The sequence below is a fragment of the Oryx dammah genome, unplaced genomic scaffold (genome assembly GCF_014754425.2).
Source record: "Oryx dammah isolate SB20612 unplaced genomic scaffold, SCBI_Odam_1.1 HiC_scaffold_18, whole genome shotgun sequence".
NCBI classification, from domain to species: Eukaryota; Metazoa; Chordata; class Mammalia; order Artiodactyla; family Bovidae; genus Oryx; species Oryx dammah.
The window spans coordinates 23,836,803-23,908,891 of record NW_024070202.1 but is presented as its reverse complement, the minus strand read 5'-3'; the positions used below and the strand labels follow the sequence as shown (position 1 = coordinate 23,908,891).

The window sequence follows — 72,089 nt, the reverse complement described above, 5'->3', positions numbered from 1 at the left end:
ATCCTAAAGTAAATCAAAGCTGAATATTCATTAGAAGACTGATGCTGAAGCTGAAGCTCCAATACTTTGGCCACCTGATTAGAAAAGCAGACTCGTTAGAAAAGACCCTGATAGTGGGAAAGGAAGGCAGGGGGAGAAGCTGAATGACAGAGGACGAAATGGTTGGAGGTTGGATGACATCACCAACTCAGTGTGCAAGATTTTGAGCAAGCTCTGGGAGATGGTGAAGTACAAGGAAGCCTGTCATGCTGCAGTTCATGGGGTCACAAAGAGTTGGACACGACTGAGCGACTGAACAACAGTAATTAGTGACGTTAAACACCTTTTCATGTGTTTCTTGCCCATCTCTATGTCTTCTTTGGAGAAATGTCTGTTTAAATCTTCTGCCCATTTTTTATTGGATTGTTTGTTATGATGATATTCAGCCACATGTGAATGTGTTAGTTGCTCAGTTGTGTCTGACTCTGCAACACCCTGGACTGTAGTATTTAATGAGATTTAAACAGCCTCTCAATTCACTTGATAAACATTAACTGAGCTCCCACTCTTGTCAGACTCTTCTATGAGTGTAATGATAAACAAGATGAATGAACCCCCATTGTCCAGAAGCTCACATTGTACTAGAGGGAGAGGCATTAAATTAGTAAATTAAATAAGAGCATACAATTTGGAGTAGTAATTAGTGCTCTAAAATTTAATTCAAGGAAAAGGAGAAAGATAGGTTGAGGGGGCAGGGATACTCCTATACATCACACGGTCAATCAGGTCCTTTCTAAGGAGGTGAGGTTTAACAGGGCTAAATAAATACAAAGAGTAGACTCTGTGTGATCCTGCCCTTCCCCCATTATCTTTTCTCCCCTGACTAAAGTCTTGTATGGCACTAATTAATATCACATAGCTATATATGTTATAATATCATATATAAGATGATTTTATTGTCTGCTCCCTTGAATAGAGTGTGAATCTCAGAACTTAAGGATAGCAGATGCTGAGTCAGTCTTATCCATCATTACATTTCTAAAGGGTATATTATAAATATATCTATCTCTAAATCTATCCAGTTCTCCAGATGGGGTAGCAAGGGCTCTTAAGTTACCAGGTGTCTTAACCCAAAGCTTAAAACCTAGTAAATAGAATGAGGAGGTAGAAGGAAGGAAATGAACATGTGCTGAGTGTTAATATGTGCCAGATATTACAATAGGTACTTATCTAAGGCTATGATCTAATATAATCCATAAAGCAACTGTGATAGGCTGAATGTTAGCCTCCAAAGGATCCACATCCTAACCCCCAGGACTTGTAAAGGATGCCTGATAATAGAAAGAGACCCTATAGATGTGATTTAGCTAGGGACCTTGGGAAGAAGAGATCATTGGATCACCCAGATGGGCTGTAATCACAGGGGTCTGATAAGAAGAAGGCAGGAGATCTGAGAGAAAGCAGATGTTTAATTTGGAAACGAGGCTGAGGTGATGTAAGGAAGAGCTATGAGCCAATGAATTCAGGTAGCCTTTAGAAGCTAGAAAAGGTAAACAAATGGACAATTCCTTGGAGCCTCTAGAAAGAATGAGCCATGTCAACACCAAGACTTTAGCATAATAAAATTGACTTGAAACTTCTAGTCTCCAAAACTTTTTAAAGATAATAAATTTGCATTGTTTTAAGCCATCAGGTTTGTGGTAGGTTGATATAATGCTCATAGGACATTAATACAGCAGCCCAGCTGGGGAACTCAGGTAAAGGTTAGGTCCCTTGTTCAGTATCACAACACCTCAGTAAAAGAGAGTTAAGTATTCTGTGTCTGTACTCTTAGTGCTCCAAAGTTTATCATCGTAGGCAGAAATCACTCCCATGTTTCAGACTGTCAAGTAGTTACAAGTAATTCACAAAGCACTTACAAAAAGATGGCATGGCAAGTGCCTGGTTTTGTTTTGCTGGGCTTTTCTGATGGGAAAATATTTATTCATTTTAGGTTTCACAAGCTCAGCATCAAATACAGGTCTTCCATACCAGAGGCCACCTGCTCCAACAGAACAGCAGCCCTTTATGAATTAGACATTCAACCACATTCTTCAACGCTAAAGTGCCCTGCTTCCATCTCTGCAAAATGAACCTAGCACTTTCAACAAGGTGATTCTACCATGATTGTGCAGCAGTAACAATGTTTATTGGGGTATAAGATCACTCCCTAGTGCTTTCAGCTTAGAATGAGTATCAGTATCAGTAGGGTGAGATAGCTAAAAAGTCTGTGACAAAAATTCTTAAGAAGAAAACCATCAACCTGATGTACAGCAACTGCTCTTCTTTGCTGGAGATAAGTGAGGACTGCGGTCCACGTGGCTTATACTTGGTGTGTTATCCTTCAGTCAGATCCCTTGTCTTCAATGGGCTCACCTTCTCTGAGCCGTCATTATTGCTTTGACAAAATGTAACAGGAGGAGGTGTACCATCTGCTGCTTCCTATTCACTTAATGCGGTCCTCTTGACCCTCACACTCACACCTCATTCAGTCTAAATAAGATCTAGAAACAAATAATTCATCTGGGTTGTTGAGCCGTGAGCTCAGAAGGGAATACTGGGGCATGGAGGCTCTCTTTCCCTCCAAGATAAGGTGACCCATGCAAAGCGTATAGAGACAGTGCCTTAAAGAAAGGCAGACCGTGCTACACCATGGTTGAATGCTTAGGAGTCACAGAAACTCACAGGCTTATCTTGTGGGCTTCCTTGGAGTAGAAGATAGGACACTGCTTAATTCAATCCCTGCAGGGTAGATGCATGAATATAATGAAAGCCTTGGACTTCCCTGGTGGCTCAGTGGTAGAGAATCTGCCTGTGAAGCAAGAGACCCAGGTCTGATCCCTGGGTTGGAGAGATCTCCTGCAGAAGGAAATGGCAACCCACTCCAGTATTCTCGCCTGGTGGAGGAACCTGGTGGGCTGCAGTCCATGGGGTCACAAAGAGTTGGACATGTCTGAGCGACTAAGCACAGCACAAGCAGATGAAAGAGGAAGCTGCCAAGAAGAGATTCCCCAGAGCCTAGCACCCACAATACAATCCTATGCATTGTGGAGATCCATACTCTGCTCCAAGCCCTCTGAAAAAATCCACACAATGTGCCTGAAGACAGCAAACATACAGGAATGCTGTCTTGAAAGAAAACAAAGGCCCTTCTTTATTTAACTTCTCTTTTCTCACCTCAGTCCAAGAGGAAGCAGGAAAGGAAGGAGGAGAAGGATGAGGGAAAGTGAAAGATAAGTGAAAAATGCCCTTTCTCATAGGAAGACTTTGAGCCCTGGGCCAGTCTTGAATTGTGGAGAAGAAAGAAGCTCTGAATGGAATTTGAGATTGGAGCTGTGATTTAGACTAGATTGAACTTTTGAAGAAAGTTGACTGAGAGTGAGTCAGAATAACTGAAGAGGAAATAGAAGTCACTTGGAAGTTACGAGATTTGCATAATGTGCTCTCAGGGAGCAGGGAAGGTTGATCAAAAAGGAATGATAAGTGGAATACTTGGTTAAAAATAGACTTCCAGAACACATTTCTGTCAAATTTAGTGCACTCAATAAACCAGTTAACCTCAAATGATGTAGGGTGGGATAGTTAGGCCTTGAGAGCAAACCTCCCATCTTACTTTCAGGTTTTCTGCGTCATAGCCTACATAACTTGATGTCTAATATCCTTAGAAATCACCCTAACATGAGAATTTAGTCTCTCATCTCTTTCCATTGAGTGTGCCTCTATAATGTATTATAAAATGCAGTGATTTGGGGCTTCCCAGGTGGTATGTGTTAGTTGCTCAGTCATGTCCGACTCTGTGACCCCATGGACTGTAGCCTGCAAGGCTCCTCTGTCCGTGGGGATTCTCCAGACAAGAATACTGGAGTGGGTTGCCATTTCCTTCTCCAGGGGACTTTCCCAACCCAGGGATAGAACCCAAGTCTCCCGCATTGCAGGTGGATTCTTTACCAGCTGAGCCACTGTTCAGTTCATGGCCAGAGGGGCCAGGTGGACTGCAGTCCATAGGGCCACAAAGAGTCGGACGTGGCTGAAGAGGCTTAGCACACAGTGATATTAGTGATCATTGTTCAATTCTATTCCTGCCTTACAGAATCGGATTAACTTTAGATTTCCTTGGTAGGTGTTTTTTTCATCTTATTGTTTTAGTTTCTGGTTTGTGTAAGTTGCCACACTTTGTTCTTGCTTAGAAACTTTTCCATTGTTTCATGTAATAGTAAAGTAGGAGAGAGACATGGGATGATAAGAAATTATAAAATGTATTTCCAGGAGCAATATTTGGAGTATCTTTGAAAACACAAAGACAATATTTGTGTTTCTTTAGGGTTTATCCTTCTAATCGAAGGAGAGAAGGAGTAAAGGAAACATTATTTTCTAAATGGTTCTTGAAAAATTTAAGGTGTCTTGAATGTCAACCAGTAAAAGACTGTCAATTTAAATTAATCATGGTTCTATGAAATAGCTAGAAATTAATATTGGGAAAGGTAAAGCCTATGTTTAGTCATTGAGTGGCCTACAGACATTTAGAAGATAAAAGCATCCTCTAAATCTGAGACAAATTTAAACACTAAATATTAGTAAAGTTATTATACAAACTGGCTTTTAAGAAGGAAAGCTCTCTTCCTTATCCTGTTTTACTTGGAAATTTTAAGAGCCAGCATGTCTCAACTTTTCATTTCTGCTTTAAATCTTATTCCCCCACCAAAATAGGAAAAAAAAAAAAAATCCAAGGCATTTAAATCGAAATATGTCAGATTTAAGGATGGAATTTTCTCTCTATTCTCGTTAAATGTCGTGAAAAGCATATTTGTCCATCAAAATGTTTTGAGCCTACTATATATGTGTCATTATAGAATGATAAAGGTCTATTCTTTTCCCTGTTATAAAATAAGCCATTCAGCAAGAGTCAGGTTGTCACATCTGGTTGGGATCTTAGGGCTCATCTAAATCACTCCCTTCGTGGTTGAATTCTATCATCCAATATTTCTCATCTGAAAAGTTACAGAACTTGAATCGGTGACCATTTCTGCTGACTCTTATCCAGTACACCCGTTCTTTCTGGAAAGCATTTGTCCTTTTAAATTTGGCTTGAAATAACATACACATTCTTCCCCCTACCCAGACCTCTCACCCCAAACTACAAAATAAACTTTGGAATAATTTTATCTTTCTATTTTTCAAAGTTCACAGTTGTTTTGCTTTGTGAAGTACCTTTCCCGTTCCATTTTCTTGTCTCTGCGTTTCTTCTGCTCTAAGCCTTAACTCAATTATTCACAAATTGGGCATCTATGGACAATACTGTGGCCTAGAAGCTGGGGTCAGTTGTAGGAGAAATAGGACAATCTATAGAAAGATGGCAAGCTAGAGAACTTAGTTTGACCCGTCTCCCAATCACTCAGTCTGCTTACAAGGTTGCATTGTAGTCTGTGTCAGATTAGCTATTTGTATCAGCATGAAAATATGATGATTTTGACCATGTTTCCATAATCACTTCTGAGTTAGATAGGGGAGGCTTCAGTGCTTTAACAATAGACCCTGAATGTAGTGGCTGAAAAAAAGAGACTTAAAAATATTAGTTTTTTTTCTACACAGTAGTCTAGGACAGCACTTCTCAAAGTATGAGAACTGTAAGGGAAGTAGATTCTTGAGCCCCTCTCTGCATGCTGTCGCTTCAGTTGTGTCCGACTCTTTGGACTCCATGGACTATAGCCCACCAGGCTCTTCTGTCCATGGAATTCTTCAGGCAAGAATGCTGGAGTTGGGTTGCCATGCCCTCCTCCAGGGGATCTTCCCAACCCAGGGATCAAACCTGTGTCTCTTATGTATCCTGCAATAGCAGTTGGGTTCCTTACCACTGGGAAGCCCCACTGTAGATGTACTGAATCAGAAACTCTCATCTAGAGGGCCAGCAATATATGTAAATTTTCCAGATGTTTCTGATGTACATTAAAATCTGTGGGACAATTTTCCAACCCAGGGAGATATATATTTATGATAGTGAAAGGGGATATCTCTGCCTTACTAAGTCATTCAGAGACCCAAGTTGATTATATCTCTGCCATCTGTAACTTGCCCTCATGAAATGGGTAAGAACACAGAGCAGAGTATGTGGGAAGTTTCTTTATCTCTCTTTTTCTTAGGTGTCATCTTTTTTAAAATTTTTATTGGAGTATAGTTGCTTTGCCTTCCCAGGTGGCTCAGTGGTAAATCTTCTGGCCAGTGCAGGAGACAGAGACGTGGGTGGATCCCTCTAATGGGTAGATCCCTTGGAGTAGGAAATGGCAACTTGCTGCTGTGTTCTTGCCTGGAAAATTCCATGGACAGAGGAGCCTGGCAGGCTACAATCCATGGGGTCACAAAAGAGTTGGACATGACTGAGCAGCTGAACACACACATAGTTACTTTACAGTGTTATGCTAGTTTCTACTGTAAAGTGAATCAGCTACATGTATACAAATCCCATCTTTTTTGGATTTCTTTTTCCTTTAGATCACCACAGAGCACTGAGTAGAGATTCCTGTGCTATACAGTATACTATCCTTAGTTATTTATTTTATATATTATATCAATAACATATATATATCAATCCCAATCTCCCAATTTATCCCACCTCCTCCTTCCCCACTTGGTATCCATATGTTTCTTCTCTATTTCTGCACTGTAAATAAGATAGTCTATACTAATTTTTTCAGATTCCACATATATGTGCTGATATATGGTCTTTGTTTTTGTCTTTCTGACTTACTGCACTCTGTATGAGAGTCTCTAGATACATCCACATCTCTACAAATGACCCAATTTCATTCCTTTTTGTGGCTGAGTAGTATTCCATTGTGTATATGTACCACATCTTCTTTATCCATTCCTCTGCTGATGCACATTTGGGTTGTTTCCATATCCTGGCTATTGTAAATAGTGCTGAAATGAACGTTGGAGAGCATGTGTCTTTTTGAATTATGGGTTTCTCTGGTTATATGCCCAGTAGTGAGATTACTGGGTCTCATGGTAGCTCTATTTTTAGTTTCTCAAGGAACGTCTGCACTGTTCTCTGGGCTTCCTTGGTGGCTTGGTGGTAAAGAATCTGCCTGCAATGCAGGAGATGCGGGAGACACAGGTTCGATCCCTGGGTCAGCAAGATCCCCTGGAGGAGGTCCTGGAAACCCACTCTAGTATTCTTTCCTGGATAATCCCATGGACAGAGGATCCTGGCGGGCTACAGTCCATAGGGTCCCAAAGAGTCAGACACAACTGAAGCAACTTAGCACCCATGCATGCGTACTTCTCCATAGTGTCTTTATCAATCTATATTCCCACCATTGCAAGAGGGTCCATTTTCTCCACACCTGCTCCAGCATTTATTGATTGTAAATTTTGTGATGATGGCCATTCTGACCAGAGTGAGGTGATGTGTCATTCATAGGACCATTGTAGTGCTTCTTACTTACCTTTCGAGGAATTTCAGCAAGTCGTCACAGCCAATTTTAAGAGAGGCTGAAAAATGTAATGTAACTAGGTGTCTTATATCCAGTTGCTATTAAAGAAGGGAGAGGAGATTTTGGTGGATGGTCTTGGCAACAATCACATTTTTTGGACAATTGGGTTCACTGGCGATGGCTTTTATCTCTCTTTTATCTTTAATCTTACATTCCTATTGATGTTTCTTTCACTCAGGTACTTTAATTCTGGCATCATACAGGAGCATTGCATCATGGGAGCACAAGTAAGAGGGCAATTAAAGAAAGAGTAAGCAGTTAACAGTGCCAGATGCTCCTGAGAAATCGATGAAACGAGCGCTAAAAATATCCCCTAGATTTGGCAAAATGGAAGTCCTTGATGACCTTAAGGAGGATTGTTCCATAAATAAATGGTACATAGCTATGTTGGCATAAAGTTTGCTAGTAGATGCATAGGAGATGAGAAAATGAAGAAAGCAAAACAAGTAACTTCTTTTAAAGACCAACTGTGGAGTGGCAGAGAGATAGAAATGTAAGTCAGGATGATATATGATAGAAGCCTAGGATGACTGCATGTTGGGAAAAGTTCTAGTTGAGAAGGTATGGTTAAATATTAAGGAAAGGGAAGTTAGATAATATTCCTGAGAAATTATGATGGGGTCTAAACACACAGATGGGAGGAGTTGCCTTAGATAGGAAAAAAAAAACTCCCTCTAATGTAATAGGAAAGATGGAGACATACCAGGAAAGAGAAGAAAATTTGAATCAATCATTGGGGAAACTGAGAGAGGAAGTTTCTAGAGTAATGCAGATGGACTGCTGAGCTGTATGAAAGCTCATACTGATTGAAGCTACTTTGCACAAATCTACAAATCATTATAATAGCCTGTTAATGTTATATTGCATTGCCATATTAATTTGGATGCTATCAACCCTAAAACTTACATTTATTAAAGTGTCTGTTAATTTTTTAAAAACAATAAAAAACTGACCAAGAGTAGGAAAATCTTTTTTTTTTTCTTTTTTGCCTAACTCTGCTTAATTAATCTGTGGTAAGAATTCCTTAGTCAGCAGGCTTCTTACAAATATAACACTTTGTGAAATTCAGCAACTCTCTCAAGACTTCAAAATGAGCACTCAGATGGAAGGTTTTTAAGAGTTGACATCATTTATCCATATTTTATTGGAATTTTAGAAAATTCTGAAAAGAATCTCATCAAATGAACCAGTATTTCATGTTTATTAAAAAGTAACTAAGAAAACTGAGTGCCTCATTTAAACATCCCATTTATGTGCCAAGAAGTGGGGTGGGGGGGAGGCCTTTGTCAATCATTAGACTTTTTTTTTTTTAACGGAATCTGCCTATAAACTGTGAAGGGACTTGGATAAAGGGACTTGGCTATTTATCCAAGGTCAGGTTGTTTCAGCCTTGTAACCTGGCTGCTGTCAGCTTCTGGGTGTAGGATTCATTTTGCTGGAGCCCACCATGTTGCCCTGGAAAGTTAACTTCCCTTTCCAGGCTCTTACAGTCTGGGTCACATCGCATCACCCTAATAATGGCAAGTACCAACTTGCTCCATGGGAGAAAAGCTATGACAAACCCAAACAGCATATTAAAAAGCAGAGGCATTACTTTTCCAACAAAGGTCCATATAGTCAAAGCTATGGTTTTTCCATTAGTCATGTGTGGATGTGAGATTTGGACCATAAAGAAAGCTGAGTGCCAAAGAATTGATGCTTTTGAACTGTGGTGTTGATGAAGACTCTTGAGAGTCCCTTGGACTGCAAGGAGATCCAACCAGTCCATCCTAAAGAAAGTCAACCCTGTATATTCACTAGAAGAACTGATGTTAAAGCTGAAGCTCCAATACTTTGGCCACCTGATGCAAAGAGCCGACTCTTTTGAAAAGACCCCAATGCTGGGAAAGATTGAAGACAGGAGGAGAGAGTGATGGTGGAGGATGAGATTGTTGGATGGCCTTACCGACTCAATGGACATGAGTTTGAGCAAGCTCTGGGAGATGGTGAAGGACAGGGAAGCCTGGCGTGCTACAACCCATAGGGTTGCAAAGAGTTGGACATGACTGAGTGAACAGCAACAACAACCGGACATCTGGGCTTCCCTCATGGCTCAGGCGATAAAAAAATCTGCCTGCCAATGCAGGAGATGAGTTCTATTCCTGGGTCGGGAAGATCCCCTGGAGAAGGAAATGGTAACCCACTCCAGTATTCTTGCCTGGAGAATCCCATGGAAAGAGAAGCCTGGTTGGCTACAGTGTATGGGGTTGCAAAAGAGTCAGGCACAACTTAGCAACTAAACAACAACAACCAGACAACAAAGGATAACCCTTCTGCTCATGATTCAAGTCAGCCCATCCTCACGAGCCTTATAAACCTGACTCTACTTTGCCTGCCAAAGCTACCTGTATGGCTGTCACCCCCTCGCTCGTTGCAGCTCCCTGAGTGGCCCTGCCCAGCGGCCAGCTCTCCTCAGTTGCATTAAGTAACAAAGTGTTCAGCCTCTCATCTGCATTAATCAGTGTGTTGTATGCTACCATCAAAAGAATTCTTCAAGTCTTATAAAACAGTTGGTGCTGTGGTCAAAACCACTGACTTGGATAACTTCTTGGGAGACCACTCCTGGCCCACTAATTGGCTCCAGACCAAGGAGAGAGCAGTTTGGGAATGGAATTCGAGCTTGAGCTTTAGTCCTGAAGCCCAAGGCCCCTTGAGCTATGCTTTTCAGGCCAGAAGATTCTGCAGGTCTGCTTTTAGTCACAGTCTGTGTTTGCCAGAGACCTGTTCCAGGGGATTCTTCTTGTCGGTGGTGGTAGTTTCTTTGTTATTGTTTGGGGCAGAATTCTGGTTGGTCTGTGTGTTTCATGGGGCCCCTGTGCAGGGAGATGTTGATTGGGCTCCCCCATAGGAAAGACCACCCCATAAAAGAGAAATAGCAGCTGAGTCTCATTTTGGTGTTGCTTGAGTAGGGGTAGAAACTACTGGTCTTTGCTGCTGTGTATCTCATTGAAACTTTATGCTCTGTAGATTCTCAGGAATATCATAGGCTGCACCTTCGGGGACCTGCTGTGTGTGTGTATTAGTTGCTCAGTCGTGTCCAACTCTTTGTGACCTCATGGATGCTGGCCTGCCAGACTCCTCTGTTCATGGGATTCTCCAGACAAGAATACTGGAGTGGTTTGCCATTTCCTTCTCCAGGAGATCTTCCCGACCCAGGAATCGAATCAGTGTCTCTTATGTCTCCCGCATTGCCGGGTGGCTTATTTACCACTGATGCCACCTGGGAAGCCTGTACATATATATAATATACTGTATATATTTTTAAACAAAGGTCCACAACTTAAAACAATTGAAAATCCAAAACTTACTAGAATAATTTCTTCAACAAAAGGATTCAAAGGCCGCTGTTTGCCTTTTGTGCCTCTAAACACAGGCTCTAAATTTACTTTAACAAGTTCTAAAGTGCATCAGTTGACAAAGCTTCATGTACTTAATTGTACTGGATCTCATATTACAGTTTGGTCAAAAGATCCTACTAAATTTAAACATGGAACCCCCTCTGACCTTAGGAGAGTAACTAACTATAAAAGAGAAAGAATAGGTATTCTTCATTTTGTTATAGCCCTGCCTAGGTTTCCCATAGTCATAATATCTGTTGCCCTAAAATATTCTATATTGGATGTGGACACTCTGAAACAATGAGTAATAAGTTGAAGCTAAGTAATGACTTGATATAAAAGGACTCCATGTACCTCCCAGTGAAAATAGTTAAGATGGCCCAATGAGTTAAAACAGGGCCTTAAAAAAATTCAAGCTTTGTATAAGACCTAATTAATATAGGTGCTATATTAATTAGGTGATTATGTCTATCACCTCTCTATTTAATAGTCAAATTTTACCTATACTTAAACCTCTTATAATTGAAGGAAAAAAAGAACAATGCCTCACACTGGATCACTACATTAAGCTTACTTACGTCAGAAGGGATGGCCACTGTGGCAGAAAAATGGGAGAGAAACCACAAAAAATGAAAGAACACAATGAACTAAGCCAGGAAACGTTCAAACGCAGAGGAGACAGAAAGCAACATATGGAAACTCACATCCCAGTGTGTGTCAGTGTCTGAGACAGAACTGTGGTAGAAGCCACGCAACTGTGCTTGGTCTCAAGAGTCACATTTTCTCCCTGCTGGAGGAAAATCACCCATGTATGTGCAGACATGCTAGCTGGTGCTAAAGGTTTGTAGTAAAACATAGTCTCACAGGGAACACCATTGTGCATGATTCTGATGGGCAGAAAATGAAATTTGAAGTAATAGCATCTCATGAAAAATTGAGTTGGGCCTTTCATCTCATTGGATATATCCCTTCTAAAAGGCAGCGCCAGTGAGGCCTCATCTCAGTGGATATATCCCTTCTAAAAGGAAGCGCCAGTGAGGCTTATCGCTGCCTTAATACAGAGTCACTAACTAGTATTGATCTCAAGAGTTGTAGTAATTATTCTCAGCTAAATATCAGATTGTATCGTTGAAAGGACTGCAAACCAACAAGCTTAGTTATTTTCTCTCAGAAACATATTTCTCTTTACTAAAAACACTGATTTAGAAAAAAAAAAAAATGACAGGCAGTCCTGTTAGTGGCCCCTTCACTACAAAGGTTTTATCAACCTCTTCTCACATCTGCAGGAATTTCAGGATGCTTATGGGGCCCATAGGTTGCCCTTAGGTTTTTGATGTTAGTACCTGAGCTTGGTTCAGTGCTATACACCACGAGACCAAAAATCACTTGCCACATATTGGCCTTTCCTAGAAATGGTGGCTCTCACAGATCCCTAAGCATGTGACCTTCTATACCCAGTTGGCAATTATGCCCTGGTTTATAAACGCAGCTCCCGTCAAACTTATCACCTCTACTTAGTCCTTCTTCTTAAGGGATGAAACCAAACCTGAGCCTTCTGGGATATTCTGCCTGAGGAGTGCTTGGTCTTTCCTATCCTCAGTCTCTTGCCAGATGATAGGCTGCTTGAAAAGGCTGTCTTTCCCCCAGTTACCTTAGCTACCAACGGAGGCCCTTGGGATCAACTGATAGAAGAGAAGTGCAGTTTTGGAGACTATTAGGCAGCATTGCCACCATCATGAATGATGAAGCTCAGTGGTATAGCTATCAAGGAAGGTGCTCAGATGGTAAAGAATCTGCCTGCAATGCAGGAGACCCGGGTTCAATCCTCAGGTCAGGAAGATCCCCTGGAGAAGGGAATGGCTACCCACTCCAGTATTCTTGCCTGGAGAATTCCATGGACAGGCCTGTAGCCCACAGAGTCACAAAGAGTCTGACACAACTGAGCAACTAACATTTTGGGCTTCCCTTATGGCTCAGCTGGTAAAGAATCCGCCTGCAGTGCAGGAGACCTGGGTCCAGTTCCTGGGTTGGGAAGATCCCCTGGAGAAGGGAAAGGCTACCCACTCCAGTATTCTGGCCTAGAGAATTCCATAGACTGTATAGTCCATGGGGTCGCAGAGTTGGACACGACTTCACTTTGCTTCACTTCGCTTCACTTCAGTGGTATAGCACTGCTTCCCATCTCCCAAGTGGTAAGTCTGTTATAAAGGACAGGGCCCAAGAGTCCGAAAATTTGCTATACTTCAGACAAGCATTTTAGTACTGGACGCCCTCATCAGTGAATTACTCTGTATACATTTTTCGTTTCTTTTTACGTATACATATATATTCTTGAGTCATTGCCTAAAATTTGTTCCCTCTGTTCAGGATAAAGAACTCTGTGAACCTCTTTGCTCACAGCTCAGAATAGAAATCAAGGTCACACATTTCTCTGCATGTATTAAGGTCACAATATAAGGCTCCAGCAGGTCATTCCTTATCCCTTTGGGCATTCCAGACACTGCTGACAGTGATCAAGGCACATATTTCACTTCTCAGAATACACGGTGCTGTGCTGCTGGACTGGCAGCCAATAAAACTCAGTTCTCCAGTAGGTCCCAGACAGCTGGTCTAATTGAGAGGCCAAATGGGCCCTTCAAAGAACTCTCTGTTCAGTCAAAAGATGACAAACCACTGGACAGTGTCTATCTTGTCCCCAGGCATTAATCCCTCTTAAGTCAAAGCTTCTTAGCCAACTCATACCACACACCAGCCTTCAGAAAATACTTCCTTTAGACGTTTGCTTTATTTAAAGGGAAAGATGTCTGGCTACTTGTATATAAAGATGCATTATATATGAGATCCTTTAATAATGTCTTTTTCTGCTGTTACAGATTTCAATTCTGTTCCCCTCCCATAGACCCATTCACTCTAGACTGTCTCATGGGCCAGGTTCCTGCCCATCTGACATGGGACTCATTTAAGCCCAAACTTCCACCACTCCAAGAATCTTCATCAATACTCAGGATAATTAATCTTGGCTCTCCAGCTGATTTCTTCCAGAAAATTTAAATTACTTCCCTGGGAACATTCCCTTAGACAGTGTGGGCTACCAAAAGGGAGAAAACTGGACTTAGTAAATAAAATGAAGATAACATGAGGAGATAATAATAAAACCAACATCATATCCCATAATGATGAAGTCAGACAACCCCTTGTTGGTAATTACACATGCCAGAGGAAATTCTACATCAAACAAAAAGTCTTTCAAGTGCAGTCACATACTATTCTGTTGATCTGGAGAAGGAAATAGCAACCCAGTCCAGTATTCTCACCTGTAAAAATCCCAAGGACAGAGAAGCCTGGTAAGCTGCAGTCCATGGGGTGCAAAAGAGTCAGACGTGACTGAGTGACTGCAGAACTTGATCTTATTGCTATTGGTCTGGATGCTTTCATTGGATTGCAATTCAGAGGCTCCAATCCTCCAGCTAAGTTACTGTTTCAACCAAATTTGGTAGTTTCTGGAACCCACATCCCTACAACCTGATGTCTTTACTGGCTTGCCCATTACCGACCAAACCAACAACTGAGGTAAAGGGTCCATGGTAATTGGCTAAATTGGAGGGCTTGCCTATGGGGTAATGCTGGAGTTCCACACTCAGCCACAGATATTTCAATTTACAAACATGACATCCCATTAACAAGATGTACCCCAAATAGATCATGTGATTTAAAACCTGTCTGCAATAGAATCCCATTCATCATCCATCTAGACAATCTCTTGGACAGTGGGAGCTTTTAGATTTGGCCACCCTTCATTACAAATTTAATTATGTCAGTTGGGTTCTGGTGCTTTAGTTCAATTATGGCAATTTCATTGAGGCAAACATCATCTTTGTTAGCTGTTCATCCACAAAGCCTTGATTTTAAAAATGGTTTTTAAGTCAAGCTCCCAGGATCAAAATTGTCTTCATATTTTACAAGAGGCTCAGGCTTGTTATAATACTATAGAGCCACAAAATCAAGACCCTTATTAACTTGAGTGGATATCCATATATAAAGATACGTTAGTCCCATATCCCAAATTACTTTGCCCTGGACTAGGAGTTTGCTCTTAGAAAAGATACCACGTTAGATAATACTACCTGGTCCTAAGACTTGGAAATGACTTTGCACCCTGTGACAAAGACAGCTACTTCCAAACACTGAGACCACCATCCCAGAAACACTCTCTTACTGACTCTCCTAAGATGCCAACCAATTGGACATGAACTCTTTATTTTATTGATTTATTTTTTTAGATTTGGGATTTTGTATGTTTCTTGACTTTTGCTGTTTACTTAGCCTGTGGTATGCTCCTTGCTGTATATCTACACTTACAGACCTAAAGGGACATCTTATAAAGGTTACTGCTCTCTGTGCCATTCTAAAAATTAATAGGAATTATTTCTTCCCCAAGTAGGTAACTGCCTCCATTGGTCCACCCTTTAGTTGGACCTCCCACTCTGCAGAGCCTTCCCCCCTTCCTCTCTCCCTCCAGCTTGCCACCATAGCCACCCACCCTATATGGCCACCATGACCACCTCTTCCCCCTGGCTATGACCAAATACCACTAACCTTTACATATACCTTTCTGAACTAGCAATACATGTGTGTGTATATGTGTGTGCTCGGTCATGTGTGATTCTTTTGTGACCCCACGGGCAGTAGCCCACCAGGTTCCACTGTCCATGGGATTTTTCAGACAAGAATACTGGAGTGGGTTGCCATTTCTTTCTTTGGGGGATCTTCCCAACCCAGGGATGGAGCCTGCATCTCCTGAATCTCTTGCATTGGCAAGTGACTCTTTCCCACTGTTCCACCTGGGAAGCCCTAAGCAGTTCATACTCTCCATCTATAAAATGATGCACCTACCACCTTGACTCAGGGAATACAAGATAATATTATCAAAAATATATAATTTGGACATTAACACACCTTACAAGTCTGCCATGATATTGTTCAGTTCAGTTCAGTCACTCAGTTTTGTCTGAGTCTTTGTGACCCCATGAATCACACCATGCCAGGCCTCCCTGTCCATAACCAACTCCCAGAGTTCACTCAAACTCACGTCCATCAAGTCAGTGAAGCCATCTAGCCATCTCATCCTCTGTCGTCCCCTTTTCCTCCTGCCCCCAATCCCTCCCAACATCAGAGTCTTTTCCAATGAGTCAACTCTTCACATGAGGTGGCCAAAGTACTGGAATTTCCGCTTTACCATCATTCCTTCCAAAGAACATCCAGGACTGATCCCCTTAAGAATGGACTGGTTGGATCTCCTTGCAGTCCATGGGACTCTCAAGACTCTTCTCCAACACCACAGTTTAAAAGCATCAATTCTTCGGCACTCAGCTTTCTTCACAGTCCAACTCTCACATCTATACATGACTATTGGAAAAACCATAGCCTTGACTAGATGGAGCTTTGTTGGCAAAGTAATGTCTCTGCTTTTGAATATGCCATCTAGGTTGGTCATAACTTTCCTTCCAAGGAGTAAGAATCTATTAATTTCATGGCTGCAATCACCATCTGCAGTGATTTTGGAGCCCCAAAAAATAAAGTATGACACTGTTTCCACTGTTTCCCCATCTATTTCCCATGAAGTGATGGGACCAGATGCCATGATCTTGGTTTTCTGAATGTTGAGCGTTAAGCCAACTTTTTCACTCTCCTCTTTCACTTTCATCAAGAAGCTTTTTAGTTCCTCTTCACTTTCTGCCATAAAGGTGGTGTCATCTGCATATCTGAGGTTATTGATATTTCTCCCGGCAATCTTGATTCCAGCTTGTGCTTCTTCCAGCCCAGCGTTTCTCATGATGTACTCTGCATAGAAGTTAAATAAGCAGGGTGACAATATACAGCCTTGACGTACTCCTTTTCCTATTTGGAACCAGTCTGTTGTTCCATGTCCAGTTCTAACTGTTGCTTCCTGACCTGCATATAGATTTCTCAAGAGGCAGGTCAGGTGCTCTGCTATTCCCATCTCTTTCAGAATTTTCCACAGTTTATTGTGATCCACACAGTCAAAGGCTTTGGCATAGTCAATAAAGCAGAAATAGATGTTTTTCTGGAACTGTCTTGCTTCTTCCATGATCCAGCGGATGTTGGCAATTTGATCTCTGGCTCCTCTGCCTTTTCTAAAACCAGCTTGAACAACAAGAACTTCGTGGTTCACATATTGCTGAAGCCTGGCTTGGAGAATTTTGAGCATTACTTTACTATCATGTGAGATGAGTGCAAAGTTGGATTAAAGCTCAACATTCAGAAAACTAAGATCATGGCATCTGGTCCCATCACTTCATGGGAAATAGATGGGGAAACAGTGAATGACTTTATTTGGGGGGGCTCGAAAATCACTGCAGATGGTGACTGCAGCCACGAAATTAAAAGACGCTTACTCCTTGGAAGAAAAGTTATGAACAACCTAGATAGCATATTGAAAAGCAGAGACATTACTTTGCCAACAAAGGTCCGTCAAGTCAAGGCTATGATTTTTCCAGTGGTCATGTATGGATGTGAGAGTTGGACTGTGAAGAAAGCTGAGTGCCAAATAATTGATGCTTTTGAACTGTGGTGTTGGAGAAGACTCTTGAGAGTCCCTTGGACTGCAAGGAGATCCAACCAGTCCATTCTGAAGGAGATCAGCCCTGGGATTTCTTTGGAGGGAATGATGCTGAAGCTGAAGCTCCAGTACTTTGGCCACCTCATGTGAAGAGTTGACTCATTGGAAAAGACTGATGGTGGGAGGGATTGAGCGCAGGAGGAGAAGGGGACGACAGAGGATGAGATGGCTGGATGGCATCACTGACTCAATGAACGTGAGTTTGAGTGAACGCCAGGTGTTGGTGATGGACAGGGAGGCCTGGCATGGTGTGATTCATGGGGTCACAAAGAGTTGGACACGACTGAGCGACTGAACTGTACTGAACTTAGTACTAGTGTGTGAGATGAGGGCAATTGTGTGGTAGTTTGAGCAATCTTTGGCATTGCCTTTCTTTGGGATTGAAATGAAAACTGACCTTTTCCAGTCCTGTGGCCACTGCTGGGTTTTGTAAATTTGCTGGCATATTGAGTGCAGCACTTTCACAGCATCATGATATTGTTAGAGACTCCCAAATTTCAGATCAGTTTTTGCCTTCAAATAGGAAACTTGGTTACAGGTTGACCTACTTATACATCTACTTGTTTTCCTCCTTCTGACTCTCATAATAAAATATTTTCCTAAGCAATTTAGGAAATTGCTACTCTCTGATATTTCCTCTACTACCTAGGCTACTAGAATTCTTTAGATAATTGAGCTGAGAACTGATGCCAAGACAACAGAAGGTCAGCTGTAATATAGTTTTGGTTTTGTGCTGTCTAGACTCAGTTTTGAGCACCTAACTAATAGGTGGTCAGTCCCCTTCTCGAGCAACTGATTAAGTCCACACTCCGGCCGTGTCCCTTATCAGGCTTCCACCTTCAGAACCATTGTTCCTCCATACTAACTGCCTCAAGGTCAGGAAGCAGGCAACTGAGGATTGCCCCTATGACCTGAGCCGGAAAAAGCATACAAAGTAGCCAGCCCACAGGGATCCCTCTGGACCTAGCTAATCCTCTCTCCTTATCCTCTATAGCTATAGCTTGCTGGTACCTGATGGGGTGGTGGGGAGGGCAATTCTTGCATGTCTCTGTCTGGTAGCCATCTCTTCTTTGGAACTCTAAATGACAGGGAGTTCTCCTTTTCATCTATCTAAATGTCAGTATGTTTTGTTCCTCTATCAAAAAATCTTTAAATCTTATGAAACATGTAGTTTATTTTCCTTGACTATAAAGCAATAACAGGAATGTTTCACCCAAATCTGAAATTTCTAAATTCTTAGGATTGCCCCAAAGCAAAAATAAGTCACCTTAAGTTACCGAAAATTTAGATAATACATTTCCACCTCCAATAAAGCTTTGTGACCTAAATGTCAAAAGAACCTAAATGTCAGAAGAAGATTAAACTCTTACAGTCACTGATTCATCATAATCATTGTCCTTTTTTGTCTTTGTATTTCTCCTGTCGTTCTGTTCAAATCAGTTTTACCTGTTTCCTCTGATCTCAGCTTTTTTGAGTCATTGGTATTCTAGAATGGCACTCTTCAATACATTAGCTATTAGTCAAAATTAAATAAAATACAGTAGAATTTTTTATCCCTAAGTTGCACTAACCACATTTCCAGGTCTCAGTAGGCACATGCTACTAGCTGTAACTATACTGGTAGGTGCAAAAAGGCATTTCTTGCATTGCAGAAAGCCCCATTGAACAGATGTCTTCTGGAATACCAGTGCCTATTAATTCCTTCAACTACTTCCAGTATTATTTGTAGACATAGTCTTATGGAACATATCAGTATTTTAGGTGAATGTTTGCTAACTGAAGGATAAGATAAAACAACCTAGGAGAAAAAGTGATGAAGATTTAGAAAGAAAGAATGCACTTAGAGGGAAAAAATCATTTTTAACCTAAAGAAGACAGATATACCAATTATGATAAAAGATTCTGTGCAATCTTGGTATCCCTAATCCTTTTGGATTAGTCTTTTTTTTTTTTTTTTCCTACCAGAGATAGTATATTGTCTTGGGTTTGATCTCTACTCTTCTGGGTGGTAAATGTTTTCCTGGGCACACATGTAATAATACAAAACAAAAACAGCAAGCATTTGCTCTTATGCAACGTTCAGAAGACTTTCCTAAATGCATCTGAAAATATGCTCCTGATAATATGGTTTGCTATCCAGACAGAGTGTGGGCATGAAGTGAACAGGTCATCATGAATCCTTTTGGGTTGTACTGTCTATTAAGTCTTGCTGAGTGGAAGCATGGTGACTTTCCCAATTAGATATGCATTGCAGCAACTTATACTCATCTCCGTTCAGCAAACCACAGGCTCACTTAGAATATATCCGAAACATTGTCCAGCACTGGTACTGGTTTTGAAGTAGCCTGAGCGTGTGTCTGAAAGCTGGGATGGTTCCCCACATATCATGCTTAAGATTAAACCTTGATAAATTCACATTTTATACAATGTATATTATTTGATCTGCTTTTTTGAGCAGCAGTATGTGGCCATGATTATCAGCTCATTTTATATATCCTGAGTGTGTGTGTGTGTGTGTATGTTCTGTGTGGTATGTGTGTGTGTGTGCATGGCAGTGTTTGTAAACCTTAGCACTGTTGACATTTGAGTCATTTGCATTTGTGTCAGCCTCTGTTGTGAAGGAAGGCCTGTTCTATGCATTGCAGACTGTTTAGCACCATCCATGTCCTCTACCTAATAGATGCTGGTAGCGCCCCCTCATACCCAGTTGTGACAAACAAAAATGTTTCCAACTGTTGGCATATGTCTCCTGGGTGGCAAAATAGCCTGTATTGGGGAAGCTCTGTTCTATGATCATTTCTCAGAATTATGAATATGTTCATATGTATGTTTCTATAAATGTAAATATAGCACATGAACGTGCTACTGACAGCAAATATTCAATATTGCTTTTGGCCTCCAATCCCTCTACACTAAACCAGCCTGAGATGCTATGGTATCAGGTAAATACTCAAATCTGCAAATATCAAATCTATGACTTGTGCAAATTGCATAAGTGGAAATAAAACCCTTGATTAATAATACCAAATCAAAATCACCTCTATGTAATCTATCTTTATTAATAGGGCCCTGAGTAAACACATCATTTTTTTACTCAACTAAAAGATGTCCTTTCAGTGCAGAGAAATTATTATGTTTGGCCATGTCTAAGTCACTGTTTTTGAAGTGAAATTACAAGACTGGTGAAGATGCAATGCAATGATTATAGTTTATAGTTTATAATTTATCCTCCACAAAATGATAAATCTTACCCTGCTGGCACAGTCAGTGACGAGTCTGCCTGCAATACAGTAGACTTGGGTTCGATCCTTAGGTCGAGAAGATCCCCTGGAGAAGGAAGTGGGGAACCCACTCCAGCATTGTTGCCTGGAGAATTCTACGGACAGAGGTGCCTTGCAAGAGTTGGACATGACTTAGTGACTAAACCACCACACAAATCAGAAAATGTAAAATTAAAAACCACCACCAACAAAAGCTTTTGAGTTTGGAATTTGAGTATGGTGAGGTCTCCTTTGCCCTGAGAGCCTCTTAATCCCTTTATTTTAATTAGGATTGATTACTCATAGATAAGGAATTATGACTGGCCATATTCCACACATGCGTGAAGGGCATTAAGATCTCAAAATGAGGCTGCACAATCAGTCACAGATACATGTTGCCCGGATTGAAAAAGAAGGCAACGTTCTTCCAAATTTAAGCCTGGGATCCTTTACTGGTTAATATCCACGGTTCATTAAGAATTACTATTTTAAAAAAATAAATTCTATAATTTTGTGTGAAAGCTTAATTATTGTATCATAGTGTGATGTTAGTTTCTAAAAAGGCATTTTAAATATAGAGAATTATAATCATTTTTGTGTGTATATATAAATATATATATTTGAATATATGTATATATTTAAATATATTTATATAAATGTGTATATATATATATGAAAACTATATATATAGAGTTTTCATTTTTAATATGCTGGTGACCTAAAAATGGGATTTCTCTCCATCTTTGAGAGATTCTGCCAGTGTTCTCCTTGCTTATCGTGACATCCATCTGCAAAGTGTTGGAGTAAGAGGTAATTAAACCACTAAGTGCAACATCTGAAGTTTCAATGACAACCCTTTGGCATGAAAGGTGAGGACTGAAAGTGTTTTGCCAAGATGTGAGGGACAGAATCCAGAATTCAGGACTGTCATCACCATATCACTCTTGGAGTCCAAAAATATTAAAAAGGATTTAACAAAATAATTAAACCAGGCTCATGACTAGAGGAGCTTTTGCATTTGGCAAAGGCACTTGAGAGCAGGCTCTTCCTTAGCAACCACTTAATCATGATCTCATGGCTTGTTCACCTATATCCCCATCATCCATTCAGATGCTTGCTTTTTTGTGTGTGTGTATTTCATATATATATGGATATATTTATATATCTATCAGTCTAGAGTTTCTGTCTGCTTTGCTTAAGGAAAACACATTTACCTGTAATATATTAGATAGCCTATTTTTCAACATTTTAAAATATAAAATGCATCAGGAATCAGCACTAATATTTTCTCAGATAAATCTCTGCACTGATTACCATGAAGTACATTGATGTCACGATCACTATGACAACATTATGACAAGAACTAGTCATTCTCAGCTACCTAGTAAAAGGAATTGTCATCTGTATTTGTGAATAAAATGTAACACACATTAGAATCTCTATTTTCCTGCATAAATTAGTACCTTAATGGCTAGGGAGTTCTGAATCACAATTGGATGAAGAACCCATTCCTGTTTATGTTTCCCTAAAGGTAAGATTTGGCTGTTTGAGGATTCTATACTTTAATTTTTCAGGAAGTTAGAAAGGAATCAATTGTTTTATCGTTATAAGGAAGTATTAGAGGCAATAAGTACTCTTCATCTGCTTTTTTGTTTTGTTTGTTTTTCATTTAAGGAAGCACAGAGCTGTGATATCAACAAACGGTCTGAATAAAGAAGTGAGCTTTGGAATCTTGAAGTTTTCCATGTGAAGCAGTATTTGAATCAGTCTTTATGATTTTAGGATTTTGCATAATTTTTACTTTCAGCTTCTTGTGATAGAAGTGAGTCACCCTCTTGTACTGTTCCATTTTTAATTAAGCAAGGATTCAAAACCATGTTTTCATTGTTAGCTTTAAAAATAAGTTGCCTCTCCTGTGATCTCCATTCCCCTCCCAGTAGGGATGTCCTACAGAAAATAAACAAAGGTATGCTGTACCCTTAGAGAGACAATATTAGTCCCCATAAACACACTCCACTGCCTGCATTTTTAGATTATTTATGCTCAATTTTGTACTTGTGTTGGTTTGTACAGTAAAGTGTCAGCATTCTGACATTTGTTGCTTAGAGAACTTTATCACCACACAACATGACATGAAGCAGTTGACAAATGTCAGTCTTCCCAGGAATGTTTGTCTCTTTATTTGATCTGAGCCAAAATAGAAACTCTTTAGAGGAATTCCTTCTTTATAAGACTTGGTTGACCTATAAAAAGGAAAGCAAAGGTATGACCTATCTTGATTTTGAAATTCTACCTTTCATTTTGAGAGTTAAGATAATATGACAGATATCACATAGAAACAGGAGCGGCAGTCAGAGTTAGTCAATGTGTTCTCTTAATTACAAAATCCTTAATGAACGTGATTGAAAGACTTTTCTTAATTGTAAATGTATGTTGCATCATTTGGTGCTAGACACACTGAAGGAAAAATAAACATTTTTGACAAAAGATGTGCTATTCCAAGTATATTATTTGATGCAAAAATGCTATGTTTTTGTGTTACTCAAGTATCCATCTGAAACAGTTGGGGAAAATAATTGCAAAAAATTGAACATGGATAATATTTATCTGTAAACATCCTGAAGTTTCTCTGAGAAGTGATATGATTAACTCAACATTGAATATGTATGTATTTTGGTATAAGTCTCTGTCTTAGAACACAAATATACATATTCTGATTATAATATTTTTTTCCTCCCTCCCTGATTATGCTGTTTTTTAAATTAAACAACTTTGTTTTCCAAATTCCACTTATGATAGCTGTATTAAACCATCTAGTAGACAAAGAAGAAAATAAATATTTCAATAGAAGGTGTTTTGAAAATATTTCAGTGGCATCTTAAGCAAAAATTAAACACAGATAAGCATAGATATGAAGAGAAGAAAAATAATCAAAAGTCTGTTGGATATGCAGAAACTTAAGAGAAGAGAGAATTTCAGACTTGTATTTTTAGTGGGAAAAAAACAACAACAACTTCAAATTGATTGCTTTAAGAAATTTGTTTCCATGAAGCATAATTCCTCTGCAAATTATAGTTTCTATTTTAAAGTAAGCCTTTAGCAGAGCATATTGTATATAACTAAAAAAATCTGCTCAGTATCACTCATCTAACCTATTTTTATCATATAATAACACAAGCATTAGATTTCCTGTATCCTCTATAAAGTTAACCTAATTTCTACAGCCTTTTCCCATACACACAGACACAAACGTACACTTACGTGCTTTTATGTTTCTTCTTCTCTGTAACCCATCTGATATGGTTTACAATAATTTTATTTTTATGTCTGTCCTTTAAAATTCTTACAAAAGTAAACCAACTTAAAACTCAGTTCCCTGAGAACAATTTTTTATTTGAAGATTTAAGCAGCCATAGATATTATGGTAATCTCTGAGAGAGCTAGGGCATCAGAATCAAAAGGAGTTCAAATCTTAAGGAATATGGTTTAGATCCAATAGGATATTAATCCTACTAAATCAATCACTTTAACATGATGACTACTCCCTCACCTAGTGTTTTAAATTTAAGTTCTGTGATGTTATAGCACGTCAGAAATAGAAGACAGTGAAGTACTCTTCTTTTTCTTTCTTTAGGATTTAAAAAGCAAGTGTTTTATTTAATTGCTCTGGAAATAAATAAAATTTACTGCTTATAAATTTAGAGTGAAAGGACAGCATAATCTCTGTGTTATGCACAGACTGATTTATTGCAGATTGCCTATTTAAGTTACATCAAATAGCTTTTACCGCACACAGGGAATCCTAACGTTTAAGAAAGTATTCAATTTAAAATGGAAACTTTTTTCTAGTACGTTTGTTAGAGTATATATCAAGCCTTAGTTTCTGTGCAATGTTTGGTAAAAATGGCATTTGTGACTAGCACGACAAAGATCCCAGACACTGATTTTTACCTTATCCAGTTCCTAAGGCAAAGTAGTCTGTCATTACTTTCCTTAAACAGTATCATCTTGATTTAGCTTAAAGTTACATTCAGTGTTCTTTTATAAGCAGGTTTAGGTATGATCAGATACTAAAAAAAAAAGGCTTTCATGAATTGAGGAATTTTTCCACGTTCAGTATTGTATTTCACAAGCTTAATATTAATATACCTAATTATTTTTCCTTTCTTTTTTTCTTGTATAAACCTAATTGGTTTCACAAAGTTTGTTTTAAATTCAGTAGATTTTGTTTTGTAGTTAGAAAATGGAAAATCGGATAGATATTTTTACTCACCTACAAATTTTAAATCAAATAACTGTTTAAAAAATATTGTATTTAGTGTCCACAAATGAGATATCCTGGGACCAGACTTTTCTGCTATGAATATAAGGTGAGTCTTTTGTTAATATTATGCAAAAGAAGGTAGGAAGCTTTATTTTCTGCAACATAAATGAGATTTTCTTTTTCCTCTACCATGTCAGAGCTCAGTGTACATAGGGATACTATAAAATATATTTATTTATGATATTTATTTTGTGAGCTCAGACATGTTTCAGGCTCTGAAAACATAGGCCCTATTTACTTGCTATATCACCATCTGTCAGAAAATATTTTGAGTTGAATAGAGGCAGCAAAAGAATAATCCAATGTGCAGATGTTGTTCAACGGAGAAATCAATTATTCCAACAATTGAAATTGTCCTTTAGGGAGCAGAGGAATTTTTTTTTTCATTGTGATACAATAGTTTACTTGATCTGACTCTTTGGGATGGAAAGAAAATGCTAATTATTTTTCATTCAGATTTGCATTTGAAATTTCACTTTAGGACTTAGCACAAAAATGGTTCAAGAGCCCTGTGACACCTCTACCCTCTAGCCCTGTGTTCTCTGCCAACCTAGTCTTTACAGCTGATCTGCACTCAACAGAGAGATTTATAAATGGTTTCCACAGCAGGAGTTCAGGGCCATCTTTTGGAAGAGTCTAAGGACAATTGCACAGTATGTTCTCATTAAGATTTGTTTCCCTGTTAAAACAAGGATAGCTTTCCCAGAAGAAAAATCACCAAAAAGGCAACTTTGGGGAATGGGCAGGAAATTCTGAGGGGCAATATTATTTGCATTCTCTTTGATACTGATGAGGGAAGCATTTTGAGATTGATTTCTATCCTCTTTGTCTTTTTCTCCTCCAAGTCATTCATTCATTTATTTCCTTTTCCCCTTGTCATTCATTCTTTAACTTATTCATTCAACTAGTATGTACTAAGCATTTTAGCATTGTAAGCCACTCTATTGGAGAAGGAAATGGCAACCCACTCCAGTGTTCTTGCCTGGAGAATCCCAGGGACAGCGGAGCCTGGTGGGCTGCCGTCTATGGGGTCGCACAGAGTCGGACACGACTGAAGCGACTTAGCAGCAGCAGCAAGCCACTCTATTTGGCGAATTTGCTCCTAATACGAGAGTTTGCATTTTCCTATTACCATCTAGTATTTCTTCACTACTTGATACCATCCAAATAGAGGTTTGCTTCATTGTCTGTTTCCCTCTCACAATTTTCACCTTGTGAGAAAAAGAATGTCTCCATGTTGTTCAATGCTGACGCTCCCAGATTTAGTGGGTGGCCCGGCATCCACAATAATAATTAAGTAGCTACCTTTTGTTAAAATTTTTTAATGTTTGTTCAAAAATGAAAGCATGAATGAAGGAAGTCTTACTAGAGGAATCACTGGCATTGATAAGGCCCAATCATGTTAGTGTACTTAATGACCAATTGATTCCATACATTTTCACTTTCAGATAACCCAAAGGTTCCTATAGTCAGAGGGTTTCTGCAATCTCTCCTTTTCATCATCTTTCCAGCCCATTGGTATTCCACAGGCATTAGAATTACTTTTTGTGTGTGAGAGATTAACAATGTATTAAAGAAACTATCACTTGAGGCCAAGCCCCTAATTGTCTTTATATTGTTTATGATTCAAAAATCCTTAAAGAAGACCAATGGTAACAGCAAGAGTGTATCCTTGCTTTGATTCCAACATCCTCTGCCTCTGGCACAGTTGTTGCTATCAGAGTTTTTGTTAACTTTTATTATTATTTTAATATTTATTTATTTTGACGGTGCTACGTCTTCATTGCTGCATGCAGCCTTTCTCTGGTTGCAGTGAGCAGGGTCTACTCTTTGCTGAGGTGCAAGGGCTTCTCATTACAGTGGCTTCTCTTGTGGAGCACAGGCTCCAGAATGTGGGCTTAGTAGTTGCAGCATGTTGGCTCAACAGGTGTGATGCACAGGTTTAGTTGCTCCAAGGCATGTGGGAGCTTCCAGACCAGGGATGGAATCTCTGTCTTCTGCATTGGCAGACAGATTCCTAACCACTGGACCACAGGTCCCTTACGAATGGCAGAATGCAGGACAGGACAATGAACGTGTAGGGGCGCCATGAACAATCAAAAGAATTTTGACACACAGAAAACATGTCAAAATAAAGAGCTAGTGTTTTACAAAAATTAATGGAAATTCTTGTATTTAAGTTAAAAGAAATAATCAGCAATGCATAATAAGAAAATGCCCAGAATATTAGTGTGAGAACAAAACATACCACATTCTTTGAATGATGCAAATGTATAGTGAATATGCTAAAAGCATGAAATTTCATGTTCTTTGATAAAAATATATGCTCAAATAAGGGATATCATGCATTGCATTTATAAGGTGGATATTAAAATTTTACTTCTGTTTCAACAGGGATGATTTGATTTAGTTCATGCTCTTCTGGAGCAAGAAACCTGACCCTCACCCCAAGGAGATCTTTGGGGAAAAAATGAATAATTGTCTCTCAGTCAAGTTACAGGGAAAATTCCAGTAATGGATAGTAGAAAGGAGTGTATGATACTCAAGTCTCATACCAGACTGAAATTTGACTATTGGCTATGTAATTTAAGACTAGAAAGCAAACAAATAAAAAACCCAAACAGTAACAACAACAAAAACCCCAGAAAGAAATGGGAAAAGACAGAATCTGTTGTTTCCAGTCATCAAAAGTAGTGGATATATTAATTTGTTTTTCAAGAGAGCTCTCTTGAGAATGTATGATTTTAGTTTCACCTTCTGTATTAAAAAGAGCTACAAATGGGTAATTTATTATCACAAATATTTTAATTTTCGCTGTGAAACAGCACTGTTGCATATATTTTGATTCAGTTAGCTATACATGCAGACTCAACAAATCAAAGATCTTTTAAATAAAATTTTCTAAAGCCTCAAGTTTTTAGAATCTCTCTCTTTTTTTTTTTTTTTTTTGCTTATTCACATTCTAGTTGCTTATCAACATAGTTGCTTATCAACAAGGAGCAGGCTTGTTCTGTTTAGTGTTTCTTGACTAATCTGAAAGAAAGTCAACAGAAGATTTTTTTTTTGGTATTGTGATATGCATTTTAGTATTCGATGGGAAAGAAGGAAGCAAAAAGATCAAATTTATCTGAGATTTAAAGGTATGAGGATAATAGAAATTTTCTTGAATTTTCTGCTACCATCACCGTTAAGCAGAAGGTTCAGTTCAGTTCAGTCGCTCAGTCGTGTCTGACTCTTTGCGACCCCATGAATCGCAGCACGACAGGCCTCCCTGTCCATCACCAACTCCCGGAGTTCATTCAGACTCACCAGTGACGCCATCCAGCCATCTCATCCTTGGTCGTCCCCTTCTCCTCCTGCCCCCAATCCCTCCCAGCATCAGAGTCTTTTCCAATGAGTCAACTCTTTGCATGAGGTGGCCAAAGTACTGAGGTTTCAGCTTTAGCATCATTCCTACCAAACAAATCCCAGGGCTGATCTCCTTCAGAATGGACTGGTTGGATCTCCTTGCAGTCCAAGGGACTCTCAAGAGTCTTCTCCAACACCATAGTTCAAAAGCATCAGTTTTTCGGCGCTCAGCCTTCTTCACAGTCCAACTCTCACATCCATACATGACAACAGGAAAATCCATAGCCTTGACTTGACGGACCTTAGTTGGCAAAGTAATGTCTCTCTTATTGAATATCTATCTAGGTTGGTAATAACTTTCCTTCCAAGGAGTAAGCGTCTTTTAATTTCATGGCTGCAGTCACCATCTGCAGTGATTTTGGAGCTCAAAAAATAAAGTCTGACACTGTTTCCACTGTTTCCCCATTTATTTGCCATGAAGTGATGGGACCAGATGCCATGATCTTCGTTTTCTGAATGTTGAGCTTTAAGCCAACTTTTTCACTCTCCTCTTTCACTTTCATCAAGAGGCTTTTTAGTTCCTCTTCACTTTCTGCCATAAGGGTGGTGTCATCTGCATATCTGAGGTTATTGATATTTCTCCCGGCAATCTTGATTCCAGGAGAATCAGCTTGTGTTTCTTCCAGTCCAGCGTTTCTCATGATGTACTCTGCATATAAGTTAAATAAGCAGGGTAACAATATACAGCCTTGACATACTCCTTTTCCTATTTGAAACCTGTCTGTTGTTCCATGTCCAGTTCTAACTGTTGCTTCCTGACCTGCATACAGATTTCTCAAGAGGCAGGTCAGGTGGTCTGGTATTTCCATTTCTTTCAGAATTTTCCACAGTTTATTGTGATCCACATAGTCAAAGGCTTGGGCATAGTCAATAAAGCAGAAATAGATGTTTTTCTGGAACTCTCTTGCTTTTTCCATGATCCAGTGGATGTTGGCAATTTGATCTCTGGTTCCTCTGCCTTTTCTAAAACCAGCTTCAACATCAGGAAGTGCACGGTTCATGTATTGCTGAAGCCTGGCTTGGAGAATTTTGAGCATTACTTTACTAGCATGTGAGATGAGTACAATTGTGTGGTAGTTTGAGCATTCTTTGGCATTTCCTTTCTTTGGGATTGGAATGAAAAGTGACCTTTTCCAGTCCTGTGGCCACTGCTGAGTTTTCCAAATTTGCTGGCATATTGAGTGCAGCACTTTCACAGCATCATCTTTCAGGATTTGAAATAGCTCAATTGGAATTCCATCACTCCACTAGCCCTGCTCATAGTGATGCTTTCTAAGGCCCACTTGACTTCACATTCCAGGATGTCTGGCTCTAGGTGAGTGATCACACCATCGTGATTATCTTGGTTGTGAAGATATTTTTTGTACAGTCCTTCTGTATATTCTTGCCACCTCTTCTTGATATCTTCTGCTTCTGTTAGGTCCATACAATTTCTGTCCTTTATCGAGCCCATCTTTCATGAAATGTTGCCTTGGTATCTCTAATTTTCTTGAAGAGATCTCTAGCCTTTCCCATTCTGTTGTTTTCCTCTATTTCTTTGCATTGATCGCTGAGGAAGGCTTTCTTATCTCTTCTTGCTATTCTTTGGAACTCTGCATTCAGATGCTTATATCTTTCCTTTTCTCCTTTGTTTTTCGCCTCTCTTCTTCTCACAGCTATTTGTAAGGCCTCCCCAGACAGCCATTTTGCTTTTTTGCATTTCTTTTCCATGGGGATGGTCTTGATCCCTGTCTCCTGTACACTGTCACGAACCTCCATCCATAGTTCATCAGGCACTCTATCTATCAGATCTAGGCCCATAAATCTATTTCTCACTTCCACTGTATAATCATAAGGGATTTGATTTAGGTCAACCTGAATGGTCTAGCGATTTTCCCTACTTTCTTCAATTTCAGTCTGAATTTGGTAATAAGGAGTTCATGATCTGAGCCACAGTCAGCTCCTGGTCTCTTTTCTGTTGACTGTATAGAGCTTCTCCATCTTTGGCTGCAAAGAATATAATCAATCTGATTTTGGTGTTGACCATCTGGTGATGTCCATGTGTTGAGTCTTCTATTGTGTTGTTGGAAGAGAGTGTTTGCTATGACCCGTGCATTTTCTTGGCAAAACTCTATTAGTCTTTGCCCTGCTTCATTCTGCATTCCAAGGCCAAATTTGCCTGCTACTCCAGGTGTTTCTTGACTTCCTACTTTTGCATTGCAGCCCCCTATAATGAAAAGGACATCTTTTTGGGGTGTTAGTTCTAAAAGGTCTTGTAGGTCTTCATAGAACCATTCAACTTCAGCTTCTTCAGCATTACTGGTTGGGGCATAGATTTGGATTACCGTGATATTGAATGGTTTGCCTTGGAAACAAACAGAGATCATTCTGTCATTTTTAAGATTGCATCCAAGTACTGCATTTCAGTCTCTTTTGTTGACCAAGATGGCTACTCCATTTCTTCTGAGGGATTCCTGCCTGCAGTAGTAGATATAATGGTTATCTGAGTTAAATTCACCCATTCCATTCCATTTTAGTTTGCTGATTCCTAGAATGTCGATGTTCACTCTTGCCATCTCTTGTTTGACCACTTCCAATTTGCCTTGATTCATGGACCTGACATTCCAGGTTCGTATGCAATATTGCTCTTTACAGCATCGTACCTTGCTTCTATCACCAGTCACATCCACAGCTGGGTATTGTTTTTGCTCTGGCTTCATCCCTTCATTCTTACCCCATGCCCAAGGTAAGAGAAACCCAAGTAAGATGGTAGGTGTTGCAAGAGGGCATCAGAGGGCAGCCACACTGAAACCATACTCACAGAAAACTAGTCAGTCTAATCACACTAGTATCACAGCCTTGTCTAACTCAATGAAACTAAGCCATGCCTGTGGGGCAACCCAAGACGGGTGGGTCATGGTGGAGAGGTCTGACAGAATGTGGTCCACTGGAGAAGGGAATGGCAAACCACTTCAGTATTCTTGCCTTGAGAACCCCATGAATAGTATGAAAAGCAAAATGATAGGATACTGAAAGAGGAACTCCCCAGGTCAGTAGGTGCCCAACACGCTACTGGAGATCAGTGGAGAAACAACTCCAGAAAGAAAACAGAAGGTAGACACAGATATTTCTCTTCCAAATTTCTCTGGTACATAGAATATGGCTTCATGGGCTACCACATGTTTCTCTCTATTTCTTTGCCAGAAACTATTAGAGTAGATTCTTTTAAATGTAAACCTGTCTGCCTGTCTGTTTTCCCCCCGTCTCTCAGTTTCTCAAACACTTTGAGCTCCAATTATTTTTCTGGCTAATATTTCCAGTAGAATTTATTAGTTGTACATACTTTGGTAATTTTTATATTTTAAACAATATTGTTCTTCAACAAAGGTAATTCATCTTTTCAACTCTACAATTACATGTTGCCCCAAAATCAAAACTGAAAGTATGTCACATCAAAGTAGTTTTTCATAGTTTTCTTTAATTATAAAAGCCATTCACCTAAAGTGTCAATCCCATTGTTTAAAGTTAGCAAGCTCTTCTTATTTAGGGTATGCTGTGTATAAAATAGTTTATTTCTATTTATTTGGGAGTTTAAAAATCCTCTTAAATTTTCCTTAGCACATTTGGATTAAAGTTTTCATTTAAAATTGCTTTCATCTTTCATGTAAAAAAAAAAAATTTCTGTAGATAGCCAGCTATGTGTCAGTCTGAAACTTAGTATTAATTCAGTAGTTTAACTGAACCAATACCTATTTTGAGGCATGTCATTAAATTTGTTCATTTCAAATAACTGGCTCTTAGAGGACTTCCTTGGTTGACCAGTAGCTAAAATGCCAAGTTCCCAACGTAAGGTGTCCAGTTTTGATCCCTGGTCAGGTAACTAGATCCCACATGCCACAAGTAAGATTTCACATGCTTGAACTAAAAATCCTACATGTGCAATGAAGACCCAGTGAGGCCAAATAAATAAACAATAAGTGAAATAAATATTAAAAAAGAGAAACCTCAAATAACTGGCTCTTACAAAATTTCCATTACATGTAGAATGAGTAAAACATGTCAGAATCTGCTGTTAAGATGGAATTTTAAAGGGCTTCAGCTGTGAAGAATTTTCCATCATCTTATTTTTATAATTATATAAAATTATAATTATAATTATATAGATCATTAATCTATAATATGGATTTTATATGGTATATTTTAACAAAATTGTGTTAGCAATCCAATGGAAGTATTTCCTTCTCTACTTCTCAGTTCTTTGTCTTTACAATATCCTTGTGCTTGAGTTAACCACAAAAGAAAATTAAAAATTAACTAGACCTCCTGAGGTTATCATGGACTGGGGCCAAGGGAAAAATCCAACTCGATCCCTTATCTGGCCAGTCAGTTTAATAGAGGCAGCACAGACTCCAGGAGTATGCAACACTGATTGAACATCCTTTTACAAATTTCTCCCATTGCTATCTAATTAGGATTTTTCCCTTGAACCAGGAAAATGGTGCCAATCCATTCTGATATCACCAGCATGAATCACTAAAAAGTTATTTAGCAAAATTTTACTATGCTTTTAATGCTGTACTATGTGAGAGATAAAAAAGCCTTTGAAGCCTTAGTCCTTCCATCAAGACACTGTGTCTTAACTAGGGAGACACATTGAAAAGCTAAATTGTATCTTATTCCTTCACTCCTAGGAAATGAGAGAAGGAAATGATTAGCATGGGCCATTGCTATAAAATCACCACGGAAAAAAAAGACTTGAGTCAGGCCTTGAGAATTTGGGAGGTTATAGTTTTGTTGACAGAAAGAATGAAAAGATAGATTATGATGGGAAAAATTATAATTAAATACATGAGTCAGGAAGAAATAGCGTATTTAAGAGGGAGAAAGGAATGGCCATTTGGGAGTGTGCTTGCTATGTATGAGGTGGGATTTTTTTTAATTCGAGTGTAATTGCTTTACAATGTTGTGTTACTTTCTGCTGTACAACCAAGTGAATCAGCTATATGTATACATACATCGCCTCCCTCGTGTACTTCCCCCCGACCCTGCCCCATTTCCACCTCTCTAGATCGTCACTGCACTGGGCTCCCTGTATTATAGAGCAGCTTCCCGCTCGCTATTTTTGTCAAGGTAATGTATATATGTCAATCTTACTCTCCCAATTCATCTCACCCTCCCCTTCCTGAAAATGATCTTAAACATATGGGAGTGCTGCCAAATAATGAAGAGCATTGAAAAGTCAAATACATGATTGTAGAACTGATCAGAAATTTTTTTCATAATATTTTATGTTCTTCTGATGGTAGGCCTATCCAGATTTAATAGGGTATGGATGGTGGTGGTAATATGTTGTTATTACTCGGTTCTGTTTTCTTTTTCTATGTTTTGAATTAAATCTGTATTTCCTAATGATAACTAAGTGGTCTGTGTATGTAAAGAATACAAATCATCACTAAACCACAATTAAGAGACAAGTGTTTTGGTTTGGTTTTGTTTAATTTAATGTCTCTTCTAAAATGTAGATTGGAATTTTTTTTCTTACAGACCTCGCTATAAATGGTGCTCCAGTTTCTATCATCATTCTGCCATCCTGAGCATCACTGATTTGGTTAAAGAAATTATACTTCTTGCCCCCTATCTCATTTAATGGCCAATAGTCAGTTATTCATCAGTCTTTTCTCCTCACTATTGTCAGCAAGATCTCTTTAAAATGAAAAGTTAAAAATAATTTTTCACTGCCCCCAGATTACCCAACTCCTGTTTAGAAAATTTGAATTATGTTAGAATAAATTCCAGTGTTCTTTTGATAATCTATAAGATCTATTTTTTTTTTTTTTTGGGATTTGACTATCTAATTCTTTGTCTACTAAACTAATTTACATTCTTTACTTACAATTTATCTGAAATATTTACAATTATTCAGAGTGCTATGCTATTCTGTGACTCTATGATGTAGCATTTTATATTCTTATTTATAAAATTCAACTATTAAACACATTAGTTCTTCCAAATTTTTATCAGGCATCACTTCCAATGTAAAGTGTTTCCTTACTCTTAAATTTCAACCCTTTTCCCTAAAGATAATCAAATTTACTAATGTAAAGTTTTATATGTAAACTCCTTAGGGTAAATATCATATATTTATATTTTAAATTTTATTTATACATTTATTTTATTGCATTACATACTACCTCAGGGAAAGGTCTATTCTATATTTATCTACATATTTCCATTGCTTAATGCAGTGTCTGCAGTATGATAGATTTTTATTAATATTGGTTGAATTAGAATAGATCTTCCACCTACTGAAAGGAAGAATAAAGAATTTTTGATACATGTTAGCTGTGGAGTGGGTGTATAGCTCATGTTTAACACCAGGAATTCTAGAACAGGCTTATTTGCCAATCAAACCTTGCTCCCTTACTCCCTAGCACATCAAACAATTGTCTTTGGATTTTAGTAAGGTAATTGATTCTCAAGGGCAGATATCCCACCCACCCTTAATCCATTGTGAACTTACTTAAAACAAACAAACAGGAAAACAAGTAGGCCAAGAGAGACAAAGTTGAGCAGCAGACAGAGAGACAGACAGACAGACAGACAGACGGGCAGAGAACACAAATGGTTCGTAAGCTCTCACTTCCGGTAGCCTTCCTTAGGACCTGTGGTCCATATCTGGCCTAAGCTCATTTCACCTCCATTTCTGTCCCTTGAATCCAATGGAATCCTAAAAAATAAAATTGAGTATATATACATATATATGTGTATTTTTATTAACAGCTTCAGGGTTTTGTATATTTGTTGAAAGTAAGATGGAAAATGAAAACTACCACTTGAAATAATCGTAGAAGCATTTATTAGCTTTGCTACTAGTACTATCTTGTTTTGTATGTACACACACACACACACACACACTACACCTATATCTATTTACAAAGAATTCCATAAACACTAATGTGTTCTAAAGAGGCAAAGGGAGACATTTCATTATACTTTGAATGAATTGTGTCAAAATCTTGATTTGCCAGGATTGTGATGAAAAGCTCATTTTTTTCTAATGTGAACATGTACTTTCTACCCCTGAATAAATCATTTTATTCAAAACATAAAATGCTAAACTGATTCTGATCTTTGAAAAAGGCGATGCCACGCTTTTGCTGTTGCTGCTGTTATTGTCAAGCAAAAATGTGATGTCCTCTATACTTCTGCAGCTGAAGTGAAGAATGTCATTTATAACAACTCTTTTCAAATCGGAAAGTACCTTATTCATTTCTGAAATTGGAGAAATTGGGGAGCTTATAAATTTGTTTCTCAAGTTGGAGAGTCTGAAGTACCTCATAAAAACATGTAAACCATTACATGATCAGTAAAAAGTCAGACTGATGATTATTGATGATTATAAACTTTCTCATACAGTGTTCAACTGACAAGTATTTTTTTCACAATTCTAGACAAATGGTTGTGTGGTTGGTGAGACTATGCTTATAAAGGAGTCACAAATATACCATCCCATGTGATATCAAGGCTAAGAGGAGAAGTATGTCTAGCCAGTGGATAGATGTCGTAATGAAGCAGCCTGCACTATGTGTCTTCATGTTATTATATTTTTTCTATTATATGCAATGTGGATCCTCTGAGAAGTAGTTGCTGATTATCTATCTACTCAGAAGGGCTGTGAAGGTTTATTGTGAAGTAAAATTGAAAAAAAAAAAAAGAAACTTGTTTAAAAAGGAAAGAAAGAAAAGTAGGCAAGGAGGAATCAGCATGATTCTGCAGGAGAAATGTTCAGTCCAAGGTTTGAACTTATTAAATTCGACCAATCCAACAGAGAAGTCTGAAAGAAAGGTTACTCATTAGAAGAGTCCTTCGTTAAGCAGAAATGACCCAACTTGTATACCACAGTTTACTCAACTATCTGCTGCATCCAAAGAGTGGCCTTGGCTCAAAATTTGTGATGAATGAGAAAGAGCTCGTAAATGGAAGCTGTCATCTGAACCACGCTCTGCAGAGCTGGTCAAGGATGCTGTCCTTGCATCACCATGGCTCATCCCTGTGATGTTCAGTCCTGCCTGACTCTGAGCGACTCTACAGACTGTAGCCCACTAGGCTTCTCTGTCCATGGGGATTTTCCAGGCAAGAATACTGAAGGAAATGGAGTGCCATTTCCTCCTCCAGGGGATCTTCCCAACCCAGGGATCAAACCTGAGTCTCCTGTGTCTGCTGCATTGCAGGAGGATCCTTTACGATTGAGCCATCTGGGCACACTGGAGATACATAAACAAAGAAAGGTGTATGTTAATCAAGTTAGTAGGCACAGTTCTTTGAGAAACAGGACCGTTGGCCAAAATTCTAAATAGTGTGTTTTTAAATTAGAAAGGTTTTGCTTACTGAAGTATCTAGTGGTTACCAGCAGAAAGTGCTCGAGTGGCAGGAAGGAGAGATATGGAAATAAAATCAATATTCTGTTCAATAAAACAAAAATAAGCAGTTAACCTGCATGCATACAAATCTTCGAAACAAATGAAACACAAAACCATTTTTAAAATAGAATAAAAATTCATGGATAAAAGGAAATAGACGATGAGCATAAGTAGAGTCATGCCAAAGAAAATGGAATAAAAGAAGGACCTAAAAAAATCTTTTCTAAACTGGAACATATATTAAATAAACCATACAACCCCTAAAATAACTATCACCTCCAAGAATGAGTTTGCCAGATGTGCAAGTGAGTATGTGGAATTAAAACATGTAATAAATCTGTAAGTTCGGATATGATGTTCTCTGGTGTCTGAGCCCTTCTGCCTGAGATCCTGAGTAATGAAAAATTTACCAATGGCTTTTATTTTATTTGACAGAAAAAGAAGTATTTGTTATTAAAACTTTCAAAATCTGGATAGAGAAGAGAAGTGGATTCTCAGTCCTGAGCATACAGTGTTCACATCAACTTTAGAATGAAGGAAAAGAGGATCTGCTATGGAACATTGACAGCAGTATCACACTAGTCAGTATCAATGTAGGTTTTGGAGGAAAATCACAATTGTCACTGTTATTTTCACTCCTTGGCTAGATTTGCTCTATTAAATAAAGTGATATTTATAAATTAAATTTTCTCAAATTATAACATAAACAAGTTTGTATTTGCATTTTTTCTTTTTCACTTTCAGTAATAAAATCTAATGTTTAGAGCTTTTCATTTGTTGACAGCAAGGACTGGAAGAATAGAACTAAAATGTTTCAATTACTGAGATTTCCAGTGACCTCTTTCAGGTTGGCACGGTGGAGCAGTTACTTAGTGAGCCAGCACCACAATATGTAATTTAGTAACAAAAATGGTTACTGGTTACAAATGAATTATGCCATCCTTAGTGGACTGTAGGACTGTGAATACCTGATTTAGTTTCCTCCCTCAAATTTAAATATATTTAATTCAAGAAACTGGATCATGATGGCAGATTGAGTAAATAAAGGCATGTAACTCTTGTTTACCTGAAATACCCTAAAAAGATGAAAAATGCGTTTTTAAAAAATATCTCCTTCCTGTGCTGGCAAACAAGAGAGTCAGAGCCAGGTATAAAAATCATTCTGCCATAATCAGCAGTTCTCACATAACCCAACTATAGGCAATTACACAGTGTAACTGAAAAAAACTATAAATACCCAGAAACAGACTTATCAATAAAGGTGCAGTTATTTTATCAAGAAATTTACAGCATTTTACTAAAAACGTGTGAGAGATCTGAGCAAGTGGAAGCAAGTTCACTATTCCTAAATGTGAATACATATTTGTGAAGATGTCAGGTTTCTTCTAACCTCCCTTCCTATTGATTTATAACTTAGTGCAATCCCAAACAAAATACCAAGTAAAATAATCAGCATCAGTGATTTCTCTACAAAAAGAAGTTAATTTCAAAATCCATGACCACCATGAAACTTTGGAATTACATAGCTAGGTTCTTTCTTGACTTTTGATGTAAGAATAAAACTATTTATTTAGCTATGAACTGGGACATTTCCTTATGCCTAGAATTTTAGAAGACCTAAAAGTTCCTTCTCAAGAGAAATTCCCATGGATGACCAAGAGACCATGGTGTGGTCTCTTTCATAGGAATCACTGTGAAAAGATGAGATGTAAAGACATGAAGAGATGATTTAAAAATTGGCTAAGGATCTGCATGGTACCTGTGTGGAGATGATCAACAAAGAGGGTGGAGCTGAAAACCCTGAAGTAATGAAAACATCAGTTACTTTAAGAACTAGAAATGGTACCTTTGGGAACTTTGGTCATAAAACCAATCATTAAAGGAAGAAAATCAGGTAGTTTGGGCTGAAAAGTATTGAACACATTTCCTGAGACTTTGACTTTCTTGCTCCCTCCCTCTCTTCCTCCTTCCTCTCTCTCTCTCTTTGCTATTTTAGTAATATCTTCTGGAAGGGGTGTGTATATGTAGAGAGATTGGTGGAGAGTGGTGTTAATGTAATTAAACAAGAAGGCCACTAGACGGAGATGGCTCTCAGGCTTCAGGAGCACATGGAAGCAACCAAAATCTAAGTCAGAGTCAATGCAGCCACTAAGTCTGAGGAGATAAAACCCAAGAACAACCTATTGCATAGCCAACTAGGCTTTCCTGTTTAAGGCAACTGTCTAAACTATAGCCAATCAATGCCCTTGCTTTGCTTCCTCATCTTCTCTATAAAAAGGTCTCCCCTAATTCCTGTCAGTATAGCCCTCCTCACTACATTGGGTTTCATCCTACCCAATTCAAATTGATGTATGCTCAAATCAACTCTTGAAAATTAAATGTGCCTCAGAGGTTAAAGCATCTGCCTGCAATGTGGGAGACCTGGGTTCGATCCTTGTGTCGGGAAGATCCCCTGGAGAAGGAAATGGCAACCCACTCCAGTATTCTTGCCTGGAGAATCCTGTGGACAGAGGAGCTTGGTGGGCTACAGTCCATGGGTCGCAAAGAGTTGGACACGACTGAGCGACTTCACTTTCACTTTCACTTTCAGCTTATCTTTTAACAGGGTTGCTTAACAAGTTAAGAAACTACCCAATTCCTTTTTGCATGTTTACCATCTGCCATCTACTAAAATATCTTCTGTCATGAAAGGGTTCCTCTGTTGAAGATCCCATCCTCATGAGGTCACCAGAACCGCCTGGAGGCCTTCTTAGCTACATCATTGAAAATTTTGCAGATGGAAGGGAAACAAATGCCTATCACAGCAGTTGGGGATGCTAAAAGATACAATGATATGGGTGCCAGGTTGACTGGATGTTGATTTAATTCTTGTAAAAATTGTTTGAATAATATAATGATTTAGAAGTTGTATAAGGGTTTCAAAACAGTGCATTTAAATTGTACATGTACAATATAATAGAGTCCGCAGTATAACAGATTCTGTGCAACAATACAAGTGTGAACTTAACTTTGAAATTTCACTGTATGTTATATTCACTCATTCATTCAAAACTCTATAAATGAGTCTATTTGCCTTATTGTCAACTTATATTATTTAGGCCTTTCTGTACAATATTTTGGGACAGGTATAAAATCTGTAGTATATAGAAATAGGCATGGTAAAAATCATCACAGACTCATGTGAAAAAGAGGAGCTTACAAAACACATGTCAAGATGTAATGTGAGGAAAGTGTATCAGCGTTATTGTTAGGTGAATAATAGCTAGTAGCAGAAAATACATTCATAACCCTTCCCATCCTTGTAGATACATCTGTAATCTCTCTCAGTCTTCCTTGGTTGGAATTAATCTCTCTATTTCTTTCTCACGTTCTTATGCTTCCCAATCCCTACTTTTAACATATTCTATTTTATATTTCTGGAGAAGGCAGTGGCACCCCACTCCAGCACTCTTGCCTGGAAAATCCCATGGACGGAGGAGCCTGGTTTTGTGATATAAGAAAATATCTCCAGTACTAGGCAGTATTATTTATTTTATCCATCCCAAAGGTATCACAAGGTAAATAACTCTTTAAGTGGGTCAAAGCAGCTTTCACACAGTTCCTATTGGGACATTTCCAGAAAGCTTCAGAAATAATATAGTAAGAAAAAAAAAAAAAAGGAGGAGAATCAGCAGTTTTCAAAGATTGCCTGAGAACTAATTTTTGGAGGCATTAGAGTTTTTTTTAATGGTTTTTATGCCATTTGTGTTTTTAAAAATGAAGCAAAAATATTTAAGAAGATAATACATTTAAAAATATGAAATTTGAACCATGAAACTAAAAAACTAAGAGGCTCACAAATTCAAATTTGGTGTTAGCATATGATTGGCCTGCTACAGGTTAGAGAGACCATTCCTTTTGCAATGGAATTGTGAAGGGTGATTTAGAGAAGCCAGGGACAGAGAAACAAGAAGGAAGGCTACATAAATGTTTTAACGTTGTTCTCTGTTCATTTGCCTTTTGTATTTTTTTTTTAATGAAATGCCTTTTCTCTCTCTCTCTCTCTCTTTTTTTTTTTTTTTTAACCAAAGCAAAGTCTCATGCTTCATATACAACCCAAACTTTATCTTAACATCTGCTGTGCTGCACACATGGGTATATTTATCTTTTTCTTCTCTAAGAGCCCATATTTTTTATGCAATTAAGTTGGTTGGTGATGTTATGATAATATTTCTTGTACAGACACTGGAATGTTGTTAGAAGCCAAGAGGTTCTAATTAAAAGCTGAGAAGCTGTCATACTCATTCATGTAGCCTCTCTGGTACAGATAGAATTCATATTAATTTTTGGATAAATAGAATTAATTAGCAACACACTTTCACATCCCATAAAAATGTGGGCTCCTGTAATATGTTACTGGGTTTCCCTGATGGCTCAATGGTGAAGAATCTTCCTGCCAACGCAGGAGACCCGGGTTCGATCCATGGGTTGGGAAGATCCCCTGGAGAAGGAAATGGCTACCCACTCCAGTATTCTTGCCTGGGAAATGCCTGGTGGGGTACAGTTCATGGAGTTGCAAAAGAGTCAGACACAATGGAGTGACTAAACAACAACAATGAATATGTTACTACTTGGCAGCAGATTTTGAATTTCAAAAGAGGCTTCATAAAATCTTTACCAGATAGTGAATGAAACTAATGAAATAACAGCACATACATAATAATCAACTTTACAGTAACAGTACTCAGCCTTTTAACAAATTTAGAGTCCTTTATATGTGGGCATGTACAGTATGAAAAGGCAAAATGATAGGATACTGAAAGAGGAATTCCCCAGGTCAGTAAGTGCCCAGTATGCTACTGGAGATCAGTGGAGAAATAACTCCAAAAAGAATGAAGGGATGGAGCCAAAACAAAACCAATACCCAGCTGTGGATGGAACTGGTGATAGAAGCAAGGTCCAATGCTGTAAAGAGCAATATTGCATAGGAACCTGGAATGCCAGGTCCATGAATCAAGGCAAATTGGAAGTGGTCAAACAAGAGATGGCAAGAGTGAACCTGAACATTCTAGCAATCAGCAAACTAAAATGGACTGGAATGGGTGAATTTAACTCAGATGACCATTATATCTAATACTGTGGGCAGGAATCCCTTAGAAGAAATGGAGTAGCCATCATGACAACAAAAGAGTCCGAAATGCAGTACTTGGATGCAACCTCAAAAACGACAGAATTATCTCTGTTCGTTTCCAAGGCAAACCATTCAATATCACGGTAATCCAAGACTATGCCCCAACCAGCAATGCAGAAGAAGCTGAAGTTGAATGGTTCTATGAAGACCTACAAGACCTTTTAGAACTAACACCCAAAAAAGATGTCCTTTTCATTATAGGGGACTGGAATGCAAAAGTAGGAAGTCAAGAAACACCTAGAGTAACAGGCATTTTGGCCTTGGAATGTGGAATGAAACAGGGCAAAGACTAATAGAGTTTTGCCAAGAAAATGCGCTGGTCATAGCAAACACCCTCTTCCAACAACACAAGAGAAGACTCTACACATGGACATCACCAGATGGTCAACACTGAAATCAGATTGATTATATTCTTTGCAGCCAAAGATGGAGAAGCTCTATGCAGTCAAAAAAAACAAGACCAGGAGCTGACTGTGGCTCCAATCATGAACTCGTTATTACCAAATTCAGACTGAAATTGAAGAAAGTAGGGAAAACCACTAGGCCATTCAGGTATGACCTAAATCAAATCCCTTATGATTATACAGTGGAAGTGAGAAATAGATTGAAGGGACTAGATCTTATTGAGTGCCTGATGAACTATGGACAGAGATTCATGACATTTGTACAGGAGACAGGGATCAAGACCATCTCCATGAAAAAGAAATGCTAAAAAGCAAAATGGCTTTCTGAGGAGGCCTTACAAATAGCTGTGAAAAGAAGAGAAGCGAAAAGGAAAGATATAAGCATCTGAATGCAGAGTTCCAAAGAATAGAAAGAAGACATAAGAAAGCCTTCCTCAGCCATCAATGCAAAGAAATAGAGGAAAACAACAGATTGGGAAAGGCTAGAGATCTCTTCAAGAAAATTAGAGATACCAAGGGAACATTTCATGCAAAGATGGGCTCAATAAAGGATAGAAATGGTATGGACTTAACAGAAGCAGAAGATATTAAGAAGAGGTGGCCAGAATACACAGAAGACTGTACAAAAAGTATCTTCATGACCAATATAATCATGATGGTATGATCACTCACCTAGAGCCAGACATCCTGGAGTGTGAAGTCAAGTGGGCCTTAGAAAGTATCACTATGAACAAAGCTAGTGGAGGTGATGGAATTCCAGTGGAGCTATTTCAAATCCTGAAAGACGATGCTGTGAAAGTGCTGCACTCAATATGCCAGCAAATTTGGAAAACTCAGCAGTGGACACAGGACTGGAAAAGGTCCATTTTCATTCCAATCCCAAAGAAAGGAAATGCCAAAGAATGCTCAAACTACCACACAATTGCACTCATCTCACATGCTAGTAAAGTAATGCTCAAAATTCTCCAGGCCAGTCTTCAGCAATACGTGAACCATGAACTTCCAGATGTTCAAGCTGGATTTAGAAAAGGCAGAGGAACCAGAGATCAAATTGCCAACATCCACTGGATCATGGAAAAAAGCAAGAGAGTTCCAGAAGAAACATCTATTTCTGCTTTATTGACTATGCCAAAGCCTTTGACAGTGTGGATCACAATAAACTGTGGAAAATTCTGAAAGAGATGGGAATACCAGACCACCTAACCTGCCTCTTGAGAAATCTGTATGGAGGTCAGGAAGCAACAGTTAGAACTGGACATGGAACAACAGACTGGTTCCAAATAGGAAAAGGAGTACGTCAAGCCTGTATATTGTCACCCTGCTTATTTAACTTCTATGCAGAGTAAATCATGAGAAACACTGGGCTGGATGAAGCACAAGCTGGAATCAAGATTGCCGGGAGAAATATCAATAACCTCAGATATGCAGATGACACCACCCTTATGGCAGAAAGTGAAGAGGAACTAAAAAGCCTCTTGATGAAAGTGAAAGAGGAGAGTGAAAAATTTGGCTTAAAGCTCAACATTCAGAAAACGAAGATCATGGCATCTGGTCCCAGCACTTCATGGGAACTAGATGGGGAAACAGTGGAAACAGTGTCAGACTTTATTTTTCTGGGCTCCAAAATCACTGCAGATGGTGATTGCAGCCATGAAATTACAAGACGCTTACTCCTTGGAGAAAAGTTATGAACAACCTAGATAGCACATTCAAAAGCAGAGACATTACTTTGCCAACAAAGGTCTGTCTTGTCAAGGCTATGGTTTTTTCAGTGATAATGTATGGATGTGAGAGTTGGACTGTGAAGAAAGCAGAGTGCTGAAGAATTGATGCTTTTGAACTGTGGTGTTGGAGAAGACTCTTGAGAGTCCCTTGGACTGCAAGGAGATCCAACCAGTCCATTCTGAAGGAGATCAGCCCTGGGTGTTTTTTGGAAGGACTGATACTAAAGCTGAAACTCCAGAACTTTGGCCACCTCATGCGAAGAGTTGACTCATTGGAAAAGACTCTGATTCTGGGAGGGATTGGGGGCAGGAGGAGAAGTAGATGACAGAGGATGAGATGATTGGATGGCATCACTGACTTGATGGATGTAAGTCTGAGCGAACTCCAGGAATTGGTGATGGACAGGGAGTCCTGGTGTACTGCGATTCATGGGGTTGCAAAGAGTCGGACACTACTGAGCGACTGAACTGAACCGAACTGACCATGTGGGCATCAGAGTCATTGTGAGGAGGCAAAACTAGTTTCGATTTGGTGAAGATTTGTTTACATAAATCACTGTATTCAAAAGTCTTTGAAAAGTGTCAAATAGCCTCACTTGAGCTTTGCCAATGTTAGTTTTAATCTCTCTCTTAAAATGATCACTTTTTCCATGTTACAGATATTACTGTCCCCCAGAAGATATATATCTCATACTGGCTTCGTCAATGGCACTTGTGATCATTCTTTCTAAAGAATTACATTCTAAAGGCCTAAAGTCAAATGAAGAGATGCCCACCTTCAGATATGCCTTCTGTTTATAGTGCTTGTACGGCAAAAACTTACATGATCCTGGGTATCATCTGTGACTGTCATCTTAGCACAGTTTCAGTCAGACATTTTATCCTGTTCTGTTTATCACTGCCTTCCATTTTCACTGGTTGTTGAAGTTTTAAACCATATCTTTCTGTCCCAGCTCCTGAACTTTTTGTTTCCAGCTGGCATCTTCTTGGACAAGCAGCTCTAGGTTTTCCTGAAGCTACGTGTTCACATGAATATCATTAAATGTCTCCCTCCTCTCTCTGCTGCTTTGCAGTCTTCAGAGATGACTTTCAGGTGTTTTTTGAAGTCAGTCAGTTTGAACTGGAGCAATTTTGCTGGTTCTTTGAGCGAACTTGACTGTCCTTCCAGATAAGTCACCGTTAGTCCATGAAGTAAAATTTTATAGGACTGGCATTTTATAGGATTGGCTTTTCTGTTCTCAGCCAAGAAGGTTGACTCTATCCCCCAGTGAAAAGTTGGACCTGTTCAATATTAGCATTAAATTTTGCCAAATAGAGGGTTTGTGGCATCAGAGGACTGGCCTCCACTGCAGATGGCTCAAGGGCACTGAAGGTGTATGTAATGAGTTTTTTCCTCCTGTTGAGTTTAAGATACTCTACCCTTCAGGCAGCAAATCCTTTGGCTAGGTCATTGCCCCTCAAAGTATGTCAACTTTTTACTTTGCAAGTAATCAAAGCAACATAAAACAAAATTTTCAAGGGAAACTCAGAGATTTGACCCTTGTGTCCATAATTCAGACAGTATCATTGAACTACCACGCAGCTGATGCGGGAGTAGTTGGAAAGCCATTTTCATAGCCATAAACAGGCCCTCTTTGGTTCCAAAGGACATTGAACCTGCCTCTAGCCAATAGCATCAGGGTTACAGCTCCCTGTCCAAAATCCTGTTTGTGTTCTACTTTAAAACCACTCAGAGCCAGACAACCAGGACAGACCATCAGTAAGTAAGGGGGAGGTGGGCTGGTTTTGTACGCTAGTGATATCTAAATTTGATGCAGTCACTGCACAGTTATGAAACATCACAATTTGTATAGTACATTGAAAAATGGAAAGGACCAGTTAGTCAGAGAGATGAATTGTGGCCTCTTTAGGCCTACATGCCCCACTGGAAGGTTAGAAGATCCAAGCAGTGCTATGCTCAAACCAAACCTATTGAACTAAGAGTAAGTAAACCTAGATTTTTTGTCCTTGTTTTGCCTCTTCAATAGCTTCATGAACTGGGTCTTCAAAATTGTAGCCAATATTTGCTAAAAGCAACACAGAACATAAATCATTTTCTTATGCAGTATCTTATTTAAAACCTGGCTATCCTATGATGTTGGTCATCGTCTTAATTCATTCAGGCTTCTATATTAGAATCTCAGAACCTGGGTAGCTTAAACAATAAATATTTTTGACTATTCTAGAGGCTGAAAGGTACATGATCTCAGTGCAAACACCTAGGTTTCCTGGTAAGGACTCTCTTCCTGCCTTGAAGTCAGCCATCTTCTTCTTATATCCTCTAATGGGGAGAAACAGACAGCAAGCTCTGGTCTCTTCCTCTTCTTATAAGTATACTGATCCCATCATGAGACAATACCCACATGACATCTTCTATGTCTAATTACCTCCCAAAGGTCCCACCTCCAAATCTCACCACACTGGAGTTGGGGGCTTATGACTTCATGATAGGAATTTGAGGAGGACACATTTAGTCTATTACACCATCCTATAGGGTCATTAAATCTCTTAAGTGACAAACTTAGGTTAAATGGTTCTCCTAGGACATTGACTATTACATTATAGTTGGATTTTGAATCAAAACCATCTGTCTCCAACTATCATTTTTTGTTTTAAACCATTGTACATGGCTTAATAATTTCACCCTACTTTGAAAACAAATAATTTTCCAACAACATTCTTTTTGACTCTTAATACAATAGCAAAGCAACCATTTTTAATACGTGTAGTATTTACCCATTTCCTTTCCAAGTATTAACAGAATTATTCCTATATGACAAGTGCTAGTGCCACAGAAAAAAGGAGCTCACAGTGTGGTCAAGGGGACAAGTTAACACACAATTACAGTTTGCAAAGGTGCAAACAATGTAAGCCTGGGAAAGAGACCCAACAGCAGAGGTTGGGAAGGGGAATGGGCTAAAAACTCAGTTAATGTGGGAAAATATACCTGCTTCCCTGGTGGCTCAGACTGTAAAGAATCTCCCTGCAATACAGAACACCTGGGTTCAATCACTGAGTCAGGAAGGGCCCCTGGAGAAGGAAATGGCAATCTGCTCTGGTATTCTTGCCTGGAGAATTCCGAGGACATAGGAACCTGGTGGACAACAATCCATGGGGTTGCCAAGAGTCAGACATGACTCAGTGACAAAGAGTCGAGAGCTGGATACCTAAATTGAGTTTTGAAAGATGAGTAGAAAGTAATTTTTGATGGTGTGCCCAAAACGTAGAGTTTTAAAAATAAAAGAAAGGGTTCATGTGAGAGCAAACAGAAATAATACAGTGCTTTAGGAAACTAGATGCTTTATGGTTTAAGAATTGGGCATGACAGTGAAAGTGGTAGGATATGATTTCACTAGGTTGTCAAATAGTGATATTTTACAAATTGCACGTTTTGCTAAAAAACTATAGACTTCTGGTTACAAGGAGGAACCCTAAAATATCTCAAGGAAGGGAAATAAGATGATCAAGTTAGATTCATGGAATATATTTAATTTAATTTAATATATTTAATTTAATTTATTTAAGAATAAATTGTGAGAGAAAGAGCACTGTAGATTGGAAAACCAAAATGCAGGTAAGTTGAAAAAATATTTTAAAAAAGGATTGAAACAAAGGCTGACATATGAATAGAGTACTTGATAGAGTGGTAAGGGAGTCAGAAATCAACAGGATGTATGAATGACTGTACTTAGTCAGGGTGAAGACTAGAAAGTCAAAGATAACTCCCGAGTTTCTGACTTGAGCAACTCTGTTGAAGTTCATGCCAATCACAGAAGAAAGGAAAACAGGAGGATGAACAAGAATGTATGTGTTTATTTGGGGTGAAGAGTTGGGGTTGAAGCACCACTGAAAATAGAAATCTATTTCTAGAAAGAACTTGGGCAAATACAAAGAAATATTTCTGAGATCAAAGTTTTACTTAACGGGAAAAGTATAGTTCTGATAACTTATGAAAAGTGTGTAGAATGAAAGTCAAAGAGCTGAATCCCAAGATTTAAGAAATTAAAAGAATTGAGCTTGCAAAAGAGATTGTGAAGCACTATTAATTTTTTTATTTAATTTTGATCTAGGGTATAGCCAACTAGCAAACAGTATTGTGTGAAGCACTAACTTTGACAAGAATTGTTCACAGGGGTTCTCTCTACTTCTCTTCTTCACTCTGCAGTTGAAAAATCTCTGGCTTCTGCCCTAAAGTTTCCATTGGACTGGCACCTACAAATTATCTTCATTGTTGAATCAAATGTGTGCTTCCAAGTCCTAATTTTATTTGATGTCTCAACAATTTATCACAGTTGATCTCACGTGATTCCAGACACTTTGTTTTCTTTATACCTGACAGTCTTCTGAGAAAGTGAAAGTGAAAGTTGCTCAGTCATGTCCGATTCTTTGCGACCCCAAGGACTATACAGTCCATGGAATTCTCTAGGCCAGAATACTGGAGTGGGTAGCCTATCCCTTCTCCAGGGGATCTTCCTGACCCAGGTATCGAACCAGGGTCTCCTGCATTGCAGGCAGATTCTTTACCAACTGAGCCAAGTGGGAAGCCCTATTGAGACTTCTTCCTAACTCTTTGGCTTAAGACTCTTTTCTTGGCCACTCTTTCTCTAGTGAACCTTCTAATTTTAGACTTTCTTCAGACTCAACTGTATACCAGCTCCTGTTTGTGTGTTCTCCCTGCAGCTTCTATGTATTTGGAAAAATATTTACATACCAGTGACATCTAAATTTGATCCTGAACCTAAACTTCTCTTCAGATCTCTGGACATATGTAGACAACTATTTACTCATAATCCCCACTTAGATATCTAGTAGGCATCTACTTTACATATTTTATATATTCTATATTTAATATATTTTATTATATATTCTTCTTATCTCCTTTGTCTTTACCTAATTGATGTTTTTGAACTGTGGTACTGGAGAAGACTCTTGAGAATCCCTTGGACTGCAAGGAGATCCATCCAGTCCATCCTAAAGGAAATCAGTCCTGAATATTCATTGGAAGGACTGATGCCGAAGCTGAAACTCCAATACTTTGGACACCTGATGCGAAGAACTGACTCATTTGAAAGACCCGAATGTTGAGAAAGATTGAAGGTGGGAAGAGAAGGGGACAACAGAAGATGAGATGGCTGGATGACATCACCAAATCAGTGGACATGAGTTTGAGTAAACTCCGGGAGTTAGTGATGGACAGGGAGGCCTGGTGTGCTGCAGCAGTCTATGGGGTCGCAAAGAGACGGACATGACTGAGCAACTGAACTGAACTGAATATCTAATATATAAATAATTATTGGATTTGGTTCTTCCTCCAGAATGTCTCAACTAGGTCCACATTTACTTATCTTGACACCAGCTCTGTAATCCAAAAGAACCACCATGCTTAACAGAGTGACTCTAAGAGCCTCCTGTTAACCTTCTAAGTTTCACTCTCTCTGTTCTTGCAGTTTATTCTCAATTCTGTGGCCGGAGTGATTATTTTAAATGCAAATCTCATCTTTACACTGCTTAAATCAATTAACGGCTTACTGTAATATGATAAAACTCAAAACCTTGGTGCTCCTTGCAAGGCTTTGCATAACTTTTTATTTTTCAGCCTCATTTCATAACTCTCTACCTAATATTTAATGTATTTCTCCAAACTCATCCTCAGTGCTCATCTCTCCAAAGTGCTCTCTACCCATGACTAAAAGACTCTTTGTCATGACCATCACCATGGACATCAGTTGTCACTTAGAAGTGCAGCATCTCGGCACATAGAGAGCAATTTAATGTGGAGGTCGAAGAGTCAGAGATGACACCCAGGTTTTTTACTTGAACAAGCAGATCTACATCATTTTCTCTCTTCATGCATACTTAAATCTGAGAACCCTACATGGATGAAACTTCTTTAGAGAAGGCTTCTTTGGTCCCCTGATAGAGTGCTTCTCACATTAGAGCAGCAGCAGAATTCATCTGGAGGGCTTGCTGCTGCTGCTGCTCAGTCGCTTCAGTCGTGTCCGACTCTGTGTGACCCCATAGACGGCCTCCTACCAGGCTCCCCCGTCCCTGGGATTCTCCAGGCAAGAACACTGGAGTGGGTTGCCATTTCCTTCTCCACTGCATGAAAGTGACAAGTGAAAGGGAAGTCGCTCAGCCGTGTCTGACTCCCAGCGACCTGGTAGGACTGCAGCCTACCAGGCTCCTCCATCTGGAGGGCTTAGTAAATCACAAATGTCTGGGTCCCAACCCTAGAGTCTCTTACTCAGTAAGGCTGGTATGAAAGGCTGAAATCCATATTTCCAGCAAGTCCCCAGGTGCTGTTCATGCTGCAGGTCCAAGGAGCACACTTTAAGAAGCCTTGCTCTGCTGAGGAGTTTGCAGTCTTAGCTGCATGGTAGGAATAACTGGTGGAGTTTTTTTTTAAAAAAACACTGATTCCTGTACCACATCCTAAGTCAGTTAGATAAGCATTTCTGGGACCTTCCTATGGGTCCTGAACTTAAGATGGCAAGCGTTAGCTTCTTCAGATACTTGGGGGAACCTATAATAACATCCTGATCTCTGATTACTAATATCTTAAGATAAAACACTTTAAGATTTTCTTGTCTGTTATTTCTGCTGAAAGTTAAACTCCATGTTTGTTGTTGTGAATTTACAATTTGGAAATGTCCTCCACATTCTAATTAACCCAGTAAAGTGTTAAATTTTTGTATGTTGTAGTTAATACAGAGACTTAGCATATTTCAGTGGCATGGAGGGTGGGTTTCTAGAGGATTCGTCTGCCAAGTCACTGTTTTAAATGCCATGCTAAAAAGTTTGAAGTTAAAAAGTAAAATTTCAGTAGAAACATAAGAGGGAAGAGTTGTTATGAATTTTCATAATGAGTGGATTTAAAGTAAATAATCTTTCAGTCCAGATTAAGAAAAAAAAGCAGTGGAGATAGAAAAGGGTAACATTAGGATGTTTGTAATCTCAGAATTATTCTATTTTGGATACTCTGATACAGTCTTCCTATTGAACCACATTTTCTAGACCTCAAGAATTATTTTTCTTCTCTTGACAAGTTTCTCTTCAGATAGGAAAATACAATTGTCAATATGTTATACTTAGATTTGTAAACTACCTATTAATAGAGGGGATTGCTCCAGGTGTATTGGTTAAACAAATGACTTTTAACCCTTTATTATTTTGACCTTGGGAGGAGTATATTTCGCTTTGGGTCTTCATAATATGCGGGTTTTATGTGGAAGCCAGTGACTGGGAAAGGTTAAGAATTAACATGGAAAGTTGTGCAATGAAAGCCGTAGATGAATGGTAATGGACTGATTGGAGTTATTGAATCCTCTAAAATAAAGAAAAAATGAGAGATGCATGGATAGGGCTTGCTTCAGCAGCACATATTCTAAAATTGGAATGATGCAGTGAAGATCAGCATGGCCCCTGCTCAAGAATGACAAGCAAATTTGTGAAGTGTTCCATATTAAAAAAAAAAAAATGATTGGACAAAAATACTGGAACTGAGTACATTCAGCTATGTCTTATATATCTCTTTCAGCATTTGCTTTTCATGAACTTCTATTTGAAGATACATGATAAACTATTTATGATACAAATTAAGATAACCACATATATTTTCAGATTTGTTTGATTTTAAAGGGCTTCATGTATATAAACCAAGAAGAGTGTTTTCTTATGTGGATACTATTCAGTACATACTATTATGCTGCTGCTGCTGCTAAGTCGCTTCAGTCGTGTCCGACTTTGTTCGACCCCATAGACGGCAGCCAATCAGGCTCCCCCATCCCTGGGATTCTCCAGGCAAGGACACTGGAGTGGGTTGCCATTTCCTTCTCCAATGCATGAAAGTGAAAAGTGAAAGTCAAGCTGATCAGTCATGTCCAACTCTTAGCGACCCCATGGACTGCAGCCTGCCAGGCTCCTCCGTCCATAGGATTCTCCAGGCAAGAGTACTGGAGTGGGGTGCCATCGCCTTCTCCGACATTCTATTATATGATCATATAATTACATTAACCTGACTCAAGTGTATTCAGAATAAATCTCATTAATACAAGAATAGTGGTTAAATATATGTATACATATTTTCTATGTTTCAAAAAGTTAAGGATACAAAAATAAATTATTAGGTAGAAATTTACATTTGAACAGTAATTCATCTAGAAACAAGTGGAATGACAGAAACATAAATTAAAAGACTCATAAGAGAACAGTTTTGTTTTTGTAAAGGAAATTGTTTTACAAGCAAAGTGACAAATGGCTTAAAACAATATTCTTGTTGCTAGGCTCTTAGATCCCTAAACAGACCTTATACTTTTTAGGTTTAAGCATAACAAACTGAAACATTATAAAGATGCTTAGTAAAAATAAGAAGATGACTCACTATAAAAATTAGAATTTTGCTTTTCTACTAGTTCTTGAAACTGTATACAACAGATAATTCTTTCTTCAGACTTTTTGCCTTTTTTTGTTAATCACTTGTCTTAACAACAATCTCGCTATGTGAATTTTTTTTATTTTTAAAGAATACAATATTATTTAAATATTCTCTTAGGTTGTAACTTATTATTTCTTGCATGTTAGAAACAAACTATTTTATTTGGAAACATTTTTCCACTATTTCTGTCTGATGAAAAGTATAAAGTGGCTACTTTTGATGAATCAATCCAGTATAACAACAACAGATTAAGAAACTTGATTCAAATGTTAGAAGAATCTTGCCAAGTGATATTGGTACAGTGTTGAGAAAGGAATTTCAAAAGACAGAGTAATTTTCTTTTTCTTTCTTTTTTTTTTTTTATTACTCATTGGCTATGTAACTGTGGACAGGTCATGTCTCCTTCTGAAATGTTTCAATTGCCCCACTTTCACGATGACATAGATTCTTTGGGTGCAAAACAGTCAGAAATTTTGAGGTCTTGATACTTGTGTTTTAATAAAGGACAGAAATGGTATGGACCTAACAGAAGCAGAAGATATTAAGAAGAGGTGGCAAGAATACACAGAAAAACTGTACAAAAAAGATCTTCATGACCCAGATAATCACGATGGTGTGATCACTCATCTAGAGCCAGACATCCTGGAATGGGAAGTCAAGTGGGCCTTAGAAAGCATCACTATGAACAAAGCTAGTGGAGGTGATGAAATTCCAGTGGAGCTATTTCAAATCCTGAAAGATGATGCTGTGAAAGTGCTGCACTCAATATGCCAGCAAATTCGAAAAACTCAGCAGTGGACACAGGACTGGAAAAGGTCCATTTTCATTCCAATCCCAAAGAAAGGCAATGCCAAAGAATGCTCAAACTACCGCACAACTGCACTCATCTCACACGCTAGTAAAGTAATGCTCAAAATTCTCCAAGCCAGGCTTTAGCAATGTGTGAACCGTGAACTTCCAGATGTTGAAGCTTACCAACATCCAGAGGATCATGGAAAAAGCAAGAGAGTTCCAGAAAAACATGTATTTCTGCTTTATTGACTATGCCAAAGTCTTTGACTGTGTGGATCACAATAAACTGTGGAAAATTCTGAAAGAGATGGGAATACCAGACCACCTGACCTGCCTCTTGAGAAATCTGTATGCAGGTCAGGAAGCAACAGTTAGAACTGGACATGGAACAACAGACTGGTTCCAAATAGGAAAAGGAGTACGACAAGCCTGTATATTGTCACCCTGCTTATTTAACTTATATGCAGAGTACATCATGAGAAACGCTGGGCTGGATGAAGCACAAGCTAGAATCAAGATTGCCGGGAGAAATATCAATAACCTCAGATATGCAGATGACACCACCCTTATGGCAGAAAGTGAAGAGGAACTAAAAAGCCTCTTGATGAAAGTGAAAGAGGAGAGTGAAAAAGTTGGCTTAAAGCTCAACATTCAGAAAATGAAGATCATGGCATCTGGTCCCAGCACTTCATGGGAAATAGATGGGGAAACAGTGGAAACAGTGTTTTTTTTGGGGGGGAGGTCTCCAAAATCACTGCAGATGGTGACTGCAGCCATGAAATTAAAAGACGCTTACTCCTTGGAAGGAAAGTTATGACCAACCTAGATAGCATGTTTAAAAGCAGAGCCATTACTTTGCCGGCTAAGGTCCGGCTAGTCAAGGCTATTGTTTTTCCAGTGGTCATGTATGGATGTGAGAGTTGGACTGTGAAGAAAGCTGAGCGCCAAAGAATTGATGCTTTTGAATTATGGTGTTGGAGAAGACTCTTGAGAGTCCCTTGGACTGCAAGGAGATCCAACCAGTCCATTCTGAAGGAGATCAGCCCTGGGATTTCTTTGGAGGGAATGATGCTGAAGCTGAAACTCTAGTACTTTGGCCACCTAGTTGACTCATTGGAAAAGACTCTGTTGCTGGGAGGGATTGGGGGCAGGAGGAGAAGGGGACGACTGAGGATGAGATGATTGGATGGCATCACTGACTCGATGGACTTGAGTCTGAGTGAACTCCAGGAGTTGGTGATGGACAGGGAGGCCTGGCGTGCTTCGATTCATGGGGTCGCAGAGTCGGACACGACTGAGCAACTGAACTGAACTGAACTGAACTGTACGCTTATAGTTTTGAAATGGGAATTGTGGATGCTGTCATTGAGCTATATCACATTAAAAAGATACAGAATCAACTACAACTTATGATGTGTAGATTTAAATTTATTTTAATTTATATATTTTTAAATTTTATTTATTTATTTTGGCTGTGCTGAATATTTGCTGCTTTTCTCTATTTGTGGTGAGCGGGGGCTTCTCTCTAGTTGCAGTGCACAGGCTTCTCATTTCAGTGGCTTCTTTTGTAGCAGAACATGGGCCTCTAGGGTGTGTGGGCTTCAGTAGTTGTGTTTTCTGGGCTCTAGAGCACAGGCTCAATAGTTGTGGCACACGGGGCTAGTTGCTCCACGGCATGCAGGATCTTCCTGGACCAGTGTTTGAAGCACTGCCAGGTAGGTTCCTTACCCCTGAGCCACCAGGGACGCCCGAATTTTTGTTTTTATGCAGCATGTGTGTGTGTTTTAAGGGGAGTGAAATCAGTTTAAAACAAAGATTACCGTGATTAAAATAGAAATATATTAAGAAATAAGTGTAAAAGCAAGTGGAGTCTGGCCTAAAGAAAAATGTGATAGTTAAAAAAACAGACGGTGTATTGATTTTTCTCTGCAAGAATTGGTGTGTCATTTTTTTTTTTCTGAAAACTTTCTGTCAAAGGTCAAGCTTACATTCTACTGGAGGTGATGAGCAGATCATGAAAATCCAAAAGCGCACACAAAAAGAACTTAATAAACACATACTTTAAAAATATATTCAGTTCAGCTCAGTTACTCAGTCGTGTCCGACTCTTTGTGACCCCATGAATCGCAGCACGCCAGGCCTCCCTGTCCCTTACCAACTCCCAGAGTTCACTCGGACTCACATCCATCGAGTCAGTGATGTTTATTTTTTTGGCTGCATCAGGTCTAAGCTGCAGCGTGTGGGATATTTTGTTGCAGCTCTCAGGCTCTTCTGCGTAGGCTCCTCTGCTTATGGTGTGCAGGCTCCAGAGCCCATGTGCTCTCCAGCTGTGGAGCGTGGGCTCAGTTGTTCAGTGGCTCAGTCCTGTCCTGCTCTTTCAGACCCCATGGACTGCAGCATGCCAGGCTTCCTGTCTATCACCATCTCTCGGAGCTTGCTCAAACTCATGTCCTTTGAATCAGTGATGCCATCCAATGATTTCATCCTCTGTCATCCCCTTTTCCTCCTGCTTCAATCTTTCCCAGCAGCAGGGTCTTTTCCAATGACCTGGCTCTTCGCATCAGGTGGCCAAAGTATTGGAGCTTCAGCGTCAGTCCTTCCAGTGAATATTCAGGATTGATTTCCTTTAGGATTGACTCGTTTGATCTCCTTGAAGTCCAAGGGCCTCTCAAGAGTCTTCTCCAGAACCACATTCAAAAGCATCCATTCTTTGACACTCAGCCTTCTTTATGGTCCAACTCTGACATGCGTACATGACTACTGAAAAACCACAGCTTCGACTAAATGGACCTTTGTTGGCAATGTAATGTCTCTGCTTTGTAATATGCTGTTTAGTTTTGTCATAGCTTTTCTTCCAAGCAGTGTCTTTTAATTTCATGGCTGAAGTCACCATCTGCAGAGATTTTGGAGCCCCTTAAAATAATGTCTGTCACTGTTTTCATTGTTTCCCCATCTATTTGCCATGGAGTGATGGGACCGGATGCCATGATCTTAGTTTCTTGAATGTTGAGTTTTAAGCCAGGTTCTTCATTCTCCTCTTTCTCCTTCATCAAGAGGCTGTTTAGTTCCTCTTTGCTTTCTGCCATAGGGTGATGTCATCTGCATATCTGAGATTATTGATATTTCTCCCAGGAGTCTTGACTCCAGCTTGTGCTTCATGCAGCCTGGCATTTCACATGATGTACTCTGCATATAAGTTAAATATGCAGAGTGACAATATACAGCTTTGATTTACTCTTTCCCAATTTGGAATCAGTCTGTTGTTCTATGTCCAGTTCTAACTGTTGCTTCCTGACCTGCATACAGATTTCTCAGGAGGCAGGTCAGGTGGTCTGGTATTCCCATCACTTGAAGAATTTTCCAGTTTGTTGTGACCCACAGAGTCAAAGGCCTTAGCATAGTCAATGAAGCAGAAGTAGATGTTTTCTTGGAATTTTCTTGTTTTTTATATGACCCAGTGAATATTGGCAATTTGACCTCTGATTCCTTTGTGTTTTCTAAGTCCAGCTTAAACATCTGGAATTTCTGAGTTCATGTTCTGTTGAAGCCCTTGGAGAATTTTGAGCATTGCTTTGCTAGCATATGAAATGGGTACAGTTGTGTGGTAGTCTGAACATTCTTTGGCACTGGCTTTCTTTGAAATCAGAATGAAAACTGACCTTTTCCAGTCCTGTGGCCACTGCTGAATTTTCTAAATTTGCTGACATATTGAGTACAGCACTTTAACAGCATCATCTTTTAGGATTTGAAATAGCTCAGCTCAATTCCATCACCTCCACTAGCTCAGTAGTTGCCCCAAAGCATGTGGGATCCTAGTTCCCATACCAGGGATTAAACTGGTTTCCTCTGTATTGGAAGGCAGATTCTTAACCACTGGACCACCAGGGAAGTCCCCCCATATCAAATAATTTTAAAATTTTATTCTACATCAAATTGTAGCATAAATATCCCGTTTAAAACAAAATCCAGCTTTCAGCTTTCGGCTCGGAGGAGGCAAGGTGCAACTTTCTTCGGTCCTTTGGAATCCGAGTTCATCCAACACCAGCCACCTCCACCATGCCGCCTAAATTCGATCCCAACAAGATCAAAGTCGTGTACCTGAGGTGCACCGGTGGGGAAGTCGGTGCTACGTCTGCCCTGGCTCCCAAGATCAGCCCTCTGGGTCTGTCTCCAAAAAAGGTCGGTGATGACATCGCCAAGGCAACTGGTGATTAGAAGGGTCTGAGGATTACAGTGAAACCTACCATTCAGAACAGACAAGCCCAGACTGAGGTGGTACCTTCTGCTTCTGCCCTGATCAAAGCCCTCAAGGAACCACCAAGGGACAGAAAGAAGCAGAAAAACATTAAGCACAGTGGAAACATCACTTTTGATGAGATCGTCAACATTGCCTGGCAGATGCGGCATCTGTCTCTAGCTAGAGAACTTTCTGGAACCATTAAAGAGATCCTGGGGACCTCCCAGTCTGTGGGCTGCAATGTTGATGGCCACCACCCTCATGACATCATAGATGATATCAACAGTGGCGCAGTGGAGTGCCCCACTAGTTAAGAACTGCAAAGGAAAAAGAAAAATAAAGGATCATTTGACAACCAAAAAAACAGAAACATCCAGAAGAATAACTTTAAACTCCTTATTATAAATTCCCCCCAAATTTTATCATCAGCAGTTATTGCTTAGTGCATCTCTTCACAAGTATCACAGATTTCTTCTTTAATTAGCTAATTGCAGCATCCAAAAAGTTCTAATGCAAGCTGTTGTGTTTAAGTGGGTCCAAATAATGCTGGGTTCCTGAATCTACCATTTACAAATTTTGTAATAGTAGATAAGCTAGTGAGTCTCTATTTTTCCCAATCCTCCCATGTACAGAATATTGGCATTAGTATGTAGAGTTATTCTGAGGTTTGAATGCAATTCCTCATGTAAAGTATGTGAAACATTGCGATAATAAAGCACAACACTAATGAATTTATTAGGTCATTCAATGAAATCTAATTGTCTAGATGCTATTGACAATGATCCTGAATTTACTTAACAATGACCCCCAGAAAAACCCTGCTACAGTGATAAAGTGACCTTTGATGGGCACATTTCTTGAGAGAAGGAGGGACAGTCTTTGTAGGGTAATAGCTTAAGAGTAATCCACAGCTAAAGAGAAGTCAAATAACACTGTGAAGGAAAGAATTGTGGGGACCAAGAGAGGAGTGAAATGCACTTGATAATAGTAAAATGTAGTAATTAGAAGACATTTATTTGCATATTTATTCACTTTATTTTAATGTACCTTGTTTAACTGTAAGTTAATTTTAGCAATAGCTGTGTTTAACAATTGAATCAGCAGAGTTTTGAAAATTCAGTAGTACAGTTGACTCTCCTGAGTTGGTACAATTGCCTTTTGTACCAAACCACTGAGGGACACTGATTGTGAAAATGCATGAGTGATACTTGCACATGTGCTTTGTTATCTCAAAACAGGCATTACAATCAAAGTTCTATTCACCAAATATCTGGCAAAAAATATATGCATATTATCACACCATCTAGAAACCACAGTCTAAGACTCATCTTCATCATACCCTGACAATAAAAATAATGTGGATAATTTCTTCTGGATTATGCGTTCATACATTCCCTGAACAGAAAATATGTCTATAAAATAACCATTTACTTATAATCACTGTTATCTATTGTAGGCTACACTTGATTTATTACGATAATCTGAAATTTTTTGTGAGGTTTTATTTTCCTATGACATATTATGTATAGCATTAGAATTCAGAATATAAATTCATTGATGTGTATAAACATGATTTTTTCCATTCTAAAACTAAGACTTCATTAACTTTAATAACCTCTGTTTTCATCCTTCTAAAAACAATATTACAACAGAAAATGACCTTTCATTATATCTGAAGTGAAGGAATCTGTACATATATTTTTTTATACCTCTCTATATTAAATACAAAAATAAAGAAAATAAACTTACACTTTTTTCAATAAGTCAGTTGGTTATCCAGTAAATATTTAATGAGCAGTTACAGTGTGCTTGTTAAATTATTCCAGGTATGAATAAAGTAGAGCACATCTTTGCATTCATTTCGGGGCTTGTCCTTCATTTCATGTTGACTCATTTATGTTTGTTCTTTGAAAAGAAGAAGATTGCAAGTGAAATGGAGAAGGTATTTTAAAGTGATGAAGGAAGGACCTTAGGAAAGATAACATTTGAGTTGATGCTGAAGTAAAATAAGAAACTGTGTCATGCACATATCTAGGGGCGAGACTATCTGGAAGAGAATTCCAGGCAGAGATGGCGGAAAGTGCCAAAGCCCTGAGGCAGAAGCTTGTTTGGAGGATTCAAAGGACTGCTGCACACGTGCCCAAGTCGCTTTAGCCATGTCTGACTCTTTGCAACCCCATGGTCTACAACTCACCAGGCTTCTCTGACCATGAGATTATCTAGGCAAAAATAGTGGATTGGGTTATCCTGCCCTCCTCCAGGAGATCTTCATGGCCCAGCGATCAAACCAGAATCTCATGGATCTCCTTCATTAGCAGACAGGCTCTTTACCACTAGCGCCACCTCGAAAGCAAGCTGGGGCAGAGTATATTGAGAACAGTAAATGGAAGAGAAAACAGAATTGCAGACTGAATCAATAATTGCTAGGCCCTGTTGGGATATATCACAATATTAAAACAAAAACAGGGAAATTATGACTCTCAAGTATCCCTTTATCAAAAATATATATGAGAAATAACTTTCAAATAAAATTGTTATTATTGATAATATAGTAATACAAGTGAACAGGAATGAACATAGTGTTATTCCTGTTAAATTAACCTGCATTTCCATCTTCTGTGTACATTTTGTTATAATAACCTTTCTTTGGAGAAATTTGCTTCATTAATTCATTTATTTATTGAGTATTTATATGCATTATTTTAGTGTCAGGCTCTTTTTTAGGAGTAAGAAATAAGAAGTGTAATGAAAAATTTCCTTTTCTCAATGTTTTTTACCCTCTATATTCAATTTTATACTTGAAAATATTATAAAGACATTTTTATATTCACTCAGTATTCTAGCTCTCTAACACACTTTTGATTCATCATTTTATATGCAATTCTTTTAAAATACTATATCTAAAACTTTAGAATTTTCATGATTATGATTATATGTTTCAACATATGTGGTTGAAATTATAATAGACTTATTTAAATATTGCTTATCTGTAGTTTAAAACATTATTATGAATAAAACTCAAAGTTCAGCTGTAGGAATATTTCCATGTAGAACAACCTGAAGATAGTATGCCATGGACTCATTTGGGATGCTTTGAGCTGCAGGTAATAGAAACCTCTCCTCAAAGTGTCTTAAACAGTAGGAATATTCATTAATTTATTTTTATCCTGAACTAGAAGCTAGAGTTAGGCAATTCTAGGCAATTTAAAGGCTCAACAAGTCAGAATGCTACTCAAATTTATATTACACAACTTTTTACTCTTTTTCTCTGATGGCCTAAGGATTGTTTTTGCTCCTCTATGTATCATGTCTTTGACCAATGTAAGAGAGAAGCAATTCTCAATGCATGTTTCACCTCCTCATGCCTCTTTCTCTTTTGAATTGATATGAAAACCTCCATCAGGTCTCAATAGAAATTTGTCACTGGCAAAGGAGGACAAAGTTCCTCATTTTGGACATCCATGATTCAGGATCTAGTGTGGGGACAAAGGCTCATTTTACATAACAAATTATTTGCCTAATGTAATCTTTTAAAAATAAATTTATGATTCTGTTAAAAAGGAAGGTAAGATTGGGGAAAATTGCTACTGAGTGGGCAAACAATATCTGTCACTTTATGTTCCTCAGTTTATTTGAACTGATAAATCTTTCATGCAATAGCAAAGATAAATCTGTGAACTAGATTAATGTAAATGAGTATAGCTCCAAAGAAACTATTACTAATTGGATTCTAAAATTGACTTACTTAAGTTGTGTTCAAAGTAATAATTTAGTAAATTGTGAAATTATATCTTGTTAAATCTATACTGCTTCTAAGCATACACTTTGTTAATTTTTATCTAAACTGTTTAGTATAATTTTTGTATCTTTCCATTATAACCAATTTCTAAAATCTAGTATTATTTTTAAAATCTTATGTGATCATTATTTTAAGTGATTAGGAATTGACCTTTCTACCTAGTTAGTCACTTCCAGAGGATTTTTCAGAATGAGTGACAAGAAACTTAAGTTAGTACTGGATATTATTCACCAATATTTCAATCATTATTAATTACCTGAGAACCACCTCAAGAATTTTTGTAAACTATCAGCTATCTCCATGAACAACGTACACATGTATAAATTATGTACATGTTTTCTGCAGTGAACACCCTCTATAAAATCCATTTAAGCACCCCTTAATTCTACAAGCCTCAGGGGTTTCCCAGGTGGTGCAGTGGTAAGGAATCTGCTTGCCAATGCAGGAGACGTGTGCTCGATCCCTGAGTCAGGAACATCCTCTGGAGGAGGAAATGGCAACCCACTCTAGTATTCTTACCTGGAAAATTGCACAGACAGAGGAGCCTGACGGTCTACAGCCCATGGGGTTGCAAAGAACTGGACATGACTGAGCGACTGAACACACACACAAGATAGGAATTCTGATTTAAATTACTATTTTAAAAATCATCTTTTATAAAAAAAATCATCCATTAAAATCACACATTGAATTCTTTTATGGATAAGACAGTCTCTTCATAAATCCTCCCCCAAACAATCTCCAGTTAAGATTCTTATTCATTATATAAGACACTACTGATTTAATAATTTTTTATATGTGCTTGAACAGATGCAGTTCTTATGATAATATCAGTTCTTTTTGTAATCATTCCCACTGTCTATGCTCTATTGAAGTTAGTTGACCTTTGCTCTGAGCAAGAATAAGTAATTCATCTCATAAATTTTCATGAAAAAATATAACTCTGCTTTCCTCACATCTAATATTTAAATCATGATCCTTACCATTACAAGAAGTATGATCTGTAAATCAATTATACTTCAGTGGAAAAAATGCTGAAGATAAAGGTATGATCTGTTACACTTTGAGACTTCAAATAATAAATTTATATTCAATCAAAGTTTTATTTTGGATATATGTTACTTGAAAGGAACAGTCTAAGGAATTATTAAAAACCTTTTAATTTCATGTTCCCATGAAACAAAATACCTAGAATCACATCTTACTATGATAAAATATATATATTTGAATTGAAATAGGATTTATCAGTGTCCTTAGTCATTTAAAAAAATGGTAACATAGGAAATGTTAAATTTTGAATAGTGACTTTTGATGCTTTTGGCAAAATATGGTCCCAGACAAATGTTTCTTTCAGAAAAATATTGTTGTGTCTCCAGAATAAAATATTTAACTTTATACATTTGTTGATATGATCTGCTTTATTGGACAGGAAAAACAATGCAACTGAAAGTTTTATGTATTTCTTCTGAAAAGTATTGTTGCTCAGTCATGTCCGACTCTTTGCAGCCCCATGGACTGTAACCCGCCAGGTTCCTCTGTCCATGGAATTCTCCAGGCAAGACTGGAGTAGGTTGCCGTTTCCTACCCTAGAGGATCTTTCCAACCCAGGGATCAAACCGGGGTCTCCTGCATTGCAGGCAGATTTTTTTTGTTAAACCATTTGAGCCACCAGGGAAGCCTGTCTATGAGGGAGACTCAAGCCTTGTTATCTGCTCATCTATTTCAGTCAGCCCAACTCCAGTGCCTAATAGTCTTTACTGTAGGGCTCTTCTTACTTGCTGTTTTCCTCTCTTGGATGTCATTTCTAAAACTGCATTTAAAAATCCTTTCAGGGACTTTTGGACATGGACAACATATTCATATTTTTAACCAATTTGAAATTGTGTGTGTGTTGAGGAGGTACAGATAACATGCAGAACCTCCATGGTTTCTGTGTCGCTAGTCGCATCCGTGAGCATTAACACGTTTGCCTACTCGGGTCCTTGTGTGTTGTCTGCAGGTTTACATACGCTATAGCTGGGCACAGAGGCTGTAAAAACAGTAGAGGAAGAAAAGGCAAGGCACAGATGTTTCATTCATGGCGTGTTTGTTAGGGTTCTGTCTAGGTGTATCATGTGTATTATTTCATTTAATTTTTGCAACAATGCTACGAAGCTGGTATTAATCATCATCCTAGTTTACAAATGAGATAACACATGTGACATGTATCAGATGTTTTAGAGAACATATATATTATATATATTTTTTAATGTCATGAAAGAAAGAACACTGCCACTCTTGCCAGTCTCTCTGCTCGGTTAAATTTTTCTCAGAATTTGAGTATTGCATAAAGAAGATTTTAAGTGGAGAAAAACATTTTTACCACCAAGGTTAAGAATAAAACACTTAAGGGAGTTTTGGACATTTCACAAATCACTAACTTTATGTTTCCAAAATAAGTGCAAGTGATTATTTTAACACTGAGGCTAACTTTTTGTAACATGCAGGAAAAAGATCTGATTTATTACTATTTCTTTCATACTGTGGAAAACATATATATATATATATTCATCACCTACTTGATTGGCACAGAATAAAATGCATGGAACAGAAATATTAACGAAGAAGTAGTCTAGCTTTGAAGAGTTGAAATTTGATGACTAAGATGACTTTATATCATATAAAGTCTGCACACAGAATGCTAAAAAAGCATGCAAGAAGAACATTTGAAGGTTTGAAGTCATCTGGGGCTTCTCTGGTGGTTCGGACGGTAAAGAATCTGCCTGCAGTGAAGGAGACCCAGGTTCGATCCCTGGGTTAAGAAAATCCCCTGAGCAGAGCATGATAACCCACTCTAGTATTCTTGCTTGGAGAATTCCATGGACAGGGGATCCTGGTGGGCTTCAGTCCATGGGGTCGCAAAGAGGAGGACCCAACTGAGCAACTGAGCATGCTTCTATAAAAGCTACAAATACAATAGTTTTACTTTAATCATTCTCTATCCTGGTGTAATACTCCTAGACTAATCCTGTAAGTTCAGTTCTGTTCAGCTCAGTCACTCAGTCGTGTCCGACTCTTTGCGACCCCATGAATTGCAGCACACCAGGCCTCCCTGTCCATCACCAACTCCCGGAGTTCACTCAAACTCAAGTCCATCGAGCCGGTGATGCCATCCAGCTATCTCATCCTCTGTCGTCCCCTTCTCCTCCTGCCCCCAATCCCTCCCAGCAACAGAGTCTTTTCCAATGAGTCAACTCTTCGCATGAGGTGGCCAAAGTTCTGGAGTTTCAGCTTTAGCATCAGTCCTTCCAAAGCAATCCCAGGGCTGATCTCCTTCAGAATGGACTGGTTGGATCTCCTTGCAGTCCAAGGGACTCTCAAGAGTCTTCTCCAACACCACAGTTCAAAAGCATCAATTCTTTGGCGCTCAGCTTTCTTCACAGCCCAACTTTCACATCCATACATGACTACTAGAAAAAACATAGCCTTGACTAAATGGACCTTTGTTGGCAAAGTAATGGCTCCGCTTTTCAATATGCTATCTAGGTTGGTCATAGCTTTCCTTCCAAGGAGTAAGTGTCTTTTAATTTCATGGCTGCAGTCACCATCTGCAGTGATTTTGGAGCCCCCCAAAAATGAAGTCTGACACTGTTTCCACTGTTTCCCCATCTATTTCCATGAAGTGATGGGATCGGATGCCATGATCTTCGTTTTCTGAATGTTGAGCTTTAAGCCAACTTTTTCACTCTCCCCTTTCACTTTCATCAACAGCCTTTTTAGTTCCTCTTCACTTTCTGCCATAAGAGTGGTGTCATCTGCATATCTAAGGTTATTGATATTTCTCCCAGCAATCTTGATTCCAGCTTGTGCTTCATCTAGCCCAGCGTTTCTCATGATGTACTCTGCATAGAAGTTAAATAAGCAGGGTGACAATATACAGGCTTGACGTACTCCTTTTCCTATTTGGAACCAGTCTGTTGTTGCATCTCCAGTTCTAACTCTTGCTTCCTAATCTGCATACAGGTTTCTCAAGAGGCAGATCAGGTGATCTGGTTCCCATCTCTTTCAGAATTTTCCACAGTTGATTGTGATCCACACCATCAAAGGCTTTGGCATAGTCAATAAAGCAGAATAGATGTTTTTCTGGAACTCTCTTGCTTTTTCCATGATCCAGCAGATGTTGGCAATTTGATCTCTGGTTCTTCTGCCTTTTCTAAAACCAGCTTGAACATCTGGAAGTTAATGGTTCACGTATTGCTGAAGACTGGCCTGGAGAATTTTCAGCATTACTCTACTAGCATGTGAGATGAGTGCAATTGTGTGATGGCTTGAGCATTCTTTGGGATTGGAATGAAAACTGACCTTTTCCAGTCCTGTGGCCACTGCTGAGTTTTCCAAGTTTGCTGGCGTGTTGAGTGCAGTGCTTTCACAGCATCATCTTTCAGGATTTGAAATAGTTCCACTGGAATTCCATCACCTCCACTAGCTTTGTTCATAGTGATGCTTTCTAAGGCCCACTTGACTTCACATTCCAGGATGTCTGGCTCTAGGTGAGTGATCACACCATTGTGATTATCTTAGTTGTGAAGATCTTTTTTGTACAGTTTTTCTGTGTATTCTTGCCACCTCTTCTTAATAGTTTCTGCTTCTGTTAGGGCCATACCATTTCTGTCCTTTATCAAGCCTGTCTTTGCATGAAATGTTTCCTTGGTATCTCCAATTTTCTTGAAGAGATCTCTAGTCTTTCCCATTCTGTTGTTTTCCTCTATTTCTTTGCATTGATGGCTGAGGAAGGCTTTCTTATCTCTTCTTGCTGTTCTTTGGAACTCTGCATTCCTGTAAAGGCAAGTTTTATTGGCCTAGAAACTTGGAGCCCTGAGTAATGATTTGAACAGGTTGATACAGAATGATAGAAGGAGAGTTTCCCAAACGGAAGTCTACATCCACTCGCAAAAGAGGGTGGAAAGGATGCTGAGCAGGCAGAGGAGCCTGCCCTTTGTTTACATGCAATCGTAAATTGTGATCGTTTCCTTCTTGATTCCTCTTCTTCCTTTCATGTTTTCTTTAGAGAGCAGAAGAATGTGCTATATAGACAAGTCAAAGTTAAGGAGGACATTTAAGGACTGAGAAAAGGAACAGAAAGCGCCCTCTAGAGATACTTGTCTGCCATTCCCCAAGTCCCCACTGTTACAACAGAGAGAAGCTTCCCAAGATTTTCTTTTTCTTCATCCTCCTCTCCATTCTGCTCCTAAAATACGTCTGTATTCATTCAGGTTTCACTTGTGATTTTGATTCAATTTAGCCAATTTTTACAGGAACTGTTCTACATCAGTTTCCTTCATTTTCATTTGTACAATTCCCAGCTGGTGTACTCAGGCGTGCCCTTTGCAGAGAAAGCAAAACAAGTCTTTCCTTCACTCTTAATACCCTCTCAATCAGTCTTTCTTTTTCTCCTCATTGCTTTCTCTCTCTCTCTCTCTCTTTTTACTCTATACCTGCTAGGTTCATTTTCTTGTCCCTATATTTCACCTACACTTTGGTGTCTGATACTGAATACTCCACAGGTTGTTTTTAAAAAGATAACTAGCAAATAAAATTGTTTCGTGTATGTCCTTACTCTTTTTACTCTCATGTTCTCTGTATTTTCAGAAAGCACCAGATGGAAACTTTCTTCTCTTTCATTTTTCAAGCACTCCGTGTGTGGTTACCCTCCTACCTCTGATAGCTACTTCTCTGTCTCTGCTATGATATTTCTTACCTTCCCCACCTCCAAAATATGTGTGTTTTCTAAGCTGTTTTTCAACCATTTTTTTTCATTCCGCTAAACATTTTCTGTTTAGACTTCAGCTAAATATATAGGTATAAGTGTGACTTCTCCACTAAAAACTTTCTAACTTTTGCTTAGGTCCTTCACTTACTAAAGGGCTTCCCTGGTGGTGCAGAGGTTAAAGCATCTGCCTGCAATGTGGGAGATCTGGGTTTGATCCCTGGGTCGGGAAGATCTCCTGGAGAAGGAAATGACAATCCACTCCAGTATTCTTGCCTGGAGAATCCCATGGATGGAGGAGCTTGGTGGGCTACAGTCCATGGGTCTCAAAGAGTCGGACACGACTGAGCGACTTCACTTTTTCTTTTACTTTCACTTACTATCCTGCTGTTGCCTCAACCATACCAAACTGGAACTTGTTTTCCAGCAAGTCAGATCCAAAATAGTGACAACTCTATTCTTGTTAAGAATATCACCTTTGTTTTCTTATCAATCCCCTCATTAATAATTCATGGAGATGCTCCTCATCACTCTACCTCTGGCTCTGAAAAATCCCTCTTCTCAGTTTTATAGACAACAGTTCCTGACTGGCTGCCCATTTATCTTTTGCCTAGATTAGCATTTCTCAGGATGAATCCTATAGTCTTGCTACTCAAAGTATGGTTGAGAGACCAGCTATATAGGTCTCATCAGGTAATTTTTTGCTTGCTTGTTTTTCAAATTTATTTTTAACTGGAGGATAATTGCTTTACAGTGTTGTGTTGGTCTCTGCCATACTGCAGCGTGAATTGGCCGTTAAGGATACACGCATCCCCTCCCTCTTGAGGCTCCTTCCCCCCACCTACATCCCACCCTCTAGTTTGTCACTGGGCACCAGGTGGAGTTCCCTGTGTTATGCAGTAACATCCCACAACTATCTGTTTTATGTATAATAATGTATATGTTTCAATGCTACTCTAGAATTAAAGAATCCTCAGACCTTATTGAATTAGAACCTACATTTTTAATAAGATCCTTTTTTCGGTAGCTCAGATGGTAAAGAATCCTCCTGCAATGCAGAAGACCCAGGTTCAATCCCCGGGTCAGGAAGATCCCCGGGAGAAAGGAATGGCAACCCACTCGAGGGTTCTTGCCTGGGAATCCCATGGACAGAGAAGCCTGGCGGGCTACACTCCATGGGCTTGCAAAGAGTCAGACACGACTGAATGACTAACACTTCATTTTCTGTCAAATATGAGTTCCATGAAATTTTTTGGAGAGAGACAGGCACTCAGGAACAATGAAGGAGGGAGGGAAGGAGGAAAGTGAAGAGGGAAGGAGGAGGAAGGAAGGAAGGGGTGAGTAGGGAAGGGCGGGGGAAGGAAAGGAAGCAGCAGACAGAAGAGAGAGTATCGATTGTTTTTCCTCTTAAATATTCCTGGTGTGATGAGCTGCTTAATGCCTTACATAAAGAATATTTTCATGTGATATACTTTAGAGGTCTTGTAAAGAGCATATGGGACACTGGTCTCATTCACCGACTCCCTCATTTTCTGTTTTGTATGGCATTATTGCTCTTATTCATGATTATCAAACCTAACTATAAACATTTATGTGACTGTTTTATGTGAACACTTTTAGTCAAAAATGCATGTAATATCTTTATTATATTATTTTTACAGAAAGATTTTTTTTGGTCTGGAATTATATGGTAGGATATTTTTAGAAAAAAAATTTCTTGATAGACATTATCTTATTTGAGGTATTACTGAATCTTTGAGACTCTTTCATGGTTCTTTTAAAACCTAAAGAGTTCATCCTGCTGTTGATGTGAGATAAATTTTATTTTTCTCCTTGGTTAAAAAAAATACCCTCAGTGTGACACACTCACCTGTCTTACACATTTTCACAATAAAGGCTGTCTTCCTTTCTGGAGATTTCCTATAAAAACATCATGAATTCACAGACAGATAAGGCTGCCGAAGCCACTTTAAATTGGTATCCTATTTGCAAGCTCATTAAAGCCTGCAATAGATAGGACCTAGTCACCACTGATCTGTCAGTTGATATGTCCAAAGTAAAGATGACACGTGAATGCTTTCTGGTCCAATAAAACTCAAAGCAGCTTAAGGCTTGTCTCAGCATTAGTAGAACCACAAGATTCCAAATGTAACATTAGGCTGTAGAGAAAATGATGAAGGAAAAGAAATACAGTTGTATGGGTTTTCTTTTGTTTGCCTCAGTCACTGATAAAAGTCATTGAATTAAAAAAATTGGGCAGATGTCAGGTACAGATCAATATACCACATGGCATTTTAATCAAGCTAAGGGGGCTGATTGAAACAGACATTTCTTTTGTAATTGTTTGGCTTTATTTTTCACTTGCTTAAGTGAGTATTCATTCAGAAATATACCCATTTCTGCATATTATTTTTACATGATAAAATTTATTATATTAGACAGATTATATTGTAGAGATAAATAGGAACAAATTGTGGTAGAATATATATAAAAATTCACTCTTGATTATTCTTAAAATTAGCATTTAATGATTTCTTATTGTTTATAAATCCTCTACTTTGGAGTCCTCAATCAGCACATTCAAAAAGCAATAGCTTAATCTCTCAACAATGACTGAAAATAAATAAATGAAAATGAAATTTTAATTCAATGAGATCATATTGATAATTTATAGCATGCCAAGCACTCCTGCACTCAAAGAATTGATAATTTTCAGATTATCAGATAATTGCATTTATAAATAGCATACTTTTTATTCTTATTACAAATCTTCATTTATCATATTAAAATATACTTATAGCGTATTTGCATAACGAAAAATAAGATTTGCCATTAAAACTTTTTGAAGTACTATTCCTCTCCTGTGAGTGATATATTAAATTAGTAATTTTGAATGTTAGAGATGTCAAAAGGGAAAAATAATTGAAATTATTTTTCTGCTGATCAAACGGAAGTTGAAATTATTCATGAGGTTGAAACACTGAAAGCATACTTATTGAATCTAGAGCTGACAGGTACTTTAAATGCTCGCTTTTTCCTGAGGACATTGATCATCTGAAGATACAAAACAATGAAAGGGTAATCAGAAAGGGTGTCGTTTTTTGTGATGCCACAAAGAAAAATTACTACTGACAGGGCATCCTTTTTCTACAGAGTCAGGGGGTAGATTCTGGAGAGGATATATTGAGATGTAATATTGTTAAGCAGGCAGCCTTTCCCAGTTCTTCACTTCTGTGCCATAATTGATAACAGAAAATAACAAAGCAGTGTCTTGTAATTTTCAAGCATCAATTGAATAGAGAAGCTTCTGGAACCATTGAAAGTGAGGTATGTTTGTTGTTTTAAATATTAACTATAATTAATGAGCAGAAAAGCAGAAAGTGGAAAAACTGAAAAAAAATTGAGTTCTGAAGCTAGTTGAAATTTTACCTTCCTAAAATTAATGTTTGTGTGTATGTGAATATTTTTCTTCTCTTTTTATACATCACTTTTGGAAATTCCATCAATTGATGGGCACTTAACATATGGGAACTGCAGTTATGAGTAAGACATCATTTCTACCCTGAAGGAACTTGTGAAGTGATAAAATTAGCACAATAATTACTTAAATAAAAAGGCAGAATGTAGTAACCTTGAGAGAGGTACAAATATAGCTGGAACTGATTCATGCAGCACACAGTTCCCATAGATTATATGCCAACACTGTGCAAAGAATAAAAATTTAACTCTGGGGATATAGAAAATCTTTATAAACAAATCAATTTAAGATAGGAACTAAGGGATTGATAGACACAATTTCCAGTGAAAAAGAGAGAACAGGAAGACCACTCCAGGGGATACAAAGTTGTCATGATGTAATGTGTATAATAGCAAGTTTAAGTGTATTCAGGTGGCAGAGAATAATCTATTAGAGTAAGTGGTGTCGCTTTGTTGTTGTTGTTTAGTTGCTAAGTCAGGTCCTTCTCCAGGGGATCTTCCCAACCCAGGGATCTAACCTGCGTCTCCTGCATTGGCAGACAGATTCTTTACCACTGAGCCACCAGCAAAGCCTGGAGATGCGTAAGTAGATGATTAATCTAGCAGTAAAAGTATATCCTAAGTGAAATATCCTGTGGAGGTTATTGTTTCTCAGTGCCAGCTTCACCCATTTTATAGTATTCTCTGTGATATTGGGAATGGGAGTCAACAAACTCCATTTCTGCAGTTTCTTTACTATCTGGGAAGCGATGGTGGGTTATTGGAAGGTTAGAGAAGAGCAGGGATTGTCTTTCTCCCTACAGCTTCTATCTGCATCTTTTTAGCATCAGCAGACTGTAGCAGCTCTAGTGCTATTTGGTACTTCTAGAGTCAACCACTTAGCACTTTCCAAGGTGGCCCAAGAATTACCCATAAAGTTCCCACCATATTCCCTCACCTCTTCTTACACTGTAATCCCCAGCCAGATTTGTGCATGCCACCTGGAAGCCCTTCGGTCATGATTAGCATTGTTGTTGTTGTTGTTTAGTCATTCACCCCGTATGACTCTTTGTGACCCCATGAACTGCAGCATGCAAGGCTTCCCTGTGCTTCATCATCTCCTGGAGTTTGCTCAGACTCATGTCCATTGGGTCAGTGATGCCATCCAGTCATCTCGTCTTCTGTCATGCCCTTCTCCTCCTGCCTTCAATCCTTCCCAGCATCAGGGTCTTTTTTTTAATGAATCAGCTCTTCACATTAGGTGGCCAAAGTATTGGAGCTTCAGCTTCAGCATCAGTCCTTCCAATGAATATTCAGAGTTTATTTCCTTTAGGATTGACTAGTTTGATGTCCTTGCTGTCCAAGGGGCTCT

At 38.7% G+C, this 72,089-nt stretch overlaps 1 non-coding gene and 1 pseudogene across 1 annotated transcript; both read left to right on the top strand.

Annotated features, from left to right (window-relative positions):
• The first annotated feature begins 51,617 nt into the window (after window positions 1–51,617).
• On the top strand, window positions 51,618–51,720 carry LOC120878320. Its single transcript, XR_005724525.1, has one exon. It is a non-coding gene; the product is annotated as a U6 spliceosomal RNA (small nuclear RNA).
• A 5,741-nt stretch (window positions 51,721–57,461) lies between these two features.
• LOC120878029 lies at window positions 57,462–58,074 on the top strand (annotated as a pseudogene).
• Window positions 58,075–72,089: the final 14,015 nt, after the last annotated feature.